Raw genomic sequence first — 60948 nt, forward strand, 5'->3', positions numbered from 1 at the left:
ACAAGGAGATCAAAGCTGCCCAGGGTTTATAAAGCATGTCAGGCTGAAAGTTTGACATCAATTAAAGTGATATACACATTGTCCGGATTTATGAGAAAACACTGATTTCCCCCCCTGCCCTCAAATCAGCAAGACTCTTTTCAGTGACCTGCATTTCAGGCCCTGCAGATGAGTGACCAGAGATCTGAGAGCAATGTGAAGGGGACTTGGTGCCCGGGGGTTCACTCCAGCTACAAGCTCTGGCCCCACTTGAGCTGAGTTTGGCAGTCTCAGCCATTTCCATTCACTCTGCTTGTGGCATGGTTAGAATGGAAGCGTCAGCACTTGAAATATTTTTGGAAGAAGAGGGAGAAACATGAAAATTGTGTTTTTCTCTTCAATTTTCTTTTTGGGGGAGGGTGGGGGCGAAAGAGGATGAGGACCCTCATGGCAAGATCCCTTGTGAGGGAAGGGGTGATTTCAGCTCACAGGCTCAGAAAATTGGGACCGGTGCCTTCTGTTTTCTAGGAAGGAGCCCTCACCCCTTCTCTAGCTTTTTTTTTTGCAGAAGCTGGCCTACTATATATAAAAACAAAAGTGACTCATAGACCATGAAGGTAACCAGAAGGAGATGAGCCTGGTTAACTTCTGTGCATCCATATTAATACAGTAATATAGTGTGGGAAGTGACTGCACTCTCCCCTACCCTAGAAATTACTGTTTTATGGGCCCCTACATCCTTTGGCCTTCTGAAATTTGCATTCCTTGTGCAAGGTAACATACATAACCTAACATACAAGAATGTCTTGGAAAAGACTTCTGGTGCCCAGCTGGTTTGTAACTCCTGTGCCTTTGGAAATCTGGACAACGAAGATTGTGGCGGTGCTGAGGACTGGGAAAGAAGCTCCAAAATGTCAGGAATGAGTGAGCTTTTGCCCAGGGGGAGAAAGCCCCCTGATCCCAGGGCTGACACCATCTCTCTATGGCTTTGGCAGGGCACCCGCAGCCTGGGTGCGCTTGGCTCTCTCTTGACTTTTGGGTGAATTTGTGTACTTTCCCCCCATGCAGCTTTCTTTCACCTCTGGTTTCTGGCCAGGCTGTAAATCAGGCAGGATCATCTTCCTGCAGATGCTTTGACGCAATATGAAAACAACTCAAAACATCCAAGAACTTAAAAAAAGGTTCTGTATCTAAAAATGGTCAAAGTGAACGCATGGGTGAGCATAATGTAAGAAAACTGGATATTTTGACTTTAAATTAGATCTTGCTTTCATCTTGTTTTGCCTGCTGTGATTCGGATATCCTCCAAGTGCTTCCTGGCATTCCTCCTGCATTTTTAACATCATAATTCTGTTTATTTACCCCAGCGTTCACTGCTCTTCCTGTGCCTTGTGACCGATGGCTGATCATAATGAATATTATTCCTCAAAAACAGAAAGAGTGCTGACTGTCCCTTCATCCATCTCAGAAACGAATGAAGAAATGCTCCAAAGGCACCTGTGACGATAAGAAATGGAAGAGAGAGACCATAAATGGGATCAGAGCCAGGCTGCTGCTGAAGACATGCTCGTTTGGATTCAGATCCCCAATTGCATACCTTGTGGTTTTCATGCTAGATGACATTAGACGACTTCTTCAGGAATTTAGGATGAATGTGAAACTGCCACAATGCCAAATTTTGCCTGTATGTTCCCAGATTTCCCCTGATTGAGTCCAGAACATCTCAGGACATCTGAGACCAACGGACTTTTCATTTAATTTTCAAAAGAATTGGAGAGTTCTCATGTGGATCACAGAGATTTCTCAAGTAAAAACTGTCTGCGATTACCTGAACTTGCTGGTCCAGAGAGGCAGATTCACACAAGCAACCTCTTTTGGAGAAAGAAGTAGAAGCGGAGACATTCTCAGAGCTGTCCTTTTGATCAAAGTGAGTGTTAGCAGCATTTCATAGGTGTTTGTGAGGAAACTCATCGGATACTGAGTGTGTTGTCCCAGGTTTTACTCTCTGTGACCACAAAGCCAGCTTAAGGGAGTCTGGCCCTAGTGGTGTCTCCCAGGCCTGTGCCCTGTGCAGGCAAACCCACCATCACACAATTAAACCACTTCTGGTGCTATGTCATAAAGCAGATCAGTGGAATGACTGGGGTTAATATAAAATAAAAATAAAAAAGTAAAGGGATAAGTTCTGTTCTCAAAACAGGAAAGATGAGCCTTTTCTTCCCCTGTATTTCTATTGATGTTCCTTAAACTACCTTTGTCATCAAAGACAATGTCACCTAGAACTGCACCTTGGGTCATGGGAGAGAATCCTTTTCTGGATAGAGACATGCATGCTGACAGCAACAGGACCTGGCATGTCTCAGAGCAGACCATGTAAGGGAATTTTGCTTTTGACATACCTTGTGAGCCGCTGACTTTCTTAAAATACTCCACAAAGTATAGGGTTTCTTTGTAGAGAAAAAAAAAAAAAAACTTGGGGAAGTGATGAAGTAGATTTAGTTTCTCCTTAGACCACAGGGTTTAGGAACTACTGAAGTGAGGCATGCGTTGCAAGATGCTGCATATGGTGGCTCTTAGAGAAGCTGCCTGAGTGTGTTGCAATTTGCATCTTTGCTTTGAAAACAAAAGGGAAGGGGAGCAGAGCAGTCTGTGATTCAGGAACTGATGTCCACCATAGGAGTCTTGGCTTTTAGTTCTTACTTTGTCACAGGTCGCTTGCTTACCCTCTCAGTGCCATAGATGTGTCATAGAAATAGCAACTCCCACCAGCTGCAGAGATTTTCTACTTCCTCCAAGAGAAACCCAGGGCTACAAGAAGCCTCTCAGATCTTAAGAGCCTCAGCCTCCTCTTGCAGGTTTCAGACCAAACTCCAACCACAGGATTAGACTTATTCCTTTATTGCCCTTTCATTGAAAAATACTTCATTAAAACCCATTAAATATGCCTTCTTAATACAATCACTGGAGATGTAGTCCATGCTCTCAGCAGAACCTGGTCAGGGATTCAGCTCTCAATAGAGCAGATGCCTCCATGTGACCATCTGAACTACTCTCCAGGCTGCACTGCCTGCATTGTCTAGGATGAATTTAGGCACTGAAAGTAGATATTTATCAATTTTGAGGATCACAGTGTGTGCCTTGCAGCTGCCAGGCTAGGAGGGTGTGTGAATCACAGAATCACAGAATGGTTGAGGTTGGAAGGGACCTCTAGAGATCATCTAGTCCAACCTCCCCCAACACCCAGAGCATGGGGCACAGGGGGGCATCCAGGCGGGTTGGACATCTCCAGAGAAGGAGCCTCCACAGCCTCTCTGGGCAGCCTGTGCCAGGGCTCTGTCACCCTCACACCAAACAAGTTCTTCCTCACATGGAGATGGAACTTCCTGTGTTTTAATTTATACCCATTACCCCTTGTCCTGTAACTGGCCACCACAGAGAAGAGTTTGTCTCCAGTAGACCCTGCCACACATCTGTCAGCTTCGTGCAGATCCCTCAGATAAGGCATATGAAAGATCATGAGATGTCTTTGTGAGACCAATTAGATCTCTGCAAGTAGGAGTCAAATGCTATGAGTTAAATCCTAGTAAAGTCTTTTTTTTTTTTTTTTTTCTGGGGAGGAGAGATGTTCTGCAGTGGTATTTGATGATGTGCATGCAGCCCAGTTTGTCTGAGTTTCTATCTTACAGAGCAGCAATCTCTGAAAATGCCAGTAGCATTTTATAGAGTTGGTGTGGCAGTTTCTGCATCACGGTCTCTTGAAAATAGACCAAGACCCATACTCATGCACCCAATAACTGTTACAAGATAGTGGCTTTCCACTATGGGACCCCATCTACAGCCCTTTTAATCATTGTCAGAGCTGCCTAGAGGTCTTTAGATGCACAGACCTTCTTGAAAGACAAACAATAGTTTCTGCAGGTACCAATGGCTCAGCATTTTCCACCTTTAGATTTTACTGTGAAAAGTGTTGTGTTGTCAATGAACTGAGTAATCAAATTCACCAGGGAAAGAAATACTGGTTTCTGATTATATGCAAGGCATGCCAGAAGATTTTCTTTTCTCATGGCTTAACCATCTTCTTTATTTGCTACCCAAAGCAGAACACAATTTATTGTAGAGACACATTCTACTCATTTCTCATAGCTTTTTTTTTTTTTTTTTTTTTTTTTCTGAGAGCTTCAATTCTGCAAGCCATGTTTCTCGGTCTGTGCTAGTGTTTACTCCTTGTTACAAAGCCATGCTAACAAACTCATTCTAGGAAAGACACCAGAGAGTTCTGTTCCAAAGAGATTCCTGTGAAAAAGGGGTCAATGCAGCCACTGAGGGGAGGAATACATGGGAATTACCTGTTGTCTATATATTAGTGGTGTATAGTGGGATTAGTGGGACTGTAGCTTCATCTATCCTGGGCTGTGTGGATTTCTTCTTTTGTTATCAGTAAAAGAATTATTGGGGACAACTATTTTAAGAGATAGGTTTCCCTAGGATCGCTTACTCTCCCTGCATGCTGCTGGTTGTCTCTTGAGGGGTTTACTGGGGATTTTGGATTATGGAGCATATTATTTAAAAATCAATGGTTGAGAGAAATGATTTCTGATTATAACAGGTGCAAAGAAGGGTAGCTAAGGGAAGATGTCTGAAAGGTCGGCTTTCGAGCAAGAGCAGACTGAGAGAGTGTTTCTGTGCCCTTAGTAAAATGATGTTGAGGAGAGGGTGTGATTGGCAATTTAAGTCAAAAAGCAAGGTTGGCACAACCACAAAGAAACATAGGTTGGCTATGAATAATCAGAGATGAGAAATACCCTTTTTTATTGTTGTGAGGGGTGGAAATGGGCTCCCCATAGAAGCAGGAGGGACAAGAAGTGAGGCCAGATGAGAATGGTGTGGGTGAGTTTCTCGAGAGACTGTATAGCCTGGAGCCTGGCCAAATGTGCTGTGTGTCTCACCACTGTGCTCTCTTCTGCTGATGGTGGAGTCCTGCTTGAGGGGACTCCCATGGCCCAGCCTGGAGGGAAAATGTGTCTTTCTGGCTGATGAGGATTGGCTTTCCCTGAGTGTGATCACTTACTACAAGAAAATAAGACTTTAGGGAAGTCCCATTTCTGCTCAGGTCTGCATACTCATAGAATCATAGAATCATAGAATGCTTAAGGTTGGAAGGGACCTCTAGAGATCATCTAGTCCAACCCCCTGCACACACAGGGTCACCTAGAGCACGTGGCACAGGACTGCGTCCAAGCGGGTTTGGAAGATCTCCAGAGAAGGAGACTCCACAACCTCTCTGGGCAGCCTGTTCCAGGGCTCTGTCATCCTCACTGTTAAAAAATTTTTCCTTAAGTTCCTGTGGAACTTTTGGTGCTTCAGTTTGTGGCCATTACCTCTAGTTCTGTTGGTGGCTACTAGTGAAAAGAGGCCAGCACCATCCTCTTCACTCCCTCCCTTGAGGTACTTAGGCACTGATCAGATCCCCTCTCAGCCTTCTCTTCTCCAGGCTGAACAGGCCCAGCTCCCTCAAGCCACTGTCAGAGGCAGAGGGGAACCACTGTTGGCGCATTTAGGTAGGTGGGAGGACAGGGGGGATGTGGGGTGACTAATGTCAGGCCAGTTAAACCAGCATCTCCTCTGCAAGCTTGGTCCTCAGCTGCATAGGGACCCACACGAGTATGTGTGCATTAAGAGTGTGACGTTAAACCAACACAACCTGATAGAGTAGATGTGAACATGATAAGGAACGTAAAGAAACAAGCAACGACAGGACAAGCTCTTTCATGTCAATGTAATGTCATCTACCCCCATGGAGATTATTCTGCTTTAGCTGATATGGTGTCCACAGAACTTCTCCCAAATCTGGGAATGAAGAGCTGTGGTCCCTGGCAGAAATAAATAAATAAGTAAATAAATAAATAAAAATAAACAGTTTACTGGCCAAAGGCCCACATTAACTGAAATTTACACTCACAAAACTGGACTCTCTCCCATCTAGCCAGCTAGCCTATTTTTTTTTTCCCAGACATTTTAGCACAGCTGCCCACATCAGTTTTTTTCTAGTGCATGCTGTTTGCTGCAACTATTTCCCAATATTTTGTGCTAGAATCCACATCCAAGTAAACTGGACAGAGTAAGCATGAAAAGGAAATGGATTTTTCTGGTTTGAGAGGCAAATTCTTCCCTCCTCACAAAAAAAAAAAAAAAAAAAAAGATTGTTCTGATTAGGTGAAAGAGAAATGATACCAAATATTTGTTTTGTTTTGTTTTATTGCTTAATATCACAAAAAAAAGTTTAATAAGGGGATCATATCTTCAAGGTAAAACCATTGCACAGGAAGAAAAGGCAAGAAGCTTTAATATGAAACTCGGGGGAAGATGATTTAAAGTTTTCTCAGTTTTTTGACTGAAACGATTTACCAAATTTGACCTGAGCTTCCAAAGAGACTCAGTCTGCCATAAACTGCATTTTTTCAGTGAATTGATGGTTGTCATGAAAAATTTCAGCGGACTCAGACAAAGCCCAGAGCAGTCTCAAAGAGATAAAATGGTGCAAAAGTCTTCCCAGACAAGTCTTTATGGCTAACTTCTTAAAGGAATGCATGTACCCAACTCCCTCTCAAATCACAGAGAGTAAGTACTTAATTCTTGGACGACATTGGCCCTTCATGCTTATATGATGACGGTGGTTTTCAACAGCAGAAGAGACTGAACCGATGATTAGCAAGAGCAAAAGGTAGAGTTCACGCTAGCTCCATTCACCCCTGTCCAAGGACTCGTACAGTTTTCCTTTCAATATGGTACTATTTGAGCAGTGTTTAGTAACACATCACCTGATGTTACGGATCTGTCCTGTATGGTTTGGCCATTCTCCCTAGCAGCAAATTTCTGCACTTGGCAGGTCTCAAGCTTAGCTTGCTTAAGCTGTAAAGTGCATATTCTGCTGGAAAAAAAAAAAGGTAAAAAACAGTGACCAAATCTGCTCTTTGGCCTTGCTTCATTTTCAAATCAAAGAGCAGCCTCAGCATCCTCCCTCATCCTCCCTTTTATTTCCCTCTTGTCAAAAAAAAATGCTTATATTTTCCCTAGGACGTTGGTATCTCTGCCCAGTACATGCCATGATATTATTTTTAACTCTGTTTTCTTCTCCTTGCTTTTCTTTATGCAAGAGCCTTAGAAACACTTTTTTTTTTTTCCATCTGAATCTGCATTTGCTTTGCCCTTTCCTTCCCCTTCCACACTCCTCTTGATAAAAGACTCTGGTGTGATTCCAATTAACTGCCAAATACACTGTGCACATACCTTGGCCGATTAAATCACCTTTTTTTAAATAGCCTAAGCCGTTAATGTCAACTCTCCCTGCCAAACTTTTCCTTACCAACCCACATCCGTTCAGCAGAGCTGTGGCCAACCTCTTTGCTGCCTGTAACCCTTAATAACTGACTTGTCCTAGGACAAGGCAGCTAAAAACCTAGACAAATATGCAGACATGCATCAAAACAACAAGAGGGGATGAAAGCAAAAGGAAGGAAACATTTCTGGGCAGACTGGACATTGCTTTGCACCAGAATATCGTGACTTCTTCTGGGTTGCTTGTGGTAAATGGATGGCCAGGGAAGGAGAGGCCCTTCTCTGACTAAGAAACCATCTTCAAGATGGAAAAAAGCCCTTTTCTGATATCAGTCCTGGTGAAGGGTTGGCTGGATGGATACAGCAAAAGCTGAGAGCTGGCACTGTCCTGTGCATAGTGTATGCAGGTTCAGGTGCATCTCTGTGTCTGCACCTCTCTCCAGGACCTGTAGGACTGTGCTCTATGATTGCATAGATCTTGTTGACATTTCAGGCATCCCTTCCCACCACCCATGCAAGAGCGAAGGAAGAGAAAATCTGTGAAGTGAGGCATCTCCATGTGAAAGAGCAGATGAAGCTACCTGATGAAGCTACAACAGGCTGAGTTGTTTGCTCCCTGAGAAAAGAGGGTAGCCATGTCCTGCTCTGCCCCTCACACCACTCCATGTCCTTTGCAGACTTGACCAGTCAGGAGTATCCTCATGCAGACACAGAGGACTCCTGTGGGAGACACAGTCTCTGCCAGAGGTGCAAAATCAAATGTCCTGATGAGCCTTGAGATAACTAAAATGATGTCACTGCAAGACACCTACCTCTTCACTAAATCCCTTCCTGCAGGAACCTCTTCTCTGCTAGTATTTGGAGATCAAGGCATAGTCTCAGTCATGCCATAGTGTGAAGCTTCACGCTCCTCACCTCCACAGCCAGAGATAGCCTGGAATAAGGGAGCCCACACTGGAACAGGGTAGAACAATCTGCTCTTAATCCCATTTCTTCCCAGTGTTGCCCATCACTGGAAACAGAAGAGAAGAGCATGGCCCCAGTTTCCCGGAAACTAGAGCTGAGTGAGCTGTGCCTGGATAACTGCATAGGGAAACAAGCTGTTAGTGCTCCGAACCCTTTCCACAAGACATTTCAAGAGCCCAGATAAAAGTGTCACTAAAAATCCATGTGAAAATAGAGTGGATGTTTATATGGATAACAAGGAAATCCAATGTTATGACGGTGAGACCTTCAATAACAAGCTAGGGGTTTGTAAGGAACATAAACCTTTATGTGTGAGGGTAGCAACTAGCTGAGGTCTGGAAGAAATATCCTCTGGGAGCAGCTAATCCTTTTGTTGAGGCTGCCTGGCAACTTCCTTGGGTGCAAGCAGAACCACCTGGCCCCAAAGGAAGTGGATCAGGCACAATTGCTCTGTTGCACTGTGATGCAGCAACCTGGGGCCGACATCTCGTAGACCCCGTGCCCAAGCCGTGCTCTTACACGCTTGTCCAAAAGCGCAGACCTTGCCCGTCCTTCCAGCTCCCAGACAGCAGTCAAGGCCCCCGAGGGCGCCTGACGCAGGCATCTTCCCCCCACGATGTTCCCGTGCCCAGGAACGGGATGTTCCTGCCCACCTTAGGGAGGCTGCGGTGGCCGAGGGAGCCTGGGCGCAGATGCGCGCTGCCTGTTACCTTGAGCGGCGGGCAACATCTCCGGAGCGAGCGGGGATGCGGTCGACTTGTTTTTCAGTCCTCCTCCAAGCAGAGGAGGAGGAACGGGGCCGCCGGGAGGGACTGCATGGGAGACTGGCGTTGGAAACACCCGGTGCAGCTGGGCTCTGTCCCATGGCCTTCACCTCGCTGCTTTGCTAGGGGAAAAGGAAAGGGGAGGACTTGGCAAGGAGAGGCCTTTGATTTTTCTTGCCATCACACTTCAGTTTCGTCCCAGGTGGAGGAGAATGGGATTACAGGGGACCATAGCTAGGCATTTCCCCTGCAGTGAAGGGAGGTGAACCAGCTGAAAAACGACTGACCAGGAAAAGAAAAAAAAGAGAGAGAGAAAGCAAGTACCAATTTAGGCTGGTTTTGCCCCCTGGAACAGTTCACTGAAGGGGCAAACAGTATCAGCATCTGTGAGATGTGCTGTGATGGATAAGAAGTGCTGTGGTAAGACTTTGCTTGCAGGACAGACATCATTTTGTTGGCCTAGCCATTTCCTCAAGTGACATCTTGATATCCAGATTCTGTCTCCAAGGGGCACAAGGTTGTGAAAAGTCCTCTGAGTGAAATATAGCCTCTCCTGAGGGCTCAAATTTGCCTTAATATGTGCAGGGAGCTGAGTCTGGGAGACAGGAGACACATTCAGACCTTCAGCCTGGTAGGTGATGCCTCTTCTCCCGTCTAATAGCTTTAGATTTGCAGTTCACATTCTGAGGTGAGCGTGCTAAGATGAGGGTTTTGCAGTCTTCCACTAGCCCAGTCTTTTTAGACTGAGAGAGAAAACAGGGCAACGCAGAAATCAACTTATCCACCTTCTGGCCCTTTTGGGAGTCAATGTCAGAACTCACACCGCAGACAGGCTCCAATGTTCACTATGGCTTCTTTCCGTTGATACTTCTGACATGGCCACCCCCAAATCGATATCACACTCCCTAAATGATGGAGAGATGCCCTATGAGCAGAACTCTACCCTATAAGAAGTACTTCTCTCTAGCACTAGCGAGACAAAGCTAGGTAGAGGGTGCATGGATACACATTCACATCCCTACATCCAGCTGCCCATATCTTCAGCCACCTTGACTCCCCAACCTGCCTCAAACAACTGTCAACCAGAGCGAACTGAGCCACTCTTAGCAAATTTGGCTCTGGGCATGTGTGTTCCTCAGGTACCCAATGTCAGAGGAATGAGAAAGATAGACGGAAAGATCTGGGGGGAAGGGTGTAAATTGCTCACTGAGGATGCTATCAAATCAAGCCCACTGTTTACAAGCTGCTGCCAGGTTATTGAAGATCAGAGAGTTCCCGGGTCTAAACACAGCTACTCCTGGAGTGCAGCATGTCGAAGCTGGTTGATACATGTCCACCCGCTGCCCTTGAGTTGACCTTTAAGACCTCAGAGTTATCAGAGGGAAGCGACCATGCGGTGGGGCTGGAGGACCACCTACAGTGCGACCTGAACTGTGTGGCAATCTTGCACAGCTCCAGGAGAGGAGATCTAGAGATACCTCTGCCTATCTACGGAGGGGACTCCTGGCCCATACAGATCCAAGACTGGGAACCTACGTGAGGATGTAAATTCCCCGGGTGAATATCTTTTGTTCTGTAGTCTGCGCAAGTGCTTTCACCTAGGCTATCAAGACAGACTGATTAACCCCTTCTGTGGGGTCAGCCCATAGAGCGAGATGGTTCTGTCCACCAGATGAAAGCCAATACTGGTGATTTGTGGTAAAACTGGCCTTAGTGGCTATATCTGTACTACTATATTAAATATTGTCAGAAATTTGATTGGCTGCACTGTTGAATTGTTGATGTAAACCCAGCATTATCTTTGCCCATGCCAACTAGCACAGGCCTAAACAATCCTTGTCTAGAGACAGCACAGGCCAGGGATTATTTCCAAAAGGCTTCTGGGATGTGGGCACCCTGTTCTGGAGGATGAGAGAGTTTAACAGTGTGGAGATGGACAGGCCAAGCCAGTTGGCCTCAAGGTCAGAGACTAAACCAGACACTGTAATGAGTGAACTTCTAAAGTTCTAGGTACTGCAAAATCAGCACCCAGAATGGCTTTAGTGGAGCCCATCTGTCAGAAGCAAAACTCTTGAGGTCCTTAGATGAAGATTGCAAAGACGAAGTGTTGGTGGAGACGGAAGATAGGAGCCTACCCTTGCTGTAGGACAAACTCAGATTCCAAGTGTAGAAGGACTTGTTGTGTAGCCCCTTTCTAATATGTCCCTGTGGTCAAACTGGGATCCTGACTGGGACCTCTATCTTATGTTGCAGGGAAGAGTAGATGGCACATGTAGGGCCATCTTCAGTGGGGAGGAAGACCTGCCATTTCTCACATCACATTGCTGATCCTTTAGCAGAGAGGAATCTGGAGACCAGGCCATATCTTTCACGCAAGGGTTTCTTCCCAAATAAAACATATGAGCTCAGCTCTGGGCTAGGTGCCTAGATGCCACTCTCTGCTTGGAAATGCATCGAAGTTGCTGCTCTGGAGTTATTCCTCTTTTATTTATTTATTTTTCACTTTAAGTCTCCAGATAGACACTCAGGTTCCAGGAAACCCCAGAAAACTGATTGCAGGCTCTGTTAACTCCACATAGAGAGGGATGGGGGTACATAAGCTTCCAATGCCAACAATAACAGATAGCTCCAAAGTATTTGTCCTCATTCCCTGACACCAATGTGGCAGGTTTTCTTAACTCCTGCCTCTGGGCAAGTAGGGCAGTACAACCTGCCCCACAGCTATGAGTTCTGAATGTTCCTCAGAGCACTAGACTATTAAAATTGCTGCTTTTCTTATTAGGAGATTTCACTATCATTTGGTAATCATAGACCACCTTCATGTTACTGCCTGCTGTCCTTGATGGACATACAGTGACCATCAATTATGGTGTCTAAGCCCAGGAGCTACAACAATTCAGACATTCATAGTATCAACAGAAAACAAAAATTCTTTCTGTTGACCTCATGAAAGCCCCCAACACGAAAGCTAAGCAGAGTCCAGAGGCCCACAATGTCCAGGATCATCTGTTAAATCAACTCAGCATCTTGCTCTGCTTCCAATGATCTCTATTTTGCACCTCATTCTGAAGAATTTCTTCAAAAGTGTCGCTTCTTTGGGAAGGCAAAGCTGGAATGAAAGCTGCAAGACAAGACCAAGTATGAAAGGATGGCCAGAATATTTGTGCAGGTGTTAAATGAAACAATTGCTCCTCAAAATATTGTAAGGGATCTAGATATAGGCAGTCTTCAGCGGATCATGTTGCTTCAAGGTACATGCAGACTTAGGGGAGTGTTTTTTTCCACAGTTTCAAGATTTCAGAGTTTTTGGCACTCTACTTCTCCCGAGACCCACTCAAGTTTTTCGCCTACATGAGGTGTTTGGAGTGAATGAAGCAGATTCTTAAAGGTGTGTGGATGGAGGGTTGCAGTTGGATTCTCTGTTGTCCAAAGGTGCTTTTCTGCAGCTGGAGCACTTGTTCAGTTTTTTTTTTTTTTTTTTTTCCGCTCTTGTGTCATTTAACAAGGACTGCATTCATGTCTTTGCCTTCAGAAAAGACATTCATTTGCCCTTTTCCTCAACTGCTCATTTTCCAAAGCTCGCAGGAACACAAGGTCTCTATGACTCCCAGCATTCAACCAATTTACTTGAAATGGCACATAGGTGAAAAAGCTGGTGTGTGAGGGGCTGATAGTTATAGGCATGACTGCATTTGTATTCTCAAATTAGAAATGAATAGAAATAGGAGAAATAGGAAATTGGGCTTATGGCAAGAGAGACTTTATTGTCCTGCACATTTAGCTCAAAACCAGGTGCCCAGCTGCAGTGCCAGAAGAATGAAGGTTTGAGCAAATCATGCAACAGGGGCCTTGCTGTCTAGACCCAAATTGTGGTGCTCTGTAGGTGTATTTTTGTCAGAGGTTATTGGTTTGTCTGGGGCAGTTTCTTTTATCCTTTCTGCTCTTCTCAGTTGTGTCAGAGATTTGTAGCACAGGAGTTTTCCATGCAGTAGCTACTCTCATTGGCGCTAACTTTTGGGCTGGGCACTTAGTTTCCTCCTCTCCTGTCCTCAGAGATGAGTCTGAACCCTGTGGCAAACCAGAACTGAAGTCCTGATTCTCTGTATCAGGTCTGCACTTTCCTGGTGGACCAGACATCCCATTCCCATAACATCCCCAATGCAGGGCAGCAGACCACAGCAAAGCTTCCACCGCTCTGCTTTGGGTGGCTTTCTGCTCTCAACAGCCTGTGGCTTCAGGCTGCTCTAGAGCAAAAGAAAGAAAAAAGAGATAAGGCCAGGAAGATCAGATGAGGACGAGTTAAATATAGTTTTGAAAGGCTGAGGGAACTCTCTTGCTGTCACAGAGACAATTATGACCAGTAAAATGCCTGTCTTGGATACAACTGGGGTGACATCTGGTTTCAGAAAGTGGTAGTGGGAACTGGAGGACACAAGGTCTCCAGGACTTGCTCCCTTCCTCCTGCTTTGCTGGCACAACTCTGGAACACAGATTTATGGCAGAGAGGGCGAGCTGGCTGCGAGTCCTTTGCTGGAGCATGAGGAACCCGGGCACAGGCTGCCCTCACCTCCGAGGGTAGCCCGTTCCTGCGATGACAGATCCCAGGATCACGAGACCTGGCTCCAGCCCACAAGCAGGCAAGGCTAGAGCCGGGGTGGCTTGTGGGAATTTGGCTGGCCCTTCTCACGAATGCTGAATAAGCTGCTAATTTTAACTGGGAGTGACCTTGAACAGATGGTGGGGAAGGAAATTCAGGAGAAGGGAGATCTGGAAGCTGCCTAGAAAAAAAAAAAAGCAGCTTCTGTGTGTGTATGAAGCAATAGCATGAGGGGAGCATCCATGGCAACCCAAAGCAAAGCCTGACTTTAGCCACGCGCTACTGCAGATATCATGAGAAGGATGGGGAAGTGTGGAACAAGGGTCCTGAGAGAACAGAACAAGAAAATTTGCAACTTTGAGTCTTTCTGACCCAGAGATGATGTCATAACTCCTGACTCAAATCACTGAGGGGTGGTAAATTATCCAGAAAAAAACTCTAGCCCTTCTGCCTGCATCTCAGAAGGACTGGAAAGAGTGTCCTGAACACATCCCACAAATCTGTCGGGTTTAGCCACAAACCCTGAGAGAGAAGGAAAGGCTTCCCTTGGGCCTGCTCGTGCTTTTCTTCTCCATGGCGAATTTTGGTTCACACTTTTCAGACCCAGACTTGAGCTTTGCCAGCCTTTGGGTAGCTCTGAAACAAGATGTCTTGGGAAAAGAAGCCAGAACCCAGAGACCAAGGCTCAGCCTTGCAGGACGTTGATGCCCTTGTTTGCTCTGCACCATTTGCCAGGGGATATTTGTTCTGCCTTCTGTGGGTGGAGGTAAATCAGTGAAAGTTGAGGACTTTCCACCACCTCCCTTCCCTGGAGGCTCTGGCTTTTCAGTGGAAGACTAGAGTGTATTGTCAGCCCTTGATGAGATACTAGGGAATCCACATTGCTATGAGTGTCTTGGTTATGTGAAAACTCTAGCTGGGTTTCGTGCTTCATTAAACACCAGAGAAGCTACTTGGTGTCATTAGTTGTTCTTTTCTGATATCCTGTTCCTGTGCTGGTCTCCTTTGGTCTTGCTCTCTCCTTTGATCACCTCCCGATTTTTTCCATGTATATCTCGCATCTGGCCTTGGCTCTAAGCTCCCAGATGCACTTTCCACTTTGCTTAGATGTCAGGGTGCAGACCTACCCGCTGGAGAAGGCTTTACACTGCAGTCAGGGGCATGTTTTCACATCTGTAAGGTGGGGCACTGAAAAATGCCACAGAAGCCATCCCTCCAGAGCCTAAAAACACTTTCAAACAGGGTGTTAAAGCAAATGAACTCAACATCTACTGAAGGCCAGGCATTTCCTGTGGAGACAGCTTTTCAGATTAAGGATGGGAAGGACGTTATGGGACCAAGGCTGCATAGGCAAGCAATAGTGGAGCCAGATAATGGAAGTCTGGGTCTTTCCATAGGGAGACTGGGACCCTGGGAAAAATGGAAAGGGATATCTTGGTTGTTACGCAAGATACATTACATTGGTTTTTAATTCTTGTCTGGGTCATTCAAAGAGTTCATCCTCTAAGGCAGGGATTTCCTCTTATCTCATACAGCACCTTGCACAGCCTGATGCCTGCCAAAATATACAACACATCTTTCTTGTGTAGCTTTAAAGAGTGTTTGTAGCTTAGCTGTTTGCTTGAGGGAACAGTGGAAGGGTCCCTGCTGCAGATTGCTCAAGGATCACAAATATGAGCATGAAATCCTCAGTGTTATGAGCTCCATGGTCAGCCTTTGGCTGGGGCCAGTGCAGGTCCTGCTATCTCCAGCTCAATGATTTGGGTCGTGGTGGAGCTGTGGGGTTACTTTTCCAGATGTTTTGGCAGCAGCTATGTGCATGCATGAGGGGTCATGAGGCCAGCGATCTCCCTCAGCTCCTGAAGGGTCTCAAATGGTGGCGCAGCCCACAACCCAATTCCCTTGAAGCCAAAAGAAGGGTTGCAATTGCTTCCACAAGGGCTCGTTGAGGCCCTTAGTGGTGGAAGCATAGATGATAATGAAGCCAGGTAAGCATCTTGTCCCCAGTCATTTATCACAGATGTGGTAGAAATCAAAATTCAACGAGTGTTTGTGCAGCATGAATAAAAAAGGCTACGATGTCCAGTACAGAGGATGTGTAACTTACAATCCCTTCTTTGTTACATTTACTGTGGGCTTGGCTGAATGTTGTTATTGGCCATAAAAAATATCCAGTTCCTTTCTAAATTCAGCTATAATACTCGACTCTCTGGCCTTGGATGAAAATGAAATGCACAAACACTTAGCAGACACGATGTAACTATTCTTCACTGTTTGTTCCAGCACAAATTATCCACAATTTCCAGTTCAGTAAAATATTTGCAGCCAAGGCGTCATATCTCAGAGACAGCTCATTGTATTTATCTGCAGTTTGCCATTTAGTTAAGAGATCTCCTAGTCCTGTATAGAGGAGAGAACAAGCTCAAACACAAGTCGGACAAAAGACTGTTTCTTCAACTCACATGTAGTTATTGAAAAAATAGTTAATAAACCCCTTATTTTTAAATTTGCCTTTGTATATTTATAGCACATATAGCTTGTCCTTTGTAACCATGAAACAGGTGGATCAAGCCTGTGGGTTTTTTTAATCGTAAAATAACACCAAGATATAAAGGCTCAAGGAGCTCAGGAACAATGTTGTGATGGTAGAGATGGGTGGGCAAGCTTTGCTAAAGATGAGGATGAAAGTGTGCATATAACTGTGTCCAGGCCCTGGCCACATCATTGGTCAAGATGATTTGGAGGATTAGTTCTGTCAACTTATGTGTTCAGGAGGAACCACATCTTCCATAAGGATCAATATCACCTGTTGTTTTACTATGGAATGCAGTTACAGATCAGTTGAGCCATGGGGGCAACAAGAGAAGAGCTCTAAGACACTAGAAGTTGATTTGCCTGAAGATTTGGTCACTTAGGGGAGATCCCACTGCCTGAAGATGGGCACCTAATGACCTATTATTATATTACCTATTATTATATTACCTATATATTATATTATATATACTATATGACCTGCACAAAGTTTTCCCATCCAGGCTCCAGAGCCAGTGTGGTGGAGATGTCCTATAGACCATGTGTCTTTTCCACCAGCCCAGCGCCTCTGTTTTTGCTGCACAGTTAGCAGTACCTTGGGAGCCATTTGGCTAATTGTATGTGTATGTGTTTGCTAAAACCGTCCTTAGAGCTAGTTTTCTGTTGATGTCTGGGGTGCACTTGGGGACTCCTACATGGAGTTGTCTGGAGCAGGGTCCCAGCCCAGCTGTGCCTCTGGAAAGGCCCTGCAGGGCTGAATCCTCAGCTGGTTTAAATCTGCACCTGGTCTTTAGTGCTGCGGCACTGAATTGCCCCAGCAAGGAATCACATGGGAGAGCACATTAGTTACAGGATTTCTGAGGCCTCCATCACCTCCCTTGGTTCCCTTCTTCTTGTGCTCATCTACTTCTCGTGCTCTTAAAGCCCCTTTCCCTTCTAGAGAGGCAGGGAATAACTCTACCAAGCTGTGCAAACTTGCCATTTTCAGAGGCTTTGGCTTCCTATAAGCCCCAAATCCGCAACATCATAAGCTAATGCTATGGGCTCCTGTCCTCAAGTGTGAGTACGGAACGGAGGAAGAAATGGTGTGCTAAGCCAGGCAAAGAGTGCAAATGCTGTTTCCCATCAGGAACACCTGGAAAGGGATTCTGGAATCCCAGGGGTGGGGAGGAGACAGGGGTGTGTTTGTCTCATCACAGACAATGAGCATTATGGTGCTGAAGAACAAGGCCTTGAACTGAATGCAGCTGCCAGTAGCCCAGCTGTATCTACAAATTTGTTATGAATCTTTCCACGCCGTTTTTTTAACTTGAGAACTCCCCTGCAGCAAGGAGGTGCCCTGGTCAACACCATACCATGTGTTTATCAAGGTCAAGTATTTTCTCTGGCTACAAGTGGTTGTCACTGCATTTTCTTTCTCACAGACTCCTATTGATCTTACACTGTGAGAAGCCATGACTTTATCAAGGCCCAAAATCTGGTTCCTAGAGCAGAAAAGAGGGTCTTCACTTTGAACCAGATCATGTTTGCCTGCAGTGTGATGCTAACCTGTCCAGGTAGCTACCCCAGCATTAACTTAGCCCACCTCATACCCAGGTCAAGTACGGCCTTGCCACACATTGCCTGACAACTTGCCACATTTTAATTACGTTTTTTATGTCTTTGGTGATTTCTATCTTCATGTTATTCCCTTTCCATACTTAATGGAAGAAAATCCAAGGAGGGCTTATAAATAAAGATACCACTTCTGACTCAGACAGTCCCTGATGTGCTAAACGTTGGAAGACGGCAAACATCCCTGAATATTTGTTCTTTTCTTAACGTATTCCCTGGACATCTGCTACTGCTCGCTTGCAACGAGAATACACAGTTACATACATAAGCTATTACCTGGCAAAACTGTCCTTACGAGGTGAGATATTCTTGCTAAACCTTTGCCCTTACAAGCACATTATCCCAAAGGAACATCCTGATACTGCTCTATGCTTTAACATTAACTCTCTCCATCAGGATGATGATGACTCTACGTCTTCAAGCTCTGAGCAGCCCAGGGACACCCCACTCAGTGCCATAATCTGCAAAATTTGCAGCTGTGCTGGTAGGAAGGTCTCTGCAGCTGGCCCAGACTCACCGCTGAGCAATGACCAGAGGTCCTACTGGTGCCCAGTCCATGCTCAGTCCATCCTTTACCCTCTACTCAGATGTTCAGTGTAATCCACTACTACAGACCAGAGACCCATCCCACCAGCTGGGGTGAACATCCCTCCAGCTGCATGTGTCACACTTGCCCTTGCAGGGAGCAAAAAAAGCCATTGAACCACCAAGCACAACACGTGCTAGGAATGGAGAAGCCCCCTTACAGTGCTGACAGCATCAGCTGAGGCTGTGTTGGTTCTTGCAGCAGGACAGCAGCAGCCACCGAGAGTTTCAGCAGCCACAAGCTCAGCAAAGTGGGAAAGATGAGGTTTGAGGATGCTTTAGTTTTATTATTATTGCATTTCTCCCCTCTCTGGATGGGCAGCAGGAGCCTTTCCAGGATTCATGAGGAAGGAGGGACATCTCGTGGCCGCACCAAGAATCATCTCTCAGTTTCTGCTAAGGAGAAGCCCCAGTCGCCCCAACCATTACCCGCAGCACCATCGCTGGCAACCCGGGGACAGAAAGGCAAAGGGGGGGTGCTCCTTTTTTGCCAGGACACCCCAAAAAAGAAGCAGCATTTGGCCTTAGCCTGCTCTTTATTGTTGGCTGAGGACGGGGCACTGTGTGAAAGAGTATTCCAGAGTCTGGAGGTTTGGCATGGTCCGGAACAGCATGGAGAGGACACCGTTCCACCCATGCCCATGTGGTGAAGGGGGCTGTAGTTTTGCTCCCTTGCAGCGGTGTTGAAGGCAGGGGAGAGGTTGTGGAGCCCTTGGCTTAGCATCACCATGTTCCCCTCTTCCTGCGGCAGCACCTTGCTGCAAGGGACCACAGCGGGGTGGGCACAGGGGTCTTTTGGAGGCAACAAATGGGTAATGACTGTGATATGGGTATGGACCCTCAAGGCTGCGGGGGAAGGAGCTGTGCCAGCAATTAGCCACCTTTCTCGTTAGTCTCCAGCAAAACAACCGAGCTGGCAGCATCCACTTCCCGTATGTCCCTCCTCTTCCCCATCTCCAAGTGCATCCCGTGGCAACCCGCAAGATAAAGAGAAGGGCCAGAAAAGGACCATCGACGGCTCTCTGGATGGGCCCAGTGGGCTGATGGGTTTCCTCTGCCTTGGTCCCCAGCTGCTGGTGGCACCTGGGTTACTGGTCAGGCTCCGGCTCGTACTGCTGCTCCGTGGCCGTGTAGAAGTCCTCGAGGACTGACTGCAGGTACTCGAAGGTGGGACGCTCCTCCGGCCTGGTTCGCCAGCATTTCAGGATGATGTTGTAGAGTTCGCTGGGGCACATGTCCGGGCAGGGCATGCGGTAGCCCCGCTCCAGGTTGCGAATCACCTCGGGGTTGGTCATCCCTAGAGAGAAAGGCAGCCCCACAAGAATTATTTAGTGCCACTGGGATGATGTCTGGCTCATGTCCAGCTCTGTGACAGCACCAGCCTGCAACTGTGCTGCCAAAAAGCAGCTGAACATGGTCCCTTCTGCAGGGTTGTGCTTCCCTTCTCCACCCCCAACCTCTCTCCAAGGCTTTCGTCCTGCTCAGGTATGTCCAAGGCTCACAGGAGCCTGGGAGAGGAAATCTGGACACAGGGACATGTGTGTGCACATTTGTGTGCACATCCAAGCATAAATCAGCATTAGCTCCTTTGTAACTCCTCTGTGCTCAGCCGGAATTTGCAGCGCAGCATTACCTGGGTATGGGATCCTGCCGTAGGTTATGATTTCTGTCAGAAGGATGCCAAAAGACCACACGTCGGATTTGATGGTGAAAACTCCAAAGTTGATGGCCTCTGGTGCTGTCCACTTAATAGGGAATTTGGCGCCTGTCAGGATAAAGCAAAGGGAAACAGGACATTTAGGTGATGCATCTCCTTGCATTCCTATTGGCAAAGGATCGCCCAAAAACTGAGCCTTGACACATCATGGCAGAAATAACTGAAGGCACTGTGGACTTATGGGGATAAAGATAAATTTCTAAGGCAAAGCATTTCTGTAGCCAAGAACAAGGCATTTGCTGCTGGCTTCCTGCTTTCATTACAAGGTCTCTTCTGCATGGCATTTCTGTGCTTTTCTTGGATATTCTTCTAGGGCAATCAAAGCTCTTTCATCTTAAAAGACTCTTTCACATGCCAATGCTTATAAATGTACATAGATATTGTTATGAAGAAGCCAAAAAAAAAAAAAAGTGATTGCATTAGGAAATAGCGATATTTTATGATAACACCCAAGATCATACCCATAATAATACCCATATTAAAAAAAAAGATCTGGGCAAAAAGTTGCAAAAATTGGAAAACTTGTACCACCTTTACATCTCTTATGCATTTTGCAATAGGATCTCCGAAATGGATCCCAGGAATTGTAGTCCCAATGGCCAACCAGAGCAGCTGAGCGGCTCCTTAGAGACCCATCGTGTCTCCAGTATTGCCCAGTCATTAGTAGCCAGTAGGTTTCTCTAGCCCAGAGTATGTGTCTGTGCCATTGTAAAGTAAATTCCCAAGATAGGTCTATTAGAAGCCAACAATGGTAAGATTTTATTCTTTATAAAAATCATTCACTGAAAGGGGGCTGTATTTAGCAAATGTGCACAAAAGATGCATACAGAGATAAATTCTAACAGATGCATGCATAAATTAAAACAGTCCCATTTTGTCCACTAAGATTTTGTTGCACATGCTGAAGACTTCAGTGATCAATTAAATTGCAATAATATTGCAATTTAAGTTTTGCTAAGATTAAAAAAGTCTATCTTGCTTTGTAGGAACTGAATATGTTAAAGACTGCACCAAAACAACATTTTTCTTTATATATCTCCTTGCCATACTAAAAGCCCAAATGCAGTGCATGAAATAAGTGCCTTTGTTCTTGCATGTCGTATTTTTGACAAGCAGACAGATAAGATTAGGAAATTCTATCTATGAAGTCAAAATTGTTCAAAGAAGATAAGGGGCAGTTGTTATTTAAGATTAAAACTATCTGGAAACGAGCTGATAGAAACTATTTTCCACTGGAAATGTCGATTTTATGAATATCTTAAAAATTCTACTGATTTCACCAGAACTACTCTAAGGATAAAAACTCCCTAAACAAGTTCCAGTAATCTCAAGATAGCCCTTATGACATTTCACAAATGACATTTGTGAGGGTTTTTTTTTTTTCCATTTTGAAATAATATTTCATGTTGAAATAGGCACATTTTGTATCATAAAGTATTTTGAGAACACCAGATTGAAAAGGATGTTTTTGAAGAAGAAAAGGAAAAAAAGTCTCTTCAATTTCCTTTCCCTGGAAATGTTCCTTATCAGAATTTTCGGTATTAGAAGTCTTCATCTTACTTTTGGAGGAAGGCCAGTATCCAAAGACTGAAAAATTTTGGTAAGAGCCTCTTATACTAAATTGTTTAATTTCATTCATTTTTGCTCATTTTTCTGATCCTGTATAAAGGATCTTAGCAATCTGAATGACGTTCTCATAACTCACCTCTAAATACGTGGAAAAAAATTGTCGCTGGAAGAATTTGACTTAACCCTGCTGTCAAATGGCCGTAAAAGAACGTCTGGGTCAACCGAAACAGCTCACCGTGACGTCTCCTGGCCACACTGCCTTGTCCCTCACCAGTTCAGAGAAAACCAGCAGCCCCAGCTTGTCTTTGCAGGTGGACTTATAAGGACATATCACATTAACAAGTAGGAAGTTGGGGTTTGCTTTCTTTTTTAAAGATATTTTTTAAAGATATTCCAGGTTCACTGTTGCCCTCAGAGACACCTGCCAAGCTCCAAATGCAGACAGGTGTCGTATAAGTTATTATACAATATCATACTTATCCCTCAGTTATTGAAGGATGGATCTGCCTCAGTTCAGCTTGACTGGGATGCCTGGAGTCTGCGGTTCTAGCTCTGCCATTCCAGCTCCCTCTGCACCCTCAAGGTGCTCGGTGACTTGATGACACTGCTATTTCCTCCCCTCCAGACTCACTATTAGCACGCAAGCACAGGCAGAGAGCTGCTTTAATAGCCATCAAATATCTCTGTTAACAGAACCTGAGATTCAGCAGGAGGATTGCACGTAAAGGGAAGCCCAGCTAAAGGGCTGTGTCAATGAGGCAATGCTGGGAACTACACCCACCTTCTTGAGCCAAGTATTCATTCTCGATGATCCGGGCCAGGCCAAAATCAGCAATTTTGCAGCAAAGTGTCTCCGAGACGAGGATGTTGGCGGCTCTCAGGTCGCGGTGGATGAAGTTCATCCGCTCGATGTATGCCATTCCTTCTGCCACCTGAAAGAGAAGGAAGGGCCCTGTCTTAATCCATACACTTTCCTGAGATCACATGTTGGCCATATACATCTTGACAAGCACACACGTATAAATGATGTGTGTAGGGTTGCCAGCATGTATATGGGCCTCCCAACATGCTCCATGGATGGAGAATAGATAGATGCTTGATAGATACATAGATAGCTAGATGAATAGATAGATTAATAGATAGATAGATGGATGGATACTGGCCATGTATGCCTGCATGCTTGCAGATCTACCAACATGCATCCTGCCTCTAAAAGCTTTAAACAGTCAGGTCAAGCATAACAGAAACACTACTCTCAGTTTTGCTCAGGAGTTACAGCTTTGAGACATTCCTCAATTAGATGCAGAAAGTTGAAGCAAACCTGAACCCACATTACTGGATTCCCAGTTTCTGCCACAAGATTCTCCCTTATGGTTGGGGTTTTAATCATAAACATTTCAGACTAAATATATGCATTAAAAACCAAAAAAGTTCAAGGAGTGCATCAGTCCAATGGTCACGGTAGAAAATTTCAGATCTAAGACAGATAGATATTCTTCCACAACCTCCTCTCTGATAGTTACATGAAGCAGAAAACACAGCCATCCATTGGGATATGACTGGGATAGAAGGCAGATCCCTGCACAAATCTCTTATCATGGGCGCTCACTGCCTTCTTCAGGCACTGCAGAAAATTTACTTTGGAAGGGATTTAATTTTTTTTTTTGACTCTCTCATCTTGGAGCAGGGAGCAATGCTGTGGAGGTATCTAGCACATCATGAGCCCCTGGAAGGGATGGCAATGATCTTTTATTGACAAGCACTGAGGGACTTAGCAGAGGGAGAATGAGCAGTTTCTATATCCATTAAACCTCAAGTTTGGGACAGGCTTTTATCAGAGGCTGGGTGGATATATGTGTTTCCTGCTAATAATAATAGTTATCACCTATTTAAGCTTTCCTGTGTCTGCAGGTGAAGGCAAAGCAATTTTCCACTCCATACAGATTAATATCAGCATCTTTGCTTGCATGTGGTTTTAAACAGGATACTAACACATACTTTCCAATGCTGAGTTTCTAACCTGTGTCAACACCCATTCAGCGCAAGTGATGTTTGCTGCAGTGGAAAATGGAAGAATTGATGTCATTTCCTGTCCTGATGTTAATGAGATAGAACCCAGAAATGGGTTCGTATCAGCCCAGACTGCATTTGAGCATGTGCCCTCAAAAATGACCACAGGATCAAGTGCATCACCTCAGAACTAATTGCTAATTTTAACTCCCGAGGATGGTATTGAATCCGAAACTGTGCTCTTAGCGGGCCAGGCGCTTTTGGGGCCATGGTGTCGTCAAGACACCGCAAGTAAACAGATTGTGAAATAGTTCAAGAAACTTCCCTCCTCCTCCTCCTCCCAAAGATATCGAGAGATTTTTTTTGAATACTGCTGCATCATGGGAGATTCATGATGGGAGGATGGTGACGGAGTGATGCAAGGTGGCCTTCAGACTGACACCTCCACAGGTCAATGTCTCCACAGGTTTTGGGGGACAGGCCTAAAGCTTCTGGCCAGCTCACGTTGTATTATCTGAATTCAGAGAGGAGGTTTGGGTGCTCATCTTCAAAGGATGCCCAGAAGCAGGTGTCTCCTGGACACCATAGCCCTGTAGACAGGTTCCTGTAGACAGGTTGTTGACAAACCTTTATAACCCTGTTCCCTAAGGCCACCAGGATCCACTCCCCAAATGCTTGCACACACCTGCCCAGAGATACTTTGTTATTCCAGGTGCTCAAAATGGTTATAAACTCTGTTAAATAAATTCACTGCGACTTGTAACTTCTGCTGTCTGTTCCTCAAATCTGGATGCCACATTGGCTTTGCTACAGAGCTTTTTGGGTCATGCCTGTAGCTGCAATTGAGTTCAGATTACCCTGGCTTTGATGTTTTCTTTTTCCATATTAATACCTCCTTGCACGTTCTCTGGTTTAACTCTCTTCTACAAGCCCAAAGTTCTGTAACATAGATGAATTTGGACCCCCTCTGCTTATCATCAGGAAATCAAAACAAACCACAAGCCATTGTGTATTTTGTTCAGGAGAACAAAATAACATGGGAATGAAAAGGAAAGAAGAGATGAAAGAGCAAAATTTTAAAAAAGTGGAAAAAAGAAAGAAGTGAACAAGAAAAGAAATTTAAACAGAGAGGCTGCATTTGGCTCTGTAACCTATCAAGCTAAAAAATGGCAAGTTTTATCAGTAATGAAGAGGAAAAATACTCAAATATGCTCCTCCACAACATTAATGGGGGTCAGAATAAAAAGATTTTTTTAAAAAAAATAATGTAGGGCATTAAAATGTTTTGCCTCTGGGGAAAATAAGAAGCAAAAATTTTCACTATCAAACAACATTTGCTGAAACCTTAAGATTCCCTGCTCTTTAACGCACTTTATAACAACTGTATGATGGCAGAAATCAACTTTTCACAGTCTTTGCTCAGCTGGCTTTGGCCCAGAGAGGCTGGGTGGTCTTGTGGTGGGTACGTTCCAGACCTGTACCTCAAGACAGCTGTACTCAGCCGTGACACTGACTCTTGTTACATTCAGCATTCCCAAAATTAGCTTAACTGTACTCAGTCCAACAACACTGGCAACAGCTGTCCAGGACCAAAGAAAAGGGATTTTGCCAGTCTCATCCTCCATGTATAGCTCATTGCCAAGATGCTGCTACTCTGTGTCTCAGCTTCCCCAGCTTTTTGAGTTCAGATGTCCTGCTGGATTGAAAAGATAACTTTGACATTTATTGCCCTGGGGAAGCTGGGAGGGAAGTAACCCTACTAAGGCAAAAGTTTGTTCTCGTGAGGAGCAATATTTCTGGATTTGATAGACAGATCATCCTTTGTGCCTAATCGTCAGAAGGGAAGACCTGCTGAAAGCCAGTACGTACCCACATCGAAAGTCTTTTTGTTGAGATTTCTCTTCTTTTGGTAACAAGAGAAACAAAACTATTTCCTGCTCAGTAAGACAGAAAAAAAAATCACCTCCAGCGCGTCACTTAAGTTCCTCAGAGGGTTAACTAAAGAAGGGAGAGCAATGCCAAGCTGACATCCGTATTAGGTAAAAGTGCTGAGGGAGAAATCCTCAGACAGCACACCAGGAGGTGCTGTTTTTCTCCATGAAACTGATGCTCTGACACACACACACTTTAAAATTGCAAGAATTTCCCTGGGAAAATAACAAATCGTGTCTAAAGCCCATTCCCCAGTGTCTGTTCACTAACCTGAGCAGACATATCAATAAGTTTCGGGAGACTGAGTTGACTTCCTTCGTCTGTCTTCAAGTAATCCAGCAAACATCCTACAAAAGAAGAGAGGCTGTTGCCACTCTTATGGAAAACTGTATGAATTTACTTTCCCTGATCCTTCACTGAATATAAGCAAAAAATCTACCGGCAGCCTAGACAAAACCCAAGGAGCAACCATCCCTAAGAGCATCTTCCATTAGGAAAGATCCCAAATGCAGCCAATTTCCCCCTCCCCACTCCGACCTTTTGCAAAATCCTGTGTTCTTCACTCAAAGCCTCATAGGCAAGAGTGGTAAAAGAAATAACTTTTTCACCATAAAGGAATTAAAAATGAGAAGCAAAGTTCCGACAGAAACCATGCTGATGTTCAAATGGAACATCACCATTTTGCAAAGGGGCTTAAAAAATAGAGATCACAAAAGGCAGGAGTTGATGATTGCGGAAAAAAATTCCAATACTGGAAACAACCTCTTAATCTTTCTTCTTTCAGATCTGAGAGTCCTCTCCACATTAGGCAAGGTAGTACTTGTCAGCTCATTGATGTGAGCTCTTTTCTAGAAAACCCAACCAAAAAGCTTCTTACCATTGACCATGTACTCTGTGACAATGTAGATTGGCTGCTTGGTGACTACCGCATAGAGCCGGACAAGTTTGTTATGCCGGAGCCTTTTCATCAAGTTTGCCTCTGCCAAGAAGGCTTCAGGATCTGTGCTGCCCTCCTTCATGGTCTTCACAGCCACCTTGATGTTGTTCTTGTAGTAGCCTGCAGGGAGACAATGATACAATGAGGAATTTTGGACTCTTTTTAGGCTCTCTTGTGGTGTGCAATAAGGAATACAGGAGTCTGTAGATTTAAGAGCAGAAAAGCACAGCAAGAAAGTGGAAAGAAGTGCCAGGGAAGAGGGTCGGAATGTGCTCGGCATTGTTCCTAACGGGTCTCAGAGGTGTCTTGAGGGACCTGTGCTTTGGGGAGTGGGAAACATTTCCCCATGCATGTTGCCGTTCAGCTCAGCAGGGCTGGAGACCAAGACACTAAGGGCATTTGGCTGGTGGCTTTGCCGTGCTGTGTGTATGTAGGGGAAGAAGGCAAACTTTGTGGATCCCCTTCCAGAGCAGCTGATGAGAAAGGCTCAGAGATCAATGGTTTTTAATGTGCCAGCAAGAAGTGAGTGGTAAATCTGAGTGACAGTAGCAATAGGGCTGGCAACAAGCAGAGATGAGAGCAGTAAAGAGACACACAGCACAGCTGCCAATGCGCATGGGTTCATAAGGAGTTGTTGCTGCTCCTGTCAGGATTTTGCAGTCAAGAGGTAGACTCTATCTAGTCTTATGTACTGTCTAAATTCCCAAGGCAACAGGTAACCACAAAACATGGCGAAAGAGGCTATGTCCCACTTCATCTTCCACGAACCAGCAATGTGCAAGGACTCGTAAGGGATGCAGGGCTGGGTTAGTGGGGCAGGCTCTGCAGGGGGACAGAGTCTCAAGGAAGCAGAGAAGGTGGGAGAGTGTCAGCTGAGTATCCTGCTGTGTGCCATTTAGGATCCCACATTCACACCCAGGATCTCTGAGCAGAAATGTGAGTGCATGCCATAGGAAATGAGTATTCTTTGGCATCTCTTGCAGGTAATTAACCTATGAAACCCATGTTGAACTACTGGTCTGTACAAGCACTACCTTTCTGATCCTTCACAAGGACCTCTAGCATTGCTCCCACATGTGCATCCATAAAGTATGTTTTCATAGTTTAGGGTTCCCAGATCCAGGTAAGTCTTGTCTTAGAGAAAGCGGGTTTTCCATCTCAAGGTTGCATGTTTCTTTTCTGGAATGGAGTGCCTTGTGCTTACCCATCCACACTTCTCCAAACTGCCCGCAGCCAAGTTTCTTCACAAGTTTCAGAGACTCCCGTGGGATCTCCCATTCGTCCTGTGCCCAGGGTCTCTGGGGAACCAGAGATATGCAGGGAGCCGTGAGTCTATGACACAAGCCATCACCCTTCTCTGTGAGAGGAGAAAGCACAGGAGGTCAGTAGGATGGGCCGACTCTTCAGACCGACATCTAACCTGCTCCTCCATCCATGTGCTTGGAAAAATCCATGGGATGCCTCTACATTCACACCACAGCCGTTTCAGTCACAGGGATCAAGGCACCCAGTATAGACCAACTTCAAGGAAAAAACTCAAGGAGAGGCATATATGAGCAGATTATCTCTGCCCAGTCTCTCCAAATCCTGCCTCCTGCATTTCCCTTCAGCATTCACTCCATTTTTTTTTCCCACTGGAGAAATAGCTGTGTGGTACAGAGCTTGCCCTCAGGGAAAGATCAGACTGAGTGCCCAAGTTCAGCTTGGAATAGGGCACCTTGCCCATGGGTGTGGATGGAGCAATGGTAACTGGTGACCCTGTCCTTGCCCTGCCCACACATTCACCTTCTGCGAGGAGATAGATCCATTAGGGAATTCAACTTACGGCAGTAATGATGGATTAGCCGTGGCAGGCTGGAAAAAGCAGTCCTGGGGGAGATGTAATACCCGCCACCATCTAAGGTGCGTATCCTGTAGTGTTTGATGATGTCCCCATGAGAAGTGTCACGGTCTTTCACTGACAAAGAATAGGCACCTGGGCAAAGAGCAGAAGAAGGAACTGTGAGGACAAGCAATGCCTGACACAGGGACCAGCTAACTCCTTTTTGCTCCACAGTTGCAGACTGTAACAGTATTGAATCCCTGCAGATCCCAGGGCAAGTCCTACCAAGCTACAAAATTCCTTCTCTCCTAGTGGACCTGTTGGGACTTTATTGAGTGTTGGCTGCCTGTGCAACAACTAGCAGCCCCAAGGGAGAGATACGGCAATCCAAACATCATTAGTGAATCTCCAGATAGAACCATCAATGACTCTCTTAAAGTCATTAAGGAGCTGCAGCTCACAAGAGATTTAGGGGCCTTTTCATTTTAAAAGAGCTACCTAAGGATCTGCCACTCTGATCTGTTTTTCTCTTCTTAGAGTGGGTTTTAACCCCAACCATGGGCTTTTACACACAAAAACAGCACTAGATGTTGCTACAGCACAGCAGCCTCAAGCCTATTTCACTGCACGTTTCAATACAACTTCACAGTGTCTTCTTTTTTCTGCTCCCTTTGTCTGGATCCTATTTCCGGAGTAAGTTGTTGTAAGCCTGCTGGGCTGTTCAAAGTCTAATATGTCACCTGGACTGATAGGCTGCCTTTTTAGTGTTTGGAAAGGCAAAGTTACATGTGCTAAAATATACGTATCTGTCATGTAGGATCATAAGCAGGAGCGGGACATTCCACGACGCCTCTGAAACCCTAATACTTCATGCGAGGGGGAAGTTTGCTAACATGTCATGCTCACTGACCGGCATTTCTCCATCACAGAACCAATTCTTACTGCAAGTCACCGCAGTTTCCTACAGTGACTGGAAATCATTCCTTGTCCTGATTGCACAAAACAAAACAAAACAAAATAAAAAAAACAAAAAACAAAAACAGAAGAAAAGCAACTCTAGAAAAAGCAAATGTAGACATTTGCTCTGCTGTACTGTTTATAAGTCTTTATAAGCAGGATCTGGGAGATTCTAACTCTTTTCTTCAAGTACATGCAGTCATTTGGAGGCTATTCTTTTTTTTTTTTTTTTTTTTTTTTTTTTTTCTGGAGAGACCAGGCTCTGACATTCTCCTAATTTTAAAAGAAGACAGAAAAGTTTCAGCTTTCTCTTCTCTCAGTGACAACGGCAAGTGAATAAAGTTAAGTGGAACCAGACAAACCAAGGAGGTTTGCCTGTCTTGTGGGTCAGATTCAACTCCACATTCACATACCTAGGGCTGATTCAATCACCTAAACGTGGGTGTTTCCTACCACTCAAGATACTCTGGGACATCCACATAGGCAAGGACAGTGTGAGACCACCCTCTCTGGTGGAGCACCTGGAGCTAGGCAGGACATCATGGGGCATCTCAAAGTCTTTAAGATGTTCAAGTTTTGTCAAGCAAATCAAACCCCATTACCTACAATAAGATCTCAGAAAACTACCATGTGTGAAGATACTTACATTTTGATTTCTATATGTCAGATTGAGTATTTACGATCCTTTATCTCTGAAGGCCCCTTGGTTTTCTTAACTCCTTACTATTTGTACAGAGTGTGGTATGGTACCGAGTGCTGTTGTTGTGATCAAGATAACTCCTTTGCACCCTGTGTCCCCTTCTGCAGAGAATGAAATCCTGAAGAGTCCAGGACTGAGAGTGATGCCATATTCCAGCATCCACTGCTTCACTGACTTGGGGTGAGAAACCCAAGATCTCAACAGGATACTGTGGCATGGACCCTCCTGCCGGGAGCACCGTCAGTCTTACTGCTAGCCAGGAGCTGGTGACTCAGCCTAGCTGTGCGACTGCGTTCCTGCAGAATGGTTATAACTTCAAGGAAACATCTGTTTATTTCCAGCATCTTCAGTAACGCTAGCTCCCTGCTGAGGACTTCACTGCTGATCTGATTCCCACGCTCTCCTAACCAGGAACCCAGGGATGCTGAATGTGCCTTTCGTGGTCCCTGCTAAATGTTGGCTGACAGAAAATCCCCCAGGTTTGCAGAACTGTAGTATCTTTAACTGCAAGCAAGATGACACACCTGTGATGCCTAGGGTGGCCTGTGACAAGGTGGTGCACTTATGCAGGGTGCAGAATGCAGAATGCACCTCCGATGAGACAACAACCCTCCACAGCATGCAGCTAGTGAAGCAGTTGCCATAACTCCACTCCATGATGGCCCATGAAGGTCAAATGCTGTTCATAATGTGCTAAGGGAATGAAGATATACAATTGTAAGAAGAAAATCAAGAACAACCTCTGAGGTTCGAAGGTTAATTTCATGGCACTGATCTGAACATCTTTTTGTGGGTCATTCTGCTCTGTATTAGCAAATGTAGCTTCACAGCTTGGAGGTGAGGGCTTTTTTTTCTTTCTTTTTTTTTTCTTTTTCTTTTCTTCTTTGCTTTTACAGTGTAGGAAACTGTGACTGAGATAGATCAAACAGTGTAACCATGGTCATTGAGGAAGTCTAAGGCACTACCGGTATGTGGACAGAAGATTAATTCATAGAATGTTTTGGAGAAAGACTAGGTGTTTGAAGCAATAGCTGCATATTTCTTGAGATAGAACACTGAATATCAAAAAAAAAAAAAATCAGAGATAACACTTGCTTCTCACAGCAGAAGCTGATTTCTGACCCTTTAGGATTAAGAGGGGACTTTCACATATGCTGCTAATACAGGATATCACATGCTTCCTGCTAAATCTGTTTCTAGACTGCAAAAACAGGACATTGGAGCCCAGGTCTAGCCTGCCTACTCCTCATTGAATCTCAGGACCCCACCTCTGTCCAAGCCTCACGCACAAACCAAAAGTGAAACAAGGGAAAATCCCCAAGGGAAAATTTAACCCAACTTCCAGACTGTCTGCAGATCAACAGAACAAAGAAGATGCAGTTACATAGTTATTAAGCACTAGGGTTAATGACTATATAAAAGAGATGGCCTCAATCCTTTGCCTTTTCTGTCCTCACTGGGTTGCGTGCTCAAAAGACAGACAAGCTCATATGGTGAGAAACCGAAAATGATGGCCACCTCTGCTGATACAGTCTCCTTAAAAAACAAACAAACAAACAAACAAAAACCTCTATTTGCATTAGCTCCCCTTGCTACACACTGTCAGGGAATAAATATTTCCTCTGGAAAATATTCTCCCCAAAACTTTCTCCAAAATTTTGCAAGTTTCTGCTGGGAACAGAACAAATGTTTCCTCAAAAGTGCCAACAAGCACCTCTACTTGCCTCCCTAAAAAAGTAGTATTTCCTCATGGAGAACAAGAGAAGAAAACTCATTAATCAGTGTTTTGGAAAGCTATTTGTGTGCCTGTTTCTTTGTAATGATGTACAGTCACAGGAGTCACCTTTACCACAGCCCAGACTAGAAATAAGGGTAACAACGTGGCCAAATCTTTACTCTTGAAATACTCAGCTCACTTCTACAGCCCTCTTGAATCTGGCAGGAGTTATTTTCTCCCATCATTTCCAGGAAACTCCATAGAAACATGGGCACAGCTGAACTCAGGAAAGGTTTTCCAAGCAGTGTCAGTAATAAGTCTGACACTCTCCTTTTGCGGATCTCACCTTTGTTGGTTTCACTCTCTCTAACAAGAAAAGAGCCGACTTGGTTGCCAGGAGCCAAGAGCAGCCGTTCAGCGTCTTTTCTGCTCAGAGTTTTAAAATACCACCTGGGAGATGGAAAATGTAGAATCGTCATTGAACAGGAAAAAAGAAAAAGCTCTGAAAAAAAGTAAATTCTTTCTAGTTAGTTCTTTTTCTTTTACCATCATACCCTAAAATTGAGGGTTATTTTTATCAGCAAATAGTTTTATCTGCTGGAAAGGGCCAGTAATTGACTCTTTGCAGTAGACTTTAGCTGCTTTAAGGTTGCTCCACAACCTAGACAGTAGACTGTCTGCACAGTATCCTTGCATGAGGGAACTGTAAGCGTGGACCCCAAAGCACACGAGGACCCCCAGCTCCTCTGGTGAGAGACCAAGCCTTGAGCCCAACCCAGGCAGGATGTGTACAAAATAAATACATAACCTGGAGGCAGAGGATGGTGTGTCCACAGCCACAAAAACGTACCCTCTGCCTGCAAAGAGCATTGATGCCCCAACTACATTTCTGTGCACTCAATTCACTGATGATGAGGTCCTTTAAAGAGGAAATTGAAAGCAAGACAGATCCTTTATCTGTCAGCCTCAGCACCATAGAAGGGGCCCGATACTGTTAATTTGCCAGTGTAATTACAACACATGTTCTTTCACCCAGACACTTTTTTTTTTTTTAATGGTTGATGAAGTCAGTGGGACATGAATCTTTGGCCAGTTTCCCAATAGCAATCCAATACTTCCTGCTCTGCATCCTCACTGCACTTAAAACTTCTCCTAAACTTTTGGGCAGTGTCATCATGGATGATGAAAGGTCCCTCGCCTTCCAGCATAGAAGAGACTACTTCATGCTGGCAAGGGAAGTTTTTCCTGTTGAGACGGGTCTCTTTCAGAAGGGAAAACCTGGTATCAATCAATGCTCACCATTTGCAAGCTTACACACTTACTTTTCCTCTTCCAAGCTGTCTGCCTGTGCAACGAAGTTACTGGGGATGTAGCCTTTCTTTCCACTGCTGAGGGATTTTGCCAGCCACCAGTCTCCCTCACTGAAAACCAAGGAGAAGGGAAAGTGTGAGAAGATTTCATGACAGGTCAAGATCAAGGCTACAGAGACGGCAGGTTTCTGGGCTTCTAAGAGCAAAGCGAGCGGGCCAGTTCTCATTGAGGAAGATCATTGTGATTTATGAGTGTTTTCCCTATGGATCTACTCTGCAGGCCCCTTTCAGTTTTCTAGGACCACCACTATGTTGAAGACTGCTGAGAAAAACAACAGATAATCTTTCAGTTACTTCTGTTGTCTTTCCTTCAGTGCACAGGAATTGAATATGAACCCAAACTAAGGTACCTCTATTAAGTGCAGCAAGTAAGTAGGAAAACTGGGCTCCTGCAGATTTATTTTGTCTCTTGCACAAGGACATGAGGGCTCCTCCTTTCTGTTCCTCCCTCTACTTGCTGGATATATCACTGCTTTGCTCTCCTGTAAGTGACCCAGTCTTGCCATTGGCTGAAATTAGAAGCTATTCTCACCCGATGGATTCTCTGGCTTCTCTACCCTAGCTGAGTGGTCTCAGCCCACTGTGTCTGGCTGCCAAATGTCACCTCAGAAGCTCACAGCAGTCAAGGATGGAGTGGCCCTTCTGAGCAGGCTGCTCCAGGGCAAAGGGACCATCAATGGCCACCTCCACCTAATTATGGACGAGGCAAATGGACTGCCAGCCTCTCCTCTCATAAGTCTTAGAAGAAGAAAATGAAATGAAACCATGTACCTCTCTGGCTAGACTCTGTCCTTTCCTCTGACTACGCCCAACCCACATCCTTTGCAAAAGCACGATCAGCACAAAATATGAAACATCAGATTGTTGTTATTTACGCTACTTCTGCACCCACACGCCCTGGCAGACCTGGGCTCTGGTGAAGAAGGTCCCAGTGGTGCTCAGGCAGGGACACTGCCTGATCCCAAAGTGTCTATAACCCAAGGAAAGCAGTAGTGTGTCACTTTCTCCATCTTGGAGAAAGAGAGCAGAGTGGCCAGAGTCACTCTCGACATCTAGATTAGAGCTGAGAAATAGGCATGACTCTGGTGAGATGCTCATTAGTGTCCAGCTCCAAGGTCCCCCCCGCTTTCTGGCCTGACCATGCATGTCTTTGAGCTCCTTCTATCAACAAGTTACTTACTTAGAGAGGACTTGGAGTCTGTCCCCCTTGACCAGCTCCAGGTCACGGTCACTTGAGGAAGCAAAGTCATACAGTGCAACCACGGTGAAGTCACCTAAAAGAAGAAGCAACACAATTGAATTCAGTCATGGATGCACAGTCAGGTGTACATCATGGTGCTTCAATCCCAGCCTGCACAGGGCATTTGACTGTTCCTCAGTTCCTCCAAATCCAAGCTTTCCACCAACCCCATTTTCCAACCTCTTCTTGGAGGACAAGCAGTGATTCACCAAACTGTCAAAGCACTCCAGACCTCCATTTCCACAAGAGCTACTGAGTCAATAGTGAAAAAAATACAGAAATAAAAACAAAAAGGTTTGTGTGGAATTAGAAAAGTCATAAATAAACTGTCAGTTTTGGCGTCAATTTTACATGGTGGTAAACAAAAATGGCTGTGGCAATATTTCCTAAGGTGGCTCTGGGATTTCTCTCAGAAAGATGAGAGCTTTTTTTTTTTCTGATTGAAAAAGGCAGTCATCTATGTTCCTGCTACGTGAGTCCACTGCTAGGATCTAACACGTGCTCTAGATGCTCCTGACTTCCCCTTTACGCACCGTGCCTTGCAGACCCACCTGCGACACCACATTCAAATCTCAAAGCCATTCTCCACTCAGCATCAATAATGCCCTGTCGTTTCCTCAGTTCACGCTATTAAAATCTTACCGGAACTGTCCTTCCCTTCCTCTAACCTTGATATTTTGACCTTAATATATTGACTTCGATATATAGAACATGATATATAGAACATGATATATTGAACATGATATATTGACCTTGATAAATTTTGAATTACATTGACCTTGATAAATTTTACATTTCTCTCCAGACCACAGAACTGATTCTCAGTGCCTTCCTGTTGCCCATTTCACTTGCAACCCAATTAGGTTGCAAGTGGCCCTGAGAGCCTGTCCGCTACCCTAACATCTCACTTTTATTCCAGACGTATTGGCCCAGCCTCTGTTTTGTCATGGAAAAAATAGTCTTCCAGGCGCATGCAAGCAGAGCTGCTGCTGGTATTTATGCTGTTAACACCAGTCTGGTGCAGATATCTACAAGCAGAGGCTCAGGGGAGCTGAGTCGCGGTGTTTGCATGTCCGGGTTGTGCCGGTGCCGCTCTATGAGAGGCTGTGCAACCGTTCACATGTGCTCTGCGTGCTCATGGCTACTGAAGCAGAAATTGGGAGCTATTTTAGGGCAGATCAAAACTTATGAAGAAGATCAGCACGCAAGAAAAAAAAAGAAACACCAAACCAAAAGACAGCACCAAAAAAAAAAAAGAACATTGGCTGTGGACATGTTTTAGCTTGTACACAGCCTTATTAATGCAGCAAGAGGGATGGACGGTCTAAATATAGTTTTCAAAACAGACTGTCAAGCCACTGTCTCTGTGTGACCTTTTCAAACAACTCCCCGAGCGAGGGAGCCAGACTGGCCCTTTGTCATCACGAGATAACGGGTCTCGGGGGCAAGTCGGGTTTTGTGTGCGCAGGGCCCGTCTGCTCCTCGGCCTGGAGATTTATTAGCGAGGTCGGATGAGAAAGGCCAGGGTGGGAGGGGAGAAGAGAAGGGAACTGCAGCTTTGCAAACCGAAGATGAGAGCAGTTCCCTGTGGGTCTGTGAGGAGGAACTGGGAGATCAATGAGAGGTTTCAGCAGAGCATCAACCGCTCCTGTGTGTGGGGTCAGGCTCTAGGGAGGATGCTTGGAAGTGTTAAAATAGCTTGTGCAGGTGGAGCGTTCCCTTTTTTTCAACCTGGATGTGAGCAACTCTGAACGGAGAGAAGGCCACAATCATCTAGCAACTCCCTCCCTCCTTGGCCTTGGCCTTCAGCCTCTTATCAGGTTAATGGATGCCTTTTCCCTAAGATTAATTATTTCTGCCAACAGAAATATTTTCAGGTCGCAGATTGCGGACCCTAATAGATCTGCAGTGCATGCAATGGCGCAGTCATGTCAGGCATGTTTCAGCAGGTAGATGTTCAAAACCTTCTCTCACAGAGCTACTGCGACATGAAAGGTGCCTGCTGCAAGATCTCCATGTGGAAGGTCCTACCCTTTCTGGAGGTAAAATAATGCAGTGGTCACACTTCAGCTTTGAAAAATAGAAGACAGTGTATAAGCATTTCCAAGCACAGCGTGGGTATGTATCCAAAAATAAATAAATAAATAAAAATAAAGTTTTGATCTTGAAGCATTTGAAAAAGTTCAAATAAAAAAAAAACACAAACAAAAGGACTGAGAGAGAAAAGAGGAAAGGCAAAGAACAAATAAAGCAAGGCAGTAGGGTTTCAAATGCTGAAGAATTTTATGTCCCTCTTATCCATTTCCCAGCATACGTATCGAGAAATACTGCACACTTAAGTGAGCCAGAAGAAAAGCTCTCTCTGCTTAAGCCAGCAAGACTTGCTGTCTCATGATGAAAGTGACTCTTCCCGTCTCTTAGTCTGCCACCCCACTGGAAAAAACTAAAAAACATGCTGGTAATACTTTTTTTGGCCCATTTGATCAAGTTAGATCATGAGTAATTCTGTACAGCACAGCGTAGTCGCTGGAGCTGCTAAGAGTGGCTGCTTTGCAGATAGTGCTAACAGCCCAAAGGCTTTGATGGTGAGCCAAATACGCCTTGGCTCCGTGGTGCTGTCAGGAAAGTCAGATATCAGCTCAGTTTGCATAGGCTGAGTGCCAGTTTGATGGCTTAATAGCAATGAGTCAAAGAAAGAGCCTTCCCACCATGAATGGGAGGTCTTTGCTGCTGCCCTGCGACTACGGAGCTGTGCTGGGGTTGTGCCAAGGTCCCTCAGAGGAGCACAAGCTGTTTTTGAGCATGGCTAGGATGTGCATGGGGTAAGTGACAGCTCCCCAGAGTGCCTGTTGGCCACCTGGGTGCTTTGAGCTATCAGATACCGTTGCTGAAAAGAGGGCTCGCTTTGCTAGGAAATTCAAACATTTTGGGTGATTCTCTCTCATCTTCCTTCCTCCTCTTTCTTTTCATCAGCAACATCTATTTTGGATGGGAATTTTTCATTTTTCTTTGAAAAGCTAGTGTTTTCAGTGGAAACAACTCTTCCTTTTTTTGCAACTAAGCTCATAGCCATGCTTCCTACAGTGCTCCTCTCAAACTCCAATCTGTATGCAGGGAAAGATTGTAAAGACAACTAATAGAAAAAATGACTATATCAATTAATGTTAATCTCAAGAAGCCTCAGAAGACCTTAGTTTCCAGAGCACACTTAGCTCTCATCCTCTGAAAATCACCCCTATCCAGTAAAAAACAAGCAGAGCAGCTGAAGCTAGTTCCTTGGTCAGAAGAAATGTCCCCTCTCCTCACAACATGACTCTCCAGGTTTTTATAATTAATTTCTGAGAACCAGTAGCCAGAAGATCACCTTGCAGAGCTGAGAGAGGATCCAGCACTGACCTTAAAAATATCAGCAGTGCTAAACCCTGAGGTAAAGAAAACACCAGACTCACACAAGAGAACAATCCATCTTAAGCGTGATGCATATTGGAAGCAATGCAAACACCACGGTCTTGTCCAGATTTACAAACTTTGTGTTATTTCATGCTGCTTGTGGAGGCCAAGTAAAGACAAGAGTATTTTGGCTTATGTTAATAATAGGTAAACAATTTCTGAGACATCGAGGAAAACCTGAAGCAGTGAAACAAATTGGCAGTATGGAGATCAGAAGGAAAAAAAAATACATCAAAACGGAAGGGATGCAAACAGTGCAAAAAAGTAAATTTTTTGGTTTTTGTTTTAATTTTACAGTAAATCTCATACTTCCATAGTCAGTAATTTTGGAATGACTGAACTTGTCAGTGCTCCACAGGATATAATTCAGGTCTTCGATTTTTTTTTTTAATGTGATTGAGGTCTGTGATTCTTAATGTGATCAAATTGTCTGGATTCTGTGCTTCCTCTACCAATTTGCTTCCACTGCCTTCTTTCACCAGAATAAACACAGACCTCAAATGTCTCACACGGTTCCCCTCAGCCCACTTTGACACACAACACAGAGGCAAATCGAGCCATTTCTGGAAATCCAAGCACTACTAGAGAAAAAATAAGAACTTCTCCAGACTGTCGCTGTGAGTCCAAAATTGAAACTGAACCCTACAGACCAAAACATTTTTGATAACTGAGTATGGCTAACATGACTTTTTTTTTTTTCTTTTTTTAGTGTCTTTCCACTTCTGCCTTCTGACACGAAGCAGAAGTAAAAGCTGCCTCTCTGGAGATAGTTTTTGTTGTGGTTCTAGCCAGGCTGAGAACACTGATAAAACCCCCCAGAAAAAATGTCCTAGTGATGTCTGTGCAGTTTTGGAAACACGTGCTGCTTGGAAACATGCCCTGAAAACGAATTTCCAGAAGAAAATTTGGTTTCTGGAAAATTAGCATGGCTGTGGAAATGCAATCCAGTTTGCAAGGCTGAAGAGTTACATTTCCCATGACACCTGTGTCAAAACAGGAGAAAGATGCAATAAAATTGAGCTGGATCAAAACAAAGCATTTTAATGTTCCCATAAGTATTTTCATAAAAAAAAAAAAAAAAAAACTTTTGAAGAGCATTTTGTCATTCCAATAATTCCTCTGGATGACACATGAGATTCTCAATCATCATTCCCAAGATCATGAAAATGCAGAGTCGCGGTTCCACCTCTCCCATTTATTTGCCATTTCACCTTTTCCTTTACTCATAGACCCAAGATTTTTCCACTTCATCCCACTTTACATCCTTCTTCCTTTATTATTAGAAGGAATAAAATGGCCCAGCATGGAGCTGTGGCTCCTGAAAAAAAAAAAAAAAGCACATTTTCTAAACAACCCCTCAGTCTTTTTTTTTTTTTTTTTTTTTTCTTTCTCCCTTCTGCCCTGTTTTTCTCCAGAATGTCTCTTCCATCATAGTCCCTCTTACTTCTCCAGTCCTGGCACAGCCCTCTCCTTCCTTTATCCTACCGGTCCTTCCTTTTGGAGGCCCCCATTTCCTTTTTGCCATCTGCTTTCTTCCATGCATGCTCTATTTTCCTGTCAGCCTTCCTCAAATTCTCTCTCTCTCTCCTTTTTTTTTTTTTTTTTCAGTCTGTAAAATGTATTTGCAACAAATACAAATTGCTGTGGGAAAGCTGGGCAGACGTAGAAAAGAGTTTTCTGCTAAAAAGCGATCATATACCAGGAGCCACCAGGCAATTCTGCAATCTGCAAATAATTGCAGAGGCTGCTGAAGCCAGCAAACAGTCACCAAGCGGGGATTCTGGGCATCTTAATTTTATTATTTTATTCCTTCTCTCTCTCTTTTTTTTTCTTCTTTCAAACTAGGCCCTCCGATGCCTTCGATTCCCTCTGAAATTTTCAGTTGACTGGACGTAGCATCCAAGTTTTCACCATGCAGACAAGGCCACGGACAGACAAGTCTCATGCAGTTGATGCCTCGGACCTTCACTTTGCTCAATCAGTGAAGAAAGAGCATTTTTTTTTTCTTTCTTCTTTTGATGAGTATGAGAAGTCATCAGAGAAACATTTCGTGCTTTAAACTGAATCTTCCGAAACGTACTGATAAACTCCCTGCCTGGCAACTGTAAAAGTACAGAAACCGCATGCTTGCTACATGACAACTTGCTCTCTAGACCTGCTGTTGAGAGACCACCATCTTGCAAAACCCCACGGGAAGGCGAAGGAAATAGCAATTAATCTAAGAATCTTACCTTGTACAGGGGCTTGGTTTAGATGAGAGCTGTTGATATCTTGTCTGCCCTTTGATATAAACAGAAAAAGAAAAAAATAAGCATTTATTGCCTTGCTATATTTGCAGGAGGACCTGCTTTGAGCTTTGCAAAGGACTGGGAGTATGATTTGGACTCCACTGTAGTCGGTTGACATCCCACTATAGCTGGCAACGGCCCCTGCATCTGTCTCCTTATGCGTCCTGATGGTTTTAACACATTTTGCTGTGATGTGTTCATAGCTGGCTGGCCTGTCTGCTTGAATAATCCTTGGCTCCTTTCTGAATAAAAGCATAAATCTGCTACCCACTCATTTAGACCCCGGTCTATCTGATCCTGGCTCACTGGTGCCAGACCGCGGGTAAATGGGGGATGAGATGTGAATGGTCCCATTGAGAAATGACAACCTCGGTATTATTCTAAGCAGAACTAGTCGGGATACACTTGGCTGCAATTATCTTAAGGCTCATGGAGTATTCTTTCCTCAGGGATACGCTCAGGAAACAGAGCCTGCCACTGTGCTTTCAGATTAAATAGCAGTGAGGCACAGAAGCACGCCTGCCCACACCACCAAAATGTTATAGAATCATAGAATCATAGAATGCTTAGGGTTGGAAGGGACCTCTAGAGATCATCTAGTCCAACCCCCCTGCATACGCAGGGTCACCTAGAGCACGTGGCGCAGGACTGTGTCCAAGCGGGTTTTGAAGATCTCCAGAGAAGGAGACTCCACAACCTCATGTTCATAGAAGGGAACCAGCACCAACCCCGAACAAGCCCCTAGGCTTAGTTTGGGTGAGAGACCCTTCCTATCTGTCAACTGGGATGCAAGCATCTTGTTTTAGAGCCTGAGTGTCCAATACTATGGAAATGGTCCTGCTTTAGACCACAGTCCTGTGATCGTCCTGTAGTACCTAATGACTTGTGTGTGCTTGGCCCAGTCAGAGGTATTTATACACGTGCAAAGGGAGTGTGTAAAACCATCAACTCTGAGTTGAAAATGTCTATTGCATGCTGTCTGTACTGCCCCTTGATTCCTGCTTAGCAGCAGTGAGGGGCAGGAATGATGCTCGCTGCATTTTTTCTAGTCTAACTGAAATAAATATGGATTTTCCCTGACATATGAGAGCTGGGAGCCTGTGGCAAAGGAAAAATGAGTATCAGAAGGTGATTGATGATGCTGTATTTACGCTGAAAGCAGCTCCTCTCTGATGAGCTGGAGATAAGGAAATTTAGGAAAAGAACATCCTTTTGATCAATCTGACATTTGCTGTCATGAAGATCGGACCTTGTAACCACAAGAGAACTCAGGAGTCAAGCTAACGGGGTGAAAAAATCTCCATCTGTCATCAAAAGCAATGATGTTATGCAGTTCCTCCCCCACCCCAGAGCTCAAAATCTGAGATGGTCTCACATGGCAGTTGCACCTCAACCTCCTCTTGTGCGGGCTGCCTAATGTAGTCTCAATAAACCTTACAATATTGTTAGCAAAGAGCAAGAAGAGAGAAGGCATCTTCATTCACTCTGGAGGGATGAAGTGATTATCCAGGTTTATATAGGGATTTTGTCTATCCAGGTCTCCTGAATCCTTACTTAGCATCCTACTTGTTTGACCCTCTTTCCTCAACCTGTTATCTTCCCTGATGGCAAAGTTTCTCTTGCGGTTTGCTGCTCTGAATTTTAGCTTGAATCTGGCCCATCTTTGTGCTGCTTTTCACATCGCAATATATGACTGGGTTGCAGAGCTCTGAGGACAGCAGTCCTGTCTGAGAAATATGGTGCCAGCACAGAGGAGTGTCCCCACACAGAGCACTGTCCCCTGCACCTTCTCCTCCTGGCCCCTCTTCTGCCCCCCTGTCCATCCTGTGTGAATAACTGTGCTCAACACAACAAGCTTTTGGGAAACCTGTTATTTTTAGCCCACTCAGACAATTTACAGCTGTAATAGGTCCCAAAAGACCAAAGAGGATCCTTTTTGCCAAAGGATAACCCAGAGTTGTTTGAAAGGTTTATCCAGTGTTAAGAAGTTTGCTGTGTGGGAAGACAAGGGTAAACATGTTTTCTGTCCTTTGAATCACATTTCCCAACTGGTCAATCAAATTTCAGGAAATAAAAGCCTACCATCAACCATAAATTCTACCAGTCTTTCCAATCAGTAATTCAGCTGCAGAGGACCCAAAAAAGAAACAAGAGACTTACCTTAAGTGCGAACGGAGGGATTTTATTCCTGTGTTTTGTGTTGGTCTCAGAAGTGTATTTCTCATTGGACGTCAGCTGATTTTTGCTCCCAAACAACCCCATCCTGAAAGGAAGAGTAGAAAGGATTTTTTTTTTTTTTTTGCTGCAGGGGCAAGGGGTGAGCAAAGAACAAACTGGAGGAGATTACGAGGCAAGGGCAATGGGGCAAGGCAGTGGAGTGAGTCTGAAACCATCCCATGTACAGTCATCTCGCTACCCTCTGCACCTCACAGTTACTGCTGTGTTCTACAGTACTAATCACTCACACTTGGCAGGTGAGGCTCAGAGAGACCCTGTAAGTCACCAGCAAGAAATGGGCACTGTATGGGGTCCTTCAATAATATTTTGGGATGCTGACATTGAGATGAATCATACCCTCCAACTTTTACTTCTCAGTACTAATTTTAAAAGGAGGCATAAATGACTATGCTGAAGGTGTTCATTCTGCAGTGAAGAGATGCCCCAGTAGATGTTGCATGGTCTTGTTCCAGAGCTAGGTGAGAGGGATGCTGGAGATCCCAGGGAATACCACTGTGCTGAGAGAAGGAGATGCAACAGGACTTGGCTCTTTTGGCCATTTGCAGTGCCCTAGTGCTGCTTGAGATGCCCCAAGCTCTCACAAAGTTGAGAGATGTCTTTTCTATGTCCTCGATTATGTTTCCAAATCACTTTGGGGTGTCAAAGACATCCTCAATCATCTCAAAAAGCACTAAGTACAGACCAATCAAACCCTTTCCAAGGCATGTCCTCTGTTCCACACTAGGTTTCCCACCTTTGTGCCTGATGGTGGGGATATGTTGCAGTCCAGAAGGGCAATTTCTGCTCTGTTCAATAATCATGGTGTAACAGGTCCAGGAAGCCACAATAGCCAAACTATGGCAATCTGAGCCTTTTCAGGCCCTGAAAAAGTATGTAACAGCTGAAGTCAGCATCACGGAAGTCCTACTACCAATAGTATATAAAGCATCTAACCCAATCAGCACCAAAGTCCACCTTAGCCCCACGCCCTTGGCGATCTCCTGCCTTTCCTGCACCTCTAGAGAAAGAATTTGAGGTAGAGGAGTCAACCCCTTGCAAAAAACGGGAAAACTAAGACGTAGTAGCAGGTCCACTACCTGAACGAACCACTGTTCATGCTACAAAAAGGGAAAATGCTGTAGCTGCAGTCCAAGACATCACAATGTTGTGAACCAGAAGAGCAAAACCTTGCTGAAAAGCAAAGGCATTGAAATGTCTGGACTACATGTCCAAAACCTCCCACATTCTCATCGCTGAGCAAAGACACTTCAGTTTCCATTCTTGCAAATACCTCAAGATTTGTAACCAGCACAGAGTATCAGGAATTGGAGGTCCAGGAATCAGTATGTCTTAGCGGAGAGTAAGTTCCCACAAAAGTCCACCTAGTGACTCATGAGAGTCAGAAACCAAAAAACACATCTAAAGAAACTTTCAGCAAGCCAGTTTTGCAAAAAAAGCAAATTCATCCAGCCATCAGTGGGTTTTTTTTCTCTCTAACATGTCTGAAATGCTTCAAAAACTGAAATCTCTAAAATGAGAAGCTCATTTCTAATAGAGACATCTTAACATTTTAATGTATTTTTCGAAGTGTCTTCCCTCTTTTGCTTCATTTTTATTTTTACTGATAAACTGAGCAAAGACAAAGGAATTGGTGAAATCTTTCAGAATAGCCAATGACATTTTTTATTTTTATTTTATTTTTATTTGAAAGTTTCTTTAGCATCTGATTTTCACAGACTTCTCACACCTGAGATCTCAGATGGCCCATGAATCTGTATACAGGTCTCAGCATCACTCTGGGCACTGACTCAACACAGTTGGAGAGGAAGTACTGCCTGCTAAATCAGCCACAGCATTTCCTGAGCAGGTTTATTTGAATTTGGCAATCTCTTCTCCAGGTTTTAACCAGGTTTTACTGTGCTGAGATGACCTGGTTGTCATAAAATAGAACACGATTTATTAAAGAAGTTTTTCTAACTCTTGCATTTGCAAATTTTTGGAAGAAAAATTTGTGCCAGGATTTCCGACTCTGAATGGCATTATTTACCAGGATAATAAGCATGAGTAGCTAGTGTTTCCTTTTTACCCAGGGGACTGCAAAGTATTGCTTTTAGTCAATGCAGGATGATAGAAAAGCTTTAGATACCACTTGCTACAAAACTTAAGAAGGCCCAGAGTCGATGTGTGCATTGAAAGTCAGTAACAAGTATGGTCCTTGTTCCTGTTTCACTGGAGCATCTTTGACATACTCTGCCTTCAAAGGGGACATACAGGTATAGTAATTGCCTCTTCCCTATAGAGTTAGGAGATGCAAGGTCAGGGAGATGCTTTGGGGGACATCATGTCACCAGGATCACCTCAGGAGAGGATGGACAGGCTGCCTGTGGAGTGATGGATGTGTATTTGGGGTCTCAGTAGCACTAATGAGGCAGAGCAAGAAAGGATAATGTGGTGAAGAGGTGAGAATCACAGAATTGTAGAATAATTACGTTTGGAAAAGACATTCAAGTTCACTGAGTCCAACCATAAGACCCTCAACACCATACCTGTTAAACCATGTCCCTAAGCACCTAATTTACAAGTTCCTTGAAAACTACCAGGGATGGTGACTCCACCACTTCCCTGGGCAACCTGTTCCAATGCTTGACTACTCTTTCCATGCATATTTTTTCCTAATATCTAATCTTAACCTTCCCTGGAGCAATTTGAGGCCATTTCCACAGGGATGTCCTCCTCTTGGGACAAGGTGGTGAAGGGTTGAGGATGTCCTCCCCATGGGCACCCTGGCAGGGAAGCAGGGACCATGCATCTGGCTGTGGCTCTGTCTCATGTGTTTCCTTGGTGCCCAGGTGGGCATCACAACCCATTCTGCTGCACTGCCTTGGGCATCCAACCACATCAAGAAGGGGACATGTCTCTACTGCATGTCCTAACCACCAAACCAATGAAAAAAAAAAAAAAAAAAGCAGTTGCGTAAATTGGAGCTTTGTCCAATTTTCTGTGAGGTGATGCAGAGATGTGAACAGCATGTCCCAGCTCGGGCAGGAAATAGGACCTGTGAAAATCTCCCATAGACGTCACCCACCGCCACCCACGTCTTCGCACAAAGATATTACCATAACTCTAGATATTTACTATGACTACAAAATCCGCAGCTCACACTCTCCAGGTCTTTTCTGTAGACTTTGCTAGCCAGCGTGACAGTCCTTCACGCCAGCAGGTGCTACACAAAATCCCAGAATAGTCCGGCTGACAACTGTCGTCAGATGCTGAGAGCTTCTGATGAGCTCCTACCGCACAGCTGGTGGCATCGGCTTTTTAAAGAAGTACTCCTTTTTCTCCAAAAGAGGTGGTGGGGATGAATAGACATTTTTCCACAGTGCTTTTGGAGTAACTAATAGTTTTCCCTGCCTCTTTTTTTTTCCCCAGTGGAAAAGAAAACTGGGAAAGAAACAACAACTGAGAAAATAATGTGGATTGCCTTGAGCATATTTACTATTTTTTCCCTTTTAAAATTGCTTGTTTATTTTTAATGACGGAAAATCAGGAAGAAAGTATTTTCTAATAATAGCTGTGAATACAGTAAGAAAATAGTATTTTCTTCATCACTTCAATTCAGTGTTTAATTAAACTCTTCAACTAGTCTCTTTTTTTAATGAATTTTCTTCCTTACCAGTTGAAAAAAGAGAAGGTAAAAAATGAAAAGTCCAAAACAAGGAAACATATAAAACAAACTCTATTTTTAAGCAAAAGGAAATCAAAATGGAAATTAAAAGTCAAAGGTGAAGCATTCTTTTTCATATGCATGAGAATTTTTAGCACTATAGAGTCCAGCTTGGCTGACAATAAGTTTTGAAAAAAATAGGTTTTGAAAGAAAAAATAACCATGCAAATGTCTGTATGGGAGATTCAAGATGTTTTTTATTTTGCAGTAAGTTTTTGCTGGGGAAGTCAATAGACACAGGATGGTGAGCGCTGTGAGGCATCCATCTCTTGCCCAGCGTGGGACAAATAGGCAAGCCACAGACACGCATAATATTTGCACAGGACCGCCAATGTTTGCTGTGTGCTTTCTAGGGGAAAAGAATAATTAATAGCCAATTTCTGGACCCAAGAGCTGGTGCATGGGGGTGCCCTGAACAGGAAATTTTGGCACTGTGGTTGCATTCATACCCTGGTAAGGTGAAGGATGGGCATCAGGACATAAAAAAGAGGAAAGTAGAGACGACCCTGGACCATGAGACCCCATTGCTTGCTCTGCCTCGTCTGGACTGAAGGCATCTTTCCATTTCTCCTCATGGCTAACCAAAGCCAAGTGGTTTGGATTGTCAGAGCCTTTATTGTTATAAAAGTCAGTATTTTACCCTGTCTGTTTGACAGCCCCGTAAAAGGAAGCCAGGGCAAATTTTCCAGCACCAGCTGCTGCTGGTGCAGTTGTGATGTGCGCTAATCTGCACCAGCACCAAAGGTCTCAGCTCCAGGGTCTTCTCCCACCTCAGTTAATGCCCCAGCAGGAATCCTCCATGCCCAGGCTTCAGCAGGGAGAAATCAAAGGATAGCCAGACCCTGAGACCAGCCAAACCAATACTGTAAAGAAGAGATGTCATATTTGGGGAAGGTAATTTATACTTCATAGAGGCCCAGCCTCAAACCACATGGGTGGGATGTTTCAAAGAGCCAAAAGGACTTAGGCTCTGAGCAATGCAGAGACCAGCCCTGCTGGAGCCTTCCAAAAATCACACCTCAGGACCCTGCTCAAGCAAAACTTCCGCCGGTATTTTGGTGGCAGCTTTGCGGTGGAGAAGAAAGGATGTGACTATATGTTATTTCACTTGCCTTTCTTCAAATAAGGCTAGAAAATATTTCCCAGAGAAGCAAGAAATTGAGCTCTGCCAACAACCTCAGTGAGGTCAAGGTCCAGCCAAGCCCATAGAGTTTGAGGACCTGCCAGCCTGCTGTGCTTTGCCCATCCTGAATCTCCACGGTGGTTCTGACATGTGCATGGTCATGTCTTCTGCAACAGGGATGCGGATGACACAGACGAGCAATGATGGGATTGCATGGGTGGATGCATTGAAAAAAGAACAAGCCAGACTCCAGCAGAAAAGGAGAAGTCTCAGCTCATCATCTGCTTCACCCTCATGAAACTGTGTCATGGAGAAAGAGCTTGAGACCTGAGCAAACCAATAGTGCTTCACTGCGAGGGCAGCTCCAACCCCCCAACCAAGGCCAGCGAAATCACAAAATGACCCCAGTTTTCCATAGGACTTTGGTGTGTGTCTACCAGATGTTTTCATACTTGACCAAGATGAGATATTTTACTTCATTTTAAACTCTAAGAATGTCTTTTAAAAAATAATAAGAAAAAAGTACTTCAAAAAGAAATGGCATTAAGAAATACTTCTGAAATTTATTTTTAACAAGCAGATATAGACATTTATGGAAGATTTAAATGCTGAATTTCTCTTTTTGTGTCCTCCCCCTACGAAAATTATTGAAACTAACTCACTTTGAGTACAATAATATAATTATTCACAATTTGCACTTTGCACTGATGAAAAGGTTCCACTGAAAATTTCCCCTCATTGTTATAGGCCCTTCTTAGGCACTTTAAATGCGCCAACAGTTTTCTTTTCCTTCAACAAAATAACTCTTTTTTGCCTTTGCTGACTTGGCATTCCTGCATTACTTTGCAAGATGCAGACCTGGAGAGATACTGAAAAACTTGGTTAGAACAACTGCTTAAATGGGAATGAAGGAGGCTCTGCAACCTGACCATTATCTATTCTGCTATTTTTTATTTTTGTTGGGTTTTGGTCAAGCTATTTTTCTTTATTGTTTTATTCTTAGGTCTGAAAATGATTAGTGGCTTGGTTGCTAGGAGGTGGTTAGAAGAGAGCTACGAATGACACCAAGGATGTGCTGTACTATAAACAGCACCAGTTATATAGAAGACTTGTCTGAGGGAGAAGGTGGAGAAAAGACCACCATCCTGTACAAGGATGTGGTAGCTGACAACGCAGTGGAGACCCCTTTCTTGAAGGAGGGAGGACAGTGACACCTCCAGCAAGAGGCATGTGCTGTTGGGTCTTTGGCTAACGTCGGCGTGACTCTTATGGCCAAAACTTGCTCCACACTAATACAAGCAAAGATGGAGGAATTACAGAAATGCAGAAAGTGCCTGTAAAGAGCAGGAGAGCCAGGGGCAAGAAGCATCATGATCTTTGAAGAGGAACAGGAGATGTTTGTGTCTTGAATGTTGCCTCATGTCTAGAGGAGTTGAGAACAGGGAATATCCAACTGGTAACACTCGGGTCCCACACAGCCCATGGCCTTTGTCAGAGACAGTAGACTGGATTTGAGCTGACATGACATTCAAAGACTCTATCTCATGGAAAAGGTCTTCCAGGAAGTCTGCAGAGTATCCCCCCAGAGCAGCTAGGTTCCTCAGGGAATGCTGGCACAAGTTAGTGTTGCATTACTGCAGGTCCCAGTCCTGAGCACATCCAGCATGGCCAAACTGCCCTCTATGAGGGCTATCTTGTGCCAGCCAGTGTCCAGGGGATTAGAGAAGGAGCTCTGTGCTCCTATGATTTACACCTCAGCAAGGGGCATCCATTGTAGACTGGAATTCACTGGGTTTTTTGGAGGCTCTTATTTGCTATGGAGCAAAATGTGGCTGTCTTGCGATTTCCATTGGAACTAACGCCTGTCCCCATATCTTTTGCTTTTCTTAAGCCATGCTTTCTTGCTGCAGCAGGTGATGCTGTCCCAAACAAACAAACCCAGCAGCAAATCCAGTTATTTCAGGTCTAGCTAAAAAGTTGAGACATCCTGTCAGAGTATGTTGTGGGGGTAGGAGCACACAGATTTGCAAGCCCTTGAGATTAAGCAGATGCAAAAGGTTTCTTGACAGAGGAGGAGAAAAAAAAGAAAATAAAAATAAAAAGATAATATAATTTTCTTGCTCCTTCCAGAAGTAGAAAACAGCTGCCTTCTGCCCGAGTGGCCGCTCGCTAATCAAAACATCTGTCTGAAGGAAAAATGGCTGCTTACATTGAGCACTGAGCCCTGCCAGAGCTTGGCAGATGCTTGGCTGAGCTGCAGGAGGCTGCGAGCCAGCACGTACGGCCACGGCGCAGGGTGCCGGGGAGGTAAGAACAGGTCTCCAGGTCGGGAGGGCACCTCTCCTGACCTGCCTCCTTGAAACAAGCTCTCCTCGTGAAGTCACCCCACGTGTGGCATCATCCGTGTCAGCTTGGGACGGTCTACAGACTCCTGCAGCACAGGATGCATTGCTTCATTGCATTTTCTCTGGTGTCCAGAGGTGACATTGCAACTCAAATACTTCTCTTTATAGGGCACATGAGTCAGACTTGCTCATAGGGGTGTTTGGAACATGCTGCAGAGAATTGCTCTGCACAGGCCACCTCACCTGTGGTCTAATCCTTATGGAAGTGCATTTGGGTCATACTCATTTGATCAAAATGTGTGACGTCCTATCTCACAGTGCTTTGTGGGTACACCACAGTGGCCTGTAGGGATGCGGGGAAGACCTGACCACATGCTAACCATGCCCAAGGAGAAGTAATAAAGCAGGTGCCCTCAAAGATCCCCTTCATCCGGGTGGGTGTGAGTGGCAGGAAGGAAACACCCTCCCACTATGCCCAGATGAAGCAAAGAGTGGTAGGGAAAGACACACATCACCCCCAGGGCTGGATTTTAGTGTAGACTAGGTCGGCTAGCACCCATCATCATTACGACCAGTGGGGAGGTGAAGCAGGGCAAGGGGCAGGCAGAAGGCAGGGGAGAAAGGAAGGAGAAAGACAAAAGTCTATTGGGGTTCTCTCTACTCCCAGGGAAATGTGCAAGGTGGTGGGTTGCTCCCTACTTGCGCTGTTTCCTAAGTGGCTGCCACTAGAGCCACGGCCAAGGATGGATGAGTCTCTGGTCATGACAGATGCTACATGGCACTGAGGGCAGAGACGCAAGTAGAATTTCTCCAGAAGATACCTCCCATTCACACCTCGCCCACCCCATCCTTGGGACCAAGCTCTGGCTATTTTGGCTATCACACCTTCAGATTTCAGGAGCAGTCTAATTTTGCAGTCTTTGAATGCACCTTGTTTTTTTTTTTTTATCCATGCCTCTATGTCTGAGCTAAATATTTTCTTCCCCACAACGGTTCTTTGCTCTATTTTGAATATCAAAACAATCCTTTTAGGAGGGCGTGTAAGTTGCACTTCCCAGAGAATCTGGCCAATCAAAATAACAGCAAGAAAAGCAAGAAACACAAAGAGAACCCCGCAAAACCCACAGGCAATTAACAGCTCTCATTAAAAACAGCTACAATAACCGTGAATGGATGGTGTTCTCACTATGCAAACCTCCAAATTTTAGGAAACAGCTTGATAAGCTGGCTTTACAATGGTCTTTCCTTTTTTTTTATTTGTGAGTGCAAAATATTTTTTTAAATGAAATGCATTTTGCTCCAACCAGCCACAGCCCTCTATGAACTCACTCAACTATAACACTGAGGAGGCAGAGTGGTCTAACGAACAAAGACCTGGTCAAGGGCTTGTGGGTGGCTCTGGGGAAGTAACTGTCTCGTTCTGCCTCAGCATGTTCAACAGGGAAAGAGAAACGTGTCTGTCGTAGGAGATAAATATTTTTTAAGAACCAGGATTTATTTCAACAGATTCCTGAGGCTGTCCACAGGGTTCATAAAGAATTGGCTTCTTTGGGTGTTTTTAATGTAGGGACAGACCTGTTGGGTCACCATTTAATCTTAAGCTTTTGCAAGACTGTATCCTAAAAAACATCACAAAAAACTCTGAGGATGATTGAATAATGTAGTTTTTACATTATATTGAAGAGGGCAAGAGGGGAGGGGCTTGTGGTCTCACGCATCTTGGGACTGAAATGATCTCACACAGCTCATACTGCAGCTGCTCTTAACAAGAAGGACAAAAAAAAGGTGAATATCCATTGAGTGTGATGCACAACCTAACTTTTACTAGCCACATGAGTAAAATCCAAGAGTTTGACATGGGGAAGAGCTGTCTGCGGACATGATGCTGGGAGAGGTGGGACTGGAGAAGGCAGTTTTGACCCTCCCCATTGCCTCCTTGGGCAATCCAGTGCTGCAGAGGCAGGTGGCTGTTTGCATACCCAAGAGATGCAAAAATGAGGAAGCCCTTGCATCAGATTTATCAAACTTCTCCATCCTTGGCTGCCTTTTGCTGGCTTGATTCTCCTCTGGCCAAGGACAAGGGAGAGGCAAGAGGTGGGCAAGGTCAGGGAGGACAGTTTCATGAGAAGCTGGAGAGCTTTGAGCAGGACCTCATCCTTTAACAAAGAGTGCATCTGAGCTATCGCTCTTTGCTAAGCTTCACTTCCTATTCCTATGAAAAGGGAAGTTGCTTTTTTAGAAAGCCGCTTGCCATCCACTGCTGAGGTAGGAAGGAGGAGACATTATGAAGCGCAGCAAAAGCTTAGAAATAAACTAGCAACTGCCAAGTCATCTTGGGAAGCTGTGTGATATCACAGTGGCTCCAGACAGAAACCACTGCTGACTTGAGACATTTCCTTAAAATGGAGAAACCCAGCAGCAGTTGCCACATGTAAGATGACTGAGAAATTAGAAGTTTAAATAAAAGAAATAGATGTGGAGCAGTCCTAGCTATTGCATTACAGATATTTTTCTAGTACCCCAGTTGGGAGCATATTTCTCTCCTGTTGCCTCCAGGCTGGTTAGATAAGCCATTGGCTCATGGCTCTGAGGCATCAAGAAGCCCACACCGTGAAGGCCTTTCTGCAACATGCTTTCTCAGAAATTGTGAAACACTGGTCTGGGGCTGTCCTTTGAAAGCAAGTGGAGGGAGAACACTGAGAAAGTGGGTGAAAGAGAGAGATAGAAAGTTTCCCATGTACATAGCTCCCAGGTCAGTCTATATGGACTCCACCTGCCCCAAATTCCCTTGTTTAAAAGTGCACGCTCTAATCTCACCCATTTGAGTGTGTTCTGTCCAGTGCGTTCCACTCTTTTTTTCTTCTCCCCCCCACTCTTTTTTTTTTTTTAAAAAAAAAAAACAAATGTGGATTCCCCAATGCTCTTTGGTAGCTTTGCAGGCCTCTACAAGACCTAGCCAGTCCCTAGAACAGCTTTACCCAAGATTACCCAATACTTTTCATAGTCTCTTTTAAGCAATGCACAAAGCTTGGAGGTTCAGCCTATGAACATCACTCATAGAGGGAAAGGGGCTGAAGAATCTCTGCCCTGTCATCTCCTGCCCTTCTCCACACAAGGCACGTCAGCAGTGACATCAGGCAGTGATGGGGGAGTTAACAAGTTTCCAGTTATGGGTGGGAAAGGTGACCCCCCTCTCAGCCTGTTGACTTCATGCAGGGTTTTGCTCTGGAATTAATGCAGCTGGAAAGGAGATAGTGGGGAGAGGAACTCGCATCTGCCTGGACTCTATGGTTGGACTTGATGATCTTGAAAGTCAGCCTGAAGGTCATCTCGAACGTCTTTTCCAGTCATAACGATTCTATGGTCATAGCTCAGACATACAGACTTGGTGTCTCATCAGGTTTACATTAAGAGTGTCCCCATTAAGACATCTGCTCCCCAAGGAAATCCAGCCTTAGTTGGAACACACCAAGAGGGATCAACACACTCCTCCTTGTCCCATTGGCCCCAGGGATTTCTTCCCTACACCCAGCCAGTTTGAATGGCTCAGATGTGCTACAGAAGACTTCTTCCCTCCAGGCTTTGCTCCTATTATCTCACTACAGCCAGGGATTCCTGGACTGGGCCCGGGAAACTCCAGCCTGAGATCTCAGGCTGTACTGCTATTCTGCCAGGATGCTAAGATCCCACTGAATTTTCCAAGAGACCACAATCTGGTGTCTCCAGATCTTCCAGATCTCCAGCTTGTATCTCTATGCCACAACTATCTGGAGGGGCTGAGATCAAAAATGATCCGAGCCAAAAATGATATTCAGACATCCTGAAACTGCAAGCTGGAGATAGAAATGTAAGAGAATAAGGCCAAATACTGCAACCACTTCTACTGCAAAAGTAATTATTTGTGGCAAGGAAGTGTTGGGGCTGATTCGATCTCAGATTATCTCATCTTTGATCTAGTCTAATTCTATCGCATCAGAGCTAGGACGAATCTTACTTCCTTGGAAGTTTCTTGCTTTGCTGATGTCCAAGCTCTCACTGTGTCAGCAGAACAGGCATGATGGGTTTATGCCCACACAGCACTGGGTTTGCATGATCATGGTTTCTTCACATCTGGCTAACACCTCTATTTTAAGCAGTCCCGTGGTCACGACTCCTTTCTGTGCGCATTTTCTATTTATTGACAGCCCATCTAGAAACTTTCACATTTTTCCTACTTTCCTCCAAAAATCTCTTGAAAAAAAAAAAAAGAATTTTGTGGAAAAATCAAACTCTTGAAAATGACTCAAAAACTCTTTTTTATATTAAAAAAATGACATTTTCTACAGGAAAAAGGAGTAATTTCTCATGCAGCCTTGAAATGGTAATGTCTCAAGAGGCTATATTCCCCTTCCTGAGCTTCTCAAAATTTGGTGGCCAAATAGGAAAGAAACAACAGGGAAAATTTCTAAGGTGAAAGTCAAGCTGGAGTTTTTATCTAACTTCCTCCATTTTCTTGGTACAGCCTTAGTTCTTCCATCCCATGTGGCTGTTGTAGATAATGCTTATATTTGTATTTTTTTTTCATATAACCTGTACCTTATTTAACTTGTACTCAAAGACCCTTTCTCAAACATCATCCCCCCCATACATTTATTCTGAGATGTCCTCCCTGTTTCCTCAGTTTCAGGCAGTTCAGTTCTCTCTTTACCCTCAGCAGTCATTCATATAAATGCAGATGCCATGGTGGCTTGGGATTTGAGCAAGTAACTGTCTGTGTTGAGAATCAAGTGTCACAACTTCTTAGCTCTTCTGTCCATGTCATTTTGTCAAGTTTTTGCTTTAACTACAGAGGGACTTCATTGAGAAGAGGGATATTCTCTTACTGAGACATCTTGTGTGACCTGATGGTCCTTATCCATGTGCCACCATAGCATGGGGAGCTTTTGAGTACAAGGATATATTTTCATGTAGTAAACAGGTCCCCCATGAATCTGGGATGTGGGGCCAGGTACCACATCTGCCCGTTAAGGACCCTTAAATAGATTGCACAAAGATCTTGTTCCTACAACCTTCGTTCACCAAAAAAAAGTTTTATGTTCAGCCATTGGTGAGGCAGTCCAGACATCCCAGACAACTGAATAATTTACTCTTCACTCCTCATCAAGTAGAAAAGAATTTCTCTGCAAACCTTGTGTTTTTTGTCTCTGCTCTGTCTCCTGCATGTCCGGCATGTTGTATTGACAAGACCCTGGGAGGTTCTGCAAACTGTTATTTGATCGGTAACAGATTTTCAGAGGAGCAGAAATAACCTCTGAGATGTCAGATTTGGAGAATAATTTCAGAAATGAACGAGTAAAAGATTGTCAAGGGAAAAAAAAGAGACTGTAAAAGCCTGCTTCACTTCAGAAAAAATAGGACTGCAGAAATGTAGGTCTGGTCCCTAAAAGGTCATCTCATCGGTCTGGTGGCAGTACACCATTTCAGAGAGACTATCAAGTTTGTGCTTAAGAGTGTGTGGTGACAGAAATTCCCACTGGTCCCCAGCCTATCACATTAATTCCAGTAGTCTTAGTATTTCCTAATGGTCAGTATCGATTTCCCTCACTGCAAGACTTACAACTGCTTGTCCTGTCCGTACTGGCCATGCAGTTTATTCCCTTGTTCTTTGCAGTGGCTGTTAGACATGCTTCTCTCTCCTGTAATTGAAGCAGTGCTGTTTCTTGCAAGCTTTCCTCACTGATCGCACTTCCCACACCTTGGTTCAATTGTGTGGTTCCTTTGGGGAATTTTATACTAGCTTTTGGAACTTTTATAGTCCTACTTGCACCGTTCTGCAAACTAAAACTGACTTATATTAGAAAAGGCAAAATTACTCAAAAAAAAAAAAAGAAATATTTTTCTTCAGGTTAACTGTAACATTACAGTCTGAGCTGAACAAGCCTTTCCCTATCACCTGTTTTCTTGGAGAAAAATGATAAATCTATGTTTTATTGCAGCCCAAGGAGTAGCTGTCCTGACTGTTGGGGAGAGGACTGGCCGGCATGAATTCTCTGGGGTTTACTCATGATACAGAGGTCAGACTGACCTGAAAAAAGCACATGGCTTGTCCAGCATGAAATACTGAAGGTCTGGTTTACATTCTCCTCATATACATTGTGCTTCACTTGTATACATCGTACCTCAACATTTATTTTTAAGCAATGAGCATGACCATTGGGATACCCTGATTCTTTACAAGGCTGTACTTTCTTTTAAGCTTCATGGTAACTTCAATGGTCAATTCTTCTACACCTTTACCAGGATCTTGAGGCTATAAGATATCACCAGGAGCTCTGGCAGTGGAAGTTACTTCTTTTTATATCCCCTCTGCTACTTCTAATTTCTGCTGCTTGCAAAGTGGTGCAAAACCTAATGAGAAAGCTTCACAAAAATTGAATTGATGAATGGAAACTTTGAGACTGCCAAGAGCTTGTGTAGGATCTAGACCCCAGGACCTCTTGCAAAATTTCTGCCCATGATTTAACCTGTAGGCCTGCAAGAAACTGCACTGACTACAGGGGAGCTCACCCACATGGAGTCAACGCTTGGTTGCCTCCTAAATCTTGTGAACCGTGGAAGAGCAGCAAAGAAACTCCCTTTTTAGCATAGAGAGAATGGAAAGAATGAGAGGAGGGAAGGAAAACAAATAGTGATGTAGTAGTAGTATGTTCCTACTCTGCTTGGACTCCTATGAAATTCACAGTGACCTATTTCCAGCATTGGCTTTCAGAGATAACATGAGGGTGTCACTGGTGAAGAATTCTCCCTTCCAAAAGAGTCTTTCTCACTTAGACACAATCTCAAGACCTCTTTGGTGTGCTCATGAGGGCGCACGGAGAGTTAAGGGCTGCAAAGTCAATGAAGAGACAGCAGTCTAAAGCACAAATAAAAATTAAGAGTGGCTATCCCTGTCTGAAATAAACACAGTGCAAAGTGTACAAAAGATGGGTGTTTTGGATTTCTCCTTGCACAGCCTGCGATATCATGGACTTATTTAACATGCGCTGAGGAGCACATCGCCTCAACTGAGACAGAAATGCATGCAAGAACAACCCGTTTCTGATTAGGTAGAACATGGAAAGCTATTAGAAACACATAGAAGAAAAATCAATAGCCTCTTCACAAAATAATAATAATAATAATAATAATAATAATAATAATAAATCACCTAACTATTTCTTGGGTCTTTCCTTCTAGAAAATTCAGCCCCTAGCTAAATTCATGAGCTATTTTGGTAGAACAAAACGAGAATGAGCCAAAATATCTTTTACAGATTTTTTTTTGGCATTAATATTATGATAATGCTCTGAAATATATGGGAGAAAATATGAAGCAGAAGTAAGAAATCACAAATTCTAGAGCCTCCAAATCTTGCAAAGGTTACTGAAGCCCTGGCAAAATGACTGATCAGCACTAGTAGAGCATATTAATGAGAATGCCTTTGCTACCCTGAAGCTGTCCATTTTCCTCCTCAATTTCTAGCTGCCTGCTCTTATGCAGCATGTATGAGTCTGTACTGCTCGAGAGGGATCTGTATCCCACCCATGCTGCTGAGAGCATGTGTGTCTTGTGCTGATTTTGTTTTATTACACACATTCCTTTTTTAAAACCTATTATCAACTCAGTCTCATGGTAGCTTGACAAGATAGACAACAAACATCCCTGCTTCCAGAGGCGGGATAATCAAAGTGCCATGAAGGACACTGGCTTGCCAAACATCCCTAGCAAATACCCTGCAATGATCCAAAATCACACAGCAAACAGGGCAGCTCCCGAATTATCCAGGTTCCAACTTAGAGCACTGCTTTGGTGAGAGGGAAATCTGAGCCAGGGCTAAACTACAATCAAGACTGAATGTTACAGATATTTATGTAGATTTTCCATTTCTGATGGTAGGAAGTCTCTGAGGGAAAAGCAATAAGTCCACTCTGGCTTGCTGGAGACTTTGTCCACAATGAGCATTAACTTGCTGTAGGTTTTACCAGGTGGATGAAGGAGCCAGTGGCTGAGAACAAAATGATGGTCTCAGAGCAGACACAGGTCCAAAACTACCCTATCTGTGGGGCAAAACATATCAACGACCTTTAAAGACAAACGTGACTCTCTGCAGCATGGCAGTTAAAGCCTCAGCCCTCCTCTGCACCAAATGCAGCTGTCCAGGGGTTCAGCCCAGCAAGGATAGCCCAGGTCCAGAGCATCCACCTCCCCTTAAATTCAGAATCAGGTCCTTGACTTCAGTATTCCCTTCTTTTTCCTTCCAAAGAAATTCCAAAAGGAAACAGGAAGGAAATCCTGCTATTTAAAAGTCTTTTATTTACTTTCACTCTTAAAGAGAACGAGGTTGATTGGCGTCCGAAAGAAGGGACCTGCCAGGTCAGCTTGTGACTTATACGGTGGTGGTAACTGTGTGAATGAGTCCTCAGAAATGTGCCCTGATTTCAGCACAGAGATGCACCACCAGAAAGCGAGAAGAAAATCCGCATCATCAACGCACCTAATCCCCTTGAGCTTCTCACCCCAAATCTTCAAGGGTTTAACTAGTTTTGATGCGTGGTCAATAAACAGAGTGGGCCAAATCTTTAAATGCTCTAAGAGGATGTAGTCAGTGAAGCACCGGGCAATAAATAATCAGGCAGTAGGAATGAAGTGAAGCTCATGGAAAATTGTTTGCACTTACCTGGTGATTCCTTCGTTTGGATTAAATCATAGCCCGCTCGATCTTAGTAGTCTGCTGGAGTTAAAAAATCCTTTGCCAGGTGTGTTCTTAAGCACATAAGGCTCTCTTGATAAGTTTTAATCCTTAAAGCACGTAGAAAGAGAAACCCTAATTCTTCTTGTTGCTGTCAGTTGACTGCTGTTAGTGGTTTCCTGTCGACAACAGCTGAATGACAACTTGAACTGGTTTGTTACGCTTATAGAAATTAAGGGCTGGTAGTATAACCACACTGCTCATTTAGACCTAATGTTAGAACAGTGGCTATCTTAAAAGAACTGTTACCCCCAAAGGCTCAGCAGGCTATAAAAAGTACTGTCCATGTGAAAATGGTGTCCTGAAGTTCTCTCAGTCAGCCCAGCACAGGTCAAAAGTCACCATCTGGAGCCACAGGGTATAAAAGAGGTCTGAAAAATGGGAGGAAAGACTTGGGTCCTTGGTTTTTCTAGACTGGCCCGTTCACAGCTGACCGTTCTGGGCCAATAGCAGAGGTGGAGATATTCATTTCATGCATCTAACCTTTGGGAGAGTTCATCTCCAGCCTGGTTCTAGTCTGAACAGTTTCGCCTTTTGCAATCATGTAGCTTATGGTGTTGTAATCTCACTCGCTTTCCATTTAAGGTTGTGTTTCTGCTTAAAAAAAATCATTTAAAGAGAGTGGTTGTATTCTACCCCAGAGCTGGCTATGTTTCAGCAATAAAAAACACCTGATGTCATTTAGGGCACTGGGAGATGAGAGGCACAGCTGATAGAACATCCTGGTATCTCTTTATCTCTTACATTCAAAGATCTGCCTTCCCTCTTTTTTTTTTTTTTTTTTTTTTTGCTATTAGCTACTTGCTGTATAGTGCAAAAACTTTGCCTGGACTGAGCACCCAGGACCCATTTGGAATTGCAGGCAGGGATCAGCTCAGAGCTTGTTATCAGGGGTAATTCATTGATTTATTTTATTTTATTTTATTTTATTTTATTTTATTTTATTTTATTTTATTTTATTTTGCCAGCTTCATCTGAGAAGAGGGGTGATAGATTTTGGTAAGAGGTGGTGGAATATTGTGTCTCAGTCCTGCAGTTTCAGGCAACTTCCTTGGTTGAGATTATATCCACCTGTCAATGGCTATCAAGGAGATGGAAACAATTTCCACTGCATGGTTCTCTCTGGAATAGCGGTGTCAGGAGAGGGTTGCAAATGATTGATTTTGTGGTTCATTGGCTGGTCTGGAAAAAAAAAAAAAAGGGAGGAAAGGGCAAAAGAACCTAACAAACAAGAATATGTTTCACTTTTTTTTTTTTCTTTCATTTTAATGCAAAAAAGCGGAGAGGGGAGGAGAGTATAGGTTCTTCATCTTCTTGGAGCCACCACCACATATCTGTTTGGTGGCAGCTAAACATCAGGCTTTGATAGACTCCACATCTCCACCACTTTGCAGGTCAAACCAAGCCTGGCCCTAACCAGTCTCCCTGTTTCTGCAGCAGCCTGGAGGACTGATGGGCAGATCGAGGGCAGCAGGTGCTGGATGCACCTCAGTGAGCACCTCAAAACTCGGCATTCAACCCAACCTGGGCACAGGAGCCTCTGGAAGGGAACTCATCCCATCCTAAGGTTGGCTTCTGAGAGGGTTGTGAAGGCCTGTGAAATTTATTTGTTTTTCCTTTTTTTGGCTCAGCAAGCCAAGGCAGTGGATTAAAGGTAGATTCAGAAATTTTGGACAACTGAAATCTGGGCAGGTGGTGTTCACCCAAGGCTGCTCTGCTCCCCTTTTTTCAGACACCCAGAATGATGAAATGTTACCGAGCAGCCTTATTTGGAAGCCAGGTAAGTCTGGAGGTGGAATTTTTGTTATGCTGGCAGTTCTAAGGGGAAAAAAAAAAAAGTATACGAAGAATACAACTAATACTAATATTTTAGGTAAGAATGGAACACAAAGCTGCCTTTTTCCAGGACGGGAAAAAAAAAATGTGGAAAAAAGTGGATCTCAGTGATGAGATTTTAAATCTAACTCCAGTGAAGTGGAGTTAACAGATTCCTCAAAGGAATGTCATTATAAATGAGACAGTCCAAAACTTTGGAAATGGTCTTGACTTTCTTTGGAAATGATTTTTAGTTCTTCAGAGTTTGGGGAATTTTGGAGTTAGAGAGAGGAATACTTCACTAACCCAACATACACATTTGCAAACCCAATTATGGAGTTACCAAAATGTTTATTTTCTTTTAGCTTGGAAAAACAAACAAACAAAACAAACAAACAAAAAAAACACAGGTGGGGACTGAAAAACCCCATCATGGTTTCAGTAGTACTTGAAACAGTAGTGTCCTTTGCTCTTGTCTTGGTTGATGACTCACCTGACAGAATCGTGTAGTAAAAATGCCAGTGTTCCCCAAGGGGCAACACTCAGTGCAAAAACCACTATATTTTTCTTTGCCTTGATTAAGCAATCTGGTTTCCTGCGCTGTTGCTGGGGTGGATGTCCTGGTGCACAGCAGCCTCAGCCGTGCTCACCATACAGCTACTCCCTGGCAGGATTTCATCTCCTCTCTCCTTTGCTGGGCTCGATTCCAGCAAAACTTTGTAAGAATTTTTATCTTTGAAAATCTTTTCCTCTACCTAACTCGGGCAGAATTTACCAGGTCCCAAGACAAACAGGAATGCAATACCAGGGCTGCCTATGAAGACCTACAGAAGAACCTTGGTGAAGCTGCAGCTCTGGATCAGGTGCCCTTGTTCA

The 60948-nt window shown here is 44.3% G+C and overlaps 1 protein-coding gene across 1 annotated transcript; it reads right to left on the minus strand.

The window, feature by feature from the left end:
- Window positions 1-19171: 19171 nt before the first annotated feature.
- BLK (BLK proto-oncogene, Src family tyrosine kinase) lies at window positions 19172-58366 on the minus strand. Its single transcript, XM_088534356.1, has 13 exons — window positions 58186-58366; window positions 42242-42344; window positions 40025-40073; window positions 34284-34377; window positions 33056-33154; window positions 32080-32183; window positions 28363-28512; window positions 27742-27894; window positions 26478-26657; window positions 25871-25947; window positions 22440-22590; window positions 20006-20137; window positions 19172-19669 (listed from the first exon to the last, which is right to left on the minus strand). The coding sequence occupies exons 2-13, from the start codon at window positions 42341-42343 to the stop codon at window positions 19461-19463; spliced, it is 1500 nt and encodes a 499-aa protein (XP_088390482.1). The 5' UTR covers window position 42344; window positions 58186-58366; the 3' UTR covers window positions 19172-19460.
- Between the last annotated feature and the right edge of the window lie 2582 nt (window positions 58367-60948).

The sequence above is a fragment of the Tinamus guttatus genome, unplaced genomic scaffold (genome assembly GCF_059628265.1).
Source record: "Tinamus guttatus ecotype Peru unplaced genomic scaffold, ASM5962826v1 Tinamus_guttatus_pri_ptg000548l, whole genome shotgun sequence".
Taxonomy (NCBI): domain Eukaryota; kingdom Metazoa; phylum Chordata; class Aves; order Tinamiformes; family Tinamidae; genus Tinamus; species Tinamus guttatus.

What these genes read in the sequence shown, in the direction of transcription:
- BLK (XM_088534356.1), bottom strand. Translation starts at nt 42,343, where the DNA reads ATGGGGTTGTTTGGGAGCAAAAATCAGCTGACGTCCAATGAGAAATAC. An exon ending in GACAGCTTGGAAGAGGAAAA is followed by an intron (nt 32,184 to 33,055) that starts GTAAGTGTGTAA and finishes TCCATCTCCCAG; the next exon opens with GTGGTATTTTAAAACTCTGA. An exon ending in GTTTGGAGAAGTGTGGATGG is followed by an intron (nt 26,658 to 27,741) that starts GTAAGCACAAGG and finishes GTCTCCCTGCAG; the next exon opens with GCTACTACAAGAACAACATC.